Source organism: Helianthus annuus, chromosome 9 (genome assembly GCF_002127325.2).
Source record: "Helianthus annuus cultivar XRQ/B chromosome 9, HanXRQr2.0-SUNRISE, whole genome shotgun sequence".
Taxonomy (NCBI): Eukaryota; Viridiplantae; Streptophyta; class Magnoliopsida; order Asterales; family Asteraceae; genus Helianthus; species Helianthus annuus.
The window spans coordinates 22,067,423-22,139,511 of NC_035441.2; the positions used below are offsets into that span (position 1 = coordinate 22,067,423).

General features: G+C 38.7%; 1 protein-coding gene, 1 long non-coding RNA gene, 1 other non-coding gene and 1 pseudogene across 3 annotated transcripts; 3 read left to right on the forward strand and 1 right to left on the reverse strand.

Moving 5' to 3' along the window:
- Positions 1–27,230: 27,230 nt before the first annotated feature.
- LOC110874170 lies at positions 27,231–28,255 on the forward strand. The gene is made up of 5 exons (XR_004866608.1): positions 27,231–27,313; positions 27,380–27,464; positions 27,533–27,616; positions 27,922–28,048; positions 28,226–28,255. It is a non-coding gene; the product is annotated as an uncharacterized LOC110874170 (long non-coding RNA).
- Positions 28,256–43,141: 14,886 nt separating this feature from the next.
- LOC118482460 lies at positions 43,142–43,248 on the reverse strand. Its single transcript, XR_004868495.1, has one exon. It is a non-coding gene; the product is annotated as a small nucleolar RNA R71 (small nucleolar RNA).
- Positions 43,249–47,718: 4,470 nt separating this feature from the next.
- LOC110875393 lies at positions 47,719–50,840 on the forward strand (annotated as a pseudogene).
- An 11-nt stretch (positions 50,841–50,851) lies between these two features.
- On the forward strand, positions 50,852–51,256 carry LOC110875394. The gene has a single exon (XM_022123591.1). The coding sequence runs from the start codon at positions 50,852–50,854 to the stop codon at positions 51,254–51,256; it is 405 nt and encodes a 134-aa protein (XP_021979283.1).
- Positions 51,257–72,089: the final 20,833 nt, after the last annotated feature.

Below are 72,089 nucleotides of genomic sequence, written 5' to 3' on the forward strand. Positions count from 1 at the left end.
GCCTCGTTTCTTGGGCATTCAACACGCATTCCCTAGGTTATGCTTGTGAGTTCAGGTCGTTGGAGTCCGTCGAGGCTATGGTGAAATAAAAAAAATCCGGAACAAGTTGTCAAGGTTAGGGTTTCACCCCTAGCTTAGCAACTTCTTCCTTGTTTTAGTAAAATTTGAGGAGATTATTCAACAAAATATGGAATTCACTCCTGATTTGGTAGAATTCTCCTCGTTGGTTCTGAAAAATTAATGAAGAAATCATTGATGAATTGATAAAATCAGCGTTGACCAAGCAATTTAGTCGAGATTTTTTGGTTTTCACACCTAATCCTGACTAAATCGCTTGATTCTATTAGAAAATTCGAGTGCAGTGGTAGCGAGAAATAGCTGGGTATAGCACATAAGCTTGGTCTGTTGGTTCCTAACTATAGTCTAGGTCTCTAAGACAGCGACCTGGACTAGGTCGTGTCTCGCCTAATTCCCTATAGTTATGTCTCTGATACCAATCTGTCACACCCCAACCGATGGCGGAATCATCGGGGCATGGCACTGAGCGAAACAGATTGTCCAGAAGTTTCCATAACAATTATTATCACTATTCAATTTATATAATACGTCCTATACCGTACCTCAAATAGCAAACAAATTATTACAGATAACATCAAGTCGAATATTCTGTTCCGACAACTCAGATTTTAAATATAAAAATTGTTCAAATGCTTCTAGAGACTCGTTCTGCAAGATCTACAGACAACTATGCTCTAGACGCTTATTCTAAGCTCGCCTTCCTAGCAGATAAGCATCCTAATTGCCTGTCACATACGTTAAAATAAAGTCAATACATAAAATGTAAAGGTGGGAATACAAGTTTGATAATAGCATATAGAGTTCTAAATAGTTTACGCATAACCAGCACATACATAGAGGAAAACGAAGCATGTTAATTATCGACATGGATCTATTGATACCAATGACTGCGGGTTGACTGTCCGAGACAGTTTGCAATACATGATTACCACCATAATCCATGCAAGTAATTGTCCTTAACAACCCATGTGTGAACGGGTGCTGAGTCCAAACTATAGTACTATCATCGTTAAGGTAGGTAAACAGCATTCCATGTGTAAACATAACAACAAGCATTCATTTAGTCACGTAATACATGCAGAACGGTTAGAGTTTAAAGTAATTGAGTAGTGTGTTCGATTGTGATTTTTGATAAGTAACGTATCTCAAAAGTGCTAAAGCAAAAAGGGTTCGAGTATACTCACAGCGATTGATTAATGGATTGAAGTGAGCGCTTGAGAGTAGGGTTAGCCTGAATAGTTCGATAGCATAATGATGAGTAACGCGTAAAATGGAAACAAGTGCTGATGGGTCGAACAGCCTGGTCGATCGAACTGCAGGTTAGAGTTTAAAGTAATTGAGTAGTGTGTTCGATTGTGATTTTTGATAAGTAACGTATCTCAAAAGTGCTAAAGCAAAAAGGGTTCGTGTATACTCACAGCGATTGATTAATGGATTAAAGTGAGCGCTTGAGAGTAGGGTTAGCCTGAATAGTTCGATAGCATAATGATGAGTAACGCGTAAAATGGAAACAAGTGCTGATGGGTCGAACAGCCTGGTCGATCGAACTGCAGGTTCGATCGAAGGGGTGTTCGTTCGGTTAGGCAGTCCGTTCGGACAGCCTGTTCTATCGGCCGGTAGGCTCGATCGGTTGGACTGTTCGAGTGGATTGTTTCTTCCTTTGGGTAGGATGTGTTTGTGTATGATGGCTTGTCCTTTTAAGGTTTTCGTTGTAGTATTTGAGAACACTGAAGTGTCCTTACCTTTCAGGTCGATCGATCGAACGGTCTGTTCGATCGGCCGGCTTAACCGATCGGTTAGACACTTCGGTAGTAAGTCCTCAGCAGGATGTCACCTGATCGGACAACATGTTCGATCGGGTGGCACTCCAATACGTCGAACGAGTTGAAAATTCGATTAAGGGTTGAAGCATAGTATCTCATGATCCGAAGAGTAATTCAACCCAAACCGTAGTTCGATCGAACATCACTTCGTTCAATACTATACTTCATGAAATTGTCAAAGTGTGGGGCCATGTGCTAGCCGATCGGCTGGCCTGGTCGATCGGCTGACATGTCCGATCGGTTGGGCTGTTCGTTCGAACAGCCTGTTCGATCGGCCAGCATTCTGACCTGGTCAGCCTGTTCGTCTAACACTTGGCTGTTCTGATTGTCTGACGTTATATCGAGGTATTTTGACAACGAGCTGAACCATGGAACCTTCGTTCTTTCTTGTTTCTCCTGTTTGGACAGGAACCACCCAAGTCCGGCCGGTGAACGGTTTGGAACGGAGTTTATGGTTTACCCGAAATCGGTGAACCTCGTAGATAAAACCCGAATCTTGAACCACACAACTTATTAGGATGATTAGTGAGTTGGCTCAAGCTCCGTTTCTACCGGTTTGAAGGCATTGAGTGTAAAAGAGTTGAAAGAAAGTTGGAAAATCCTTCTTTCAATCTTTTACGCCGTGTAATGTTTAGATCTATAACAGATCTTTGTTTGTTTATGTGGAAATCGGCTAGATCCAAGTGATTTTTGGTGGATTGAGGCCAAAACATGAAGTTCTTGAAGAACACCATGATGACATCATCCTAGAATACTTAGATCTTGATGATTTCACGGTTAGAAATCAAGATTTGAAACATAGAAAGGTGTAGGAGTGTGCATAGATAAAAAACGTACAAGATTTAGGAAGAAATCTTACTGGGATTGAGAGAAATCTGAGAAATGGTGAAGAACACGAGCTGGTCGGTCAGAGGGTTTCCAAAAGTGGAAAGAATGACAATGACAGGCCTATTTATAGGCTTCCAAAAGGGAAAGAGCTGGCCGATCGGCCAGGCATCCCGATCGGACAGCCTGCTCGATCGGACAGTCCGTCCGATCGGCTGGGCTGTTCGATCGGCTAGGAGCCTGATCGATTCACAGCCTGCTTTGAGCGTTCGGTGCGACAATTTCCGATATTTCGATTTCGATTGAAGGCGATACGAGTACAATAGAGTTTCCTATTCAAATTAATTTTAATCCCAAACACTATATCTACATACAAGCATCTATATTTCACACTATTCTTTTGCTACCATTCATCATAATTCGATTTCGATTGAGTTTGATTGAGTTTCGAGTTTCGATTCGATTGATCACCACACATAACGTTAAGTAAACACGCAGAGGTAACACGTAAGGCACACACACACACGTAATATAACACCAAATTCGCATAATTCGAGTTTCGAGTTCGATTGTTGATTCGATTAGCTTGATTATTGATTGATTGACTTTATCGCATTGTTACTTCCTACTATTCACAGTCGTAAAGCGTTTTGCGTTGATTAGACATTCGATTACTTCGATTCCTTTGATTAACAACACTTACTCCACATAATACAAATAATAAAACGTAAAATAGACTAATCACAGTCAAAGAAGCCAAACTTGACTTGGACTTTGACTTTGACTTTGACATTCGAAAACACGGGGTGTTACACAACATATCTTCTAAAGTTTGAATCATGTGTTCACTTTGGCCGTCAGTTCGAGGATGAAAAGTCGTGCTTAGATTTAATTGGGATCCAAAGGCCTTTTGAAATGACTGCCAAATCCTTGATATAAAGCAACTGTCTCGGTCAGAGATTATCGACACAGGTACTCCATGTCTTGCTACAATTTCTTTGAGATAGATTTAAGCTAACTTCTCAGTATTATCTTTCGCGCGTATAGGCAAGAAGTGAGCTGACTTGGTAAATCGGTCGACGATTACCCAAATCATGTCATGACCACAAGAAGTCCTGGGTAGTTTAGTTATGAAATCCATAGAAGTATGTTCCCATTTCCAAGTAGGGATTTTGGGTTGTTGTAGCAATCCTGAAGGTTTTTGGTACTCGACCTTAACTTTAGCGCATTTTAGACACTTTCCAACATAAGTTGCAATATCACCTTTGATATTAGGCCACCAATAAAATTCCTTAAGATCGTGATACATCTTTTCTGCTCCTGGATGTATTGAATATTTGGATTTATAAGCCTCATCAAGAATTAGGTCTCGAAGACCACCAAAATGAAGAATCCAAATTCTATTCATGAAGTATAAGGCTCCGTTCTCTTTCGGCTCTAAATGTTTTTCCATACCTCTAAGCATTTCTGCTTTGAAGTTTTCTTCTTTTAATGCTTCTTACTGAGCATTACGAATTCGAGAGGTAAGGTCATTATGTATTGTGAGTCCTAAAGATTGTACACGCAGAGGTTTGACTCGTTCTTTTCGACTTAATGCATCCGTGACAACGTTTACTTTGCCCGGATGATATTTGATCTCACAATCGTAGTCACTCAACAATTCAACCCATCATCTTTGGCACATATTTAACTCTTTCTGGTTAAATATATGTTGAAGACTCTTATGATCCGTGAATATCGTGCATTTGGTACCATAAAGGTAATGACGCCAAATTTTTAATGCAAATTCCACAACACCTAACTCTAGGTCATGCGTGGTATAGTTCTTTTTGTGAACCTTTAATTGGCGTGATGCGTATGCAATAACTTTCCCTCTTTGCATTAACACGCATCCTAATCCACGCATCCTAATCTGGGAGTGATAGAATTGGTGCATTACAGAGTTTGTCTTTAAGCAGTTGGAAAGCTGCTTCTTACTTTTCTCCCCAATCAAATTTCTTATCTTTTTGAGTGAGAGAAGTGAGTGATTGAGTAATCATTGAAAAATTCTCAATGAATCTTCGATAATAGCCGGCCAATCCTAGAAATTGGCGTACTTCGGTCGGTGTCTTTGGTGCACTCCAATTCTTTATGGCCTCGATTTTCGATGGATCTACATGTATGCCTTTCTCGTTGACTACGTGTCCGAGAAATTGAACTTCGCGAAACCAAAATTCACATTTGGAGAATTTCGCATACAGTTTCTCCTTCTTCAACAACTCAAGAATAGTTCTAAGATGGTGCTCATGTTAATCCTTGCTTCGTGAATATATCAATATATCATCGTTAAATACTATCACAAACTTGTCAAGGTACGGCTTGCACACGCGGTTCATTAAGTCCATGAACACCGCTGGTGCATTTGTTAAGCCAAACGGTATAACAAGGAACTCGTAATGACCGTAGCGAATTCAGAATGCCGTTTTCGGAACACTTTCTTCTTGAATTCTGAGTTGATGGTATCCTGACCTCAAATCAATCCTCGAATAATAACTCGATCCTTGAAGTTGATCGAATAAGTCTTCAATCCTTGGTAATGGGTACCGATTCTTGATCGTGAGTTTATTCAACTCTCGATAGTCTATGCACATCCTAAAACTTCCATCCTTCTTCTTCACGAATAAAACTGGAGCTCCCAAGGGTGAGTAGCTTGGTCTGATGAAACCTTTGTCTAACAACTCTTGAAGTTGTGTGGATAATTCTTGCATTTTTGAAGGAGCTAATCGGTATGGAGACTTTGCCACAGGTGCGGCACCTGGAATTAAGTCTATTCGGAACTCGACTTGTCGTTGTAGTGGTACTCCCGACAAGTCTTCAGGAAAGACTTCGGGGAATTCCTTCACAACCGGGATTTCCTCAAGTTTTAGCTATACATCCTTTTTGCAGGCACTTTCGGGCTTTCATACAGGAAATAATTCGTAAAGGCATTTCGTTTTTCTCACCGTGAACAAGAAGTGTTTCGTTATTAGGGAGGGGAATTCGAATAATTTTGTCGTAACACATGACTTCGGCTTGGTTGGTGGATAACCAATCCATTCCAATAACAATATCAGAACTACCTAGTTGAACGGGTATTTGGTCAATTTTGAATTTTCGTCCTCCTAATTCTAAGGAACATCCTTTAACAATTTTATCAGATTCAATCATCTTTCCATTCGCTAATTCGATAGTGAACGGAATATCTAGTTTATTTGACTTTAGTCCAAGTATATCTTTAAATTCTAAAGATATAAAACTAAAATCTGCACCGGTATCAAACAAAATAGAAGCGAAATGATCGTTGACAGGGAACGTACCGGTGATCACAATTGGATCCTGTCGCGCCTCTTGAGCTCCAATTACAAAGGCTCTTCTGCGGCCTTTGTTCTCTTTGGGACAATCCTTCCTGAAGTGTCCCATATCACCACAATTAAAACAGCCTTGGGTTCTCCGTCGTTCGTTATCGTTACCACTGCCTCCTTCTTAACCACCTTGTTGTTACCCCAACATTTTTCTGTGTAAACTGTCAAAATTCTAGGTATCCGTACAACTATTAAACCATGATTAGTGCTTAATGACTGTGATGAACTACAATTAATGACTTGAGTTGCCTTCTGTATTGCTATGATACATACATGTGCATCACATATTGCTTAATGTCATATCATTATTGCATGAGAACTGTATTGACTCAAATGATGCACGAAACACAACTAGCACAGTTATCAGACAAATCAGAGAAATGCTAACGGGGTTCAGTAAATAGACAAACATTGTATTGAGACATATAATGAGCCAGAAACCAAGTATTACACTAGTATAGTGTGTAGGAAAGTAAGGATCACGAAACTGCCTTCCTAGTGATAGTTTAAGTGCCGGAAAGTGCCTAAAACTCACATAAACTGCAGAATTCTGGAGAATTCGGCAAAATTCAGCATTTAAACACACTAATATCATGCAGAAATATGGTTAAATGGTCCTGAATGCTTTCCTAAGTGTCGGGAATCAAAACTATCACAAAAGATAACATAAAGCTCACTAAACTGCATAGTTTAGCACCTTAACGAACCGGTAACCAACCGAACAACCGGACACTACCCGAAACACCAAATTTACACTAGAAGCATTGTTTTAACATTACCAAGCTAGTTATGATCCCCGAACACCCTAACACATTGTGTAACATCTAGTAACTAGTAAACCTAACTAATACTTGATTTCTAACTATATAAACTAACTAGTTGTTACACCCTAGCCAAGACCCCCCCCCCTAGTAATTGGCCAATATCAAGGCCCCACATGTGATTTTATTGGAATTTTATAATAGATCATGTTGTTCTTTATTAAACACGTTATATAATGGAAAATATGTTTTGGTGGATTATAAGTTAAACCTTAAGAACCTTAACCTTCATTTCACAACATTCACCAACACACCACTTCTCTTCTTCTTCCCCCCTCACCTCACGGCCGAGAACAACAACAACAACAATATCACCATCATTACTTCATCTTCATTCAATTCCAAGTAATCACAAAGGTGCTAGAAGGTGTAAAAGGAAGCTTGGAGCCTTTGGAAGCTAAAGGACCTTTCTCTTGTGCTTTTAGCCACTTCATTTCTTCTACTGATCATCCCTAGCCTTGAGCTAGTAGTAAGAACACTATACTCTTCATTTTACATCTTATTTTAGTGGTTAAAAGAAGATACAAGTTGATGATCACGATGAACACTAAGAATCTTGAACTTGAAACTTGAACATAAGCTTAAAATCATAAGAAATCATGATGTTTATGTGTTGTTATGCTTGTTGATTGTTGTTTACTCATGTTTTTGATGTTGATCATCATATGATCTTGCTAGATAATGATTAAAAACATAATCTAGCAAGATGAAAGGATGAAAATGTTAAAGATCCATAGATCATCCTCATGTAAATCATGAACTTAAAAGTATAGGTTGTTTTCTTGTAAAGTGATGATCAAAGTAAGAATAAAGTCTTGTAAATCTAAGATTTCAAGAATGATTTTTCAAGAAACCAAGTTAAAAATACAAAGTTTACTTAATCTTGGTTCTTAAAGAAATAAACCACATTTTGGTGGTTAATAAAGTGTAGGATCATGTATTTAACAAGAAAAATCCAAGAAGAAACATTTTTAGAAAATGTATTACAAGTTGTAAAGAACTAATTTCTTAAAAAATGATGTTTTTAAAGAAACAACCACACTTTAAAGGGTAACAAGAGTTACTAAATACACTAGTAAGTTACTACACTTTTTTTTTATAAATTTTCAAGTTCATGAGGTAATAGTTTATGCTTGATTTTGGCAAATTGGTAAGTGTAGATTGATTTGTTGTTGATTGTGTTGATTTACAAAAGAAAATGATATGCCTTGAAGGCATGGAAACCTCCATTTTTAGGGGAAACTATGACAAAATTTTTCTAAAAATTAAACACTTAGAGAAATATTTTTAAACAAATATTTGCAAGTATATTTTTAACCATGAATTTTCATATAAAGTTTGCCATAAATTTTGTTACAAAAATTATAAATATTGGAGGTTGGTTTTTATAAATAAAAGTGACTAAATATGTATTTAGGAAATATATATTTAGAAGTCACCATGTGTGTGATTATTTGTATATTACGTGTATTAGTTATGTTATTTTAGAACTTGAAATAATATAACTCATCAAAATACCAAAAATTACAATCCAAAATATTACCAAAATTCCAAGAAAATGAACGTATAAATTATACCCAAAATATTGGAGAAACCAAACAAAGGAATATAACTTACAAAATATTCCGGAAAGTTTATTAGGTATATTTTGGACACCAAGAGAACAAAAATATGATTTTTACAATTATTACAAGATTATATCATATTTTTGACAAGGAGAAAATATATTATTTTTGTCAAGTAAATATATATATATTTTTCTTGAAATTATTAGAAGATGTATTATTTTTGGGTGAAAAATAAGTTTATATATATATATATATACATATATATATATATATACATATGTATATATATATATATATATATATATATTCTATGTTAGACTTGGAAATATATTATTTTTGAGACTTGTATGAGATTTATAAATATTTTTGCCAAGGGAAAAATTATGAATAATTTTTCTAAGTAATATTTCTTAAAATATATATTTTGGAAATATATATTTAAGTATTTTTAATAAAGATATTATTTCGTAAAAGTTAATACAAAAATTAAGTATAAAGATACTAAATAAACACAATAAAAAATACGTATTCTCATACGTATAACTACACACCGGAATACGCCACCGATACTTGGCAAAAATATACAAGTATAAGAAGATGAATACGAATACAAATACACCCATCCTTGAGAAGGATATACATGTATAAATACATAAAAGTAACAAGTTAAAATATATTATTTTAACTATTATTCCAAAATTCAATAAATATAATTTAAGTTAAAATATTTTTTATTTTAACAAATAATTATATAACTCGGAGTAATATTGAAGACACAATGAAACGTAACTCAAAGACACTAATTAATACTAAGTCAAGGCACGACCCGCGCGTCTAATAGATCGTTGTACGTTATAGGTAGTCGTCTACTCCAGAGTTACAGTCGTAGTCGTATTGAAGAACACAAAACCGTGAGTTCATGTCCCCCTTTTTCTCTTAACTGTTTTGGTTTTATAACTTCGGGGGTGAAGTACATGTTACAAACTGTATACAAATGTTCATATGTGGTATGGTTAGCTAAGGAAAGGTACTGCTAGATCATGTGAGTGGTGGGTACAACGCTTAAGACCATTAATCCTCGTTGTAGGACCGAGGGGCATGAGTGATAGATCTATTTGGGTGTAGCGAGCCCACACCCATGTGGATCGGGGTTTGGCCCATGAGGTTACTATGTCTTCAAATTGAATCCCGGTGCAAAATCTGCTAGGTTTGAGCCTACATCACGTCACACATATTAATGGCCTTGCAAACCATTAATGATCTGTTTTCTATTTTCCTTGTTTGCTTTCATACCAGGGTTTTACAAATACATACTTACTTATGATGATTACCAGGGTTTTACAAATGATCTGTTTTCTATTTTCCTTGCAAACTTTTGTTGATGTTTTCAAACTACATATATTTCATGGAATTAAATGTGGATCTGGCGGGCGTTTGGAGGTTTCAAGTAATGATGGGAATAAAAGATGTCATCTGGAGTCTAAGGGTTTGGATAATGTGTCTTATCCTAGATAAGACACATCTTTCAAGGTCTGGTCTTATTTAAAGTCTCTTGCCGAGTCCTTATGGAACTCTAAACAATTTGCATGGTTTGTAATTCGGATTTGAAGTCTATGTTAAAACAATGTTGTTATGTTTTTAAACTTAATCAATGGATGAACATCTTTAGTTTTATCATATAGTTATTTGTTACGGTTGAATGCAATGATATTAAGCAAGTCACACATAATCACGCTTCCGCAAAAGTCACAGTGTGACAGTTTGGTATCAGAGCTTCGATTGTAGCGAACTAGGATTCCTTCTCAAGTCTAGACTACAATCATTAGGACTCTCATAAAAATGTTTTTACAACATGTTTACATTGCATACACGAAACGCCTAGATCCAGGGAACAAACATTTTTACAAACGGAAAGACAAGAAACACGATTGTAAGGTTACATTTGTGGTTTACTCTAGGAGACTAGGAAGAATAGAACGCATTTGTGAGGAATAATATGGATACATGATTTCATGATACATTGTCTTTAATTGCATGCTAAATGATAATGGTTTATATATGTGCATATGTTATGATTGTTCTGTTACAGACACTATGTCTTCATCCGAGAGCGGATTGTCCGATACCGATGACCCCATGGCTATTGTTTCCGATGATGAGATCGCACCGGAGCTAGAGATCTTTACATCTGATACTGAGAGCAACCCATATATGCTATCAGACGACGACGACGACTTTCAGCCGTTCGTGTTGCCTGATTTTGGAGTTGACTTACCGCTTGCTAATGGTATTCCCAACGAGGATCCTTTTGTTGTCCCCATTCCAGTCGATGATCATCTAATCATCGGGCATCCCGATGGTGAGCATATTGTGGCACCGATCCTCGCTCCCGTTCCTCTCATGGTCATCCCTCCCTAGGATTGGCCTTTTGACGATCTGTTTGATGATGATGTTGATATGTGTTTGTTAATGGTCCTCCTGATGATGCCCATGGTGATGGAGAGCTAGACAAGGACGTTGTTGCTATTCCGCTTCTTGAGATTCCTATTATCGAGTTATCCTCTGATACTAGTTTACACTCCATCTCAGATTCCTTTGAGTCTGTGACATCTTCAGCTTTGCAGGTAGTTGGATCACAGTGCTATGCCACTGATTCTGATGATGATACGGCCATGTCAGCTGCACCATCTCCTCCACACGATCCCGAGCTTGGTCTTGAGCTAGATTTTGTTCCTGTTGATCAGCCTGATGTTGCACCTGCTGATCCTTAGCCCTTACCTGACCATGACCCTATTCCTTTTGGCATACCTGACTTTGCACCCCTCATACCTGACCCAGTTCCTGCACCCGTTGACCCTCCTGTTGTTGAGCCACTTATTCATCCACCTGCACCCGCACCCGCTGATGTTGCTCCTTTTCATCCTGTGGAGTCTGATGTCCATCATGTTGATTTACCTATCGTTTCTTGCAGGACATACCCGCACCCCGTCCAGGGGAAGGTACTTCAGGCCAGCAACCTAGTCATGATCCTTATGTCTCAGCAGCTTTTTCCCAGGCTCCTTAGTCTGCACCTTTTGCTCCTTTCACTTCTTCATCACTCGATGAGCCATTTCGATGGTTCCCGTCGTACACCATGCCGGTTTCCGATCCCTACCATCCCTCGCACTTTGTTGGCTATACACGGGATGAGTTACTCTTATCACTTCAGATCCAGTTTGAGGTTATGAGTCGCAGGATTTTGGAGCTCGAGCTGACACCGCATCCTTTACCATGTCCTTGTCAGCCTGCTTTTGTTCCCCCTCGTTCATCACCGTCTCCATTTTCACATCCACCTGCTCCTCTTACTCCATTTCCAGAGTTTGATGCTCCATTTCGCTCCATTTTCACATCCACCTACTCCTCTTACTCCACCTCCTCCTCCGCCACCACCGTCAGCATAGTTGGTTTTTGGTTTTATGTAGGTTGCATTACTTTTGATGAGAGCCCCACTATTGAGCTGAGCTTGTGAAGCCTTTTGGAGATCACCTTTTGATTGTATGACTTTTGTAGATTGGTAGACTTGTTGGACAAGGGTAGTGTGACCCTGTGTTCCTTTTGATATGATACACTTTGTAAAACACGTAACAATACTTGTGGTCGATGATTACTGAAAGCTCAATCGTCATGTTCTCATTAAACACGTTGTTGATTTACATGTTTGTGCTATGATTGTGATGCTATATGCTTGCCTGCTATGATAACGCTATTATGTATACGTACTATTTAATTTATTAAACGAATAAGACCTGACCTATACAATCTTCTTCTTAGAAGATGCCTCTTCGAAGGAACACTCAGTTGCCCACAACCGAGGCAGAATTACAAGAATGAATTTCACAGGCAATCGCAAAACATGAGGCCTTACGCTCCGAACACAGCGGGGGCACCTCAGGGAATAACCCACCTAACGGTAATGTTTAAGTCACTTAAGACACATTACAATATGTTTGGACATTTCCAAGTGTGTTTTGCTAATGCTTCATGTGAATTATGTTGCTTGTACAGGCTGTACTTAGAAGCAGTTCCTTGACCGCAAGCCTCTGAACTTTGACGACACTGGAGGTGCCGTAGCTTTTATGAGATGGGCTGAGAAGACAGATTCTGTGCTGCGAATGAGTAAGTGCGCGCCAGAGCATCAAGTCACTTACATTTCTGGACTATTCCTCGATGGAGCTCTGTCATGGTGGAACCTTCAGGTTCAGACTCTAGGTGAGGCTGCAGCATATGCTATGACTTGGGATGAGTTGAAAGAGCTGATGCGTAAGAAGTGCTGTTCGAGGGCTGAAATTCAGAAGTTGGAAACCGAGTTTTGGAATCTGAAAATGGATGGTCCTAAGATAGTTGAGTATGTGCAGAGATTCCATGACTTGTCTCGTGTTGTCCTCTACATGGTAGAACCAGAGTTCAAGCGAGTTGAACGTTTCACTTGGGGATTGGCACCCCAAATTCTGAGCATGGTAACGATATCCAAGCCTCCAACAATCACTAAAGCCATCGACCTGAGCGTGGCACTGACAGAGGAAGCCATTAGATTAGGCAAGTTCTCGATTTCTAAGGGAAAGAAGAAAGAGACTCATATCGAGTCGTCTGGAGAGAACAAAAGGAAGTTCTCAAATTTCAAGAAGGGGACCCAAGGAAACAACAATAGTGCTAACAAAAGAAGAGACTCTAACCCACCAGCCGAGGTCAGGACTGGTGCTGCAAGTTCTGAAAGCAAAGGAAAAGGATACATGGGCACCCTGTCCAAGTGTGATGTACGGTTTTACCAGTCTGTTATGTCAAAATGTCGAACATGACGAATCTGAATACACTTTTGAAGATGGAGCATGAGGTTGGCACCACAAACAAACCACCTATGATGATGAAGGTGGAAAATTATCTGACATGGAAGGACAGGTTCCAATCCTTCATTGAATATCAGGACACACGCATGTGGATCTGTATTGTAGATGGGTACACGTTACCAACACATGATTTTGAGGGCAGACCACATGTCACAGCCTACATGAACATGCAAGAGGCTGATACGAAGATGTATGAGGCTGAAAAGAGAGCCTTAGCTGCTATCAAGATGTCTTTACCTGATGGCATGAAACATACCTTCAAGAAGTACACTACTTCTAAGGAAATGTGGGATGCACTAGAAAAGAGGTATCAAGGAAATGAAGATGTCAAAAAGAATAAAGTGGATCTACTAAAGAAGCAATTTGCTGTCTTCAAGTGTATGAGAAATGAGTCACTTGAAGATATCATCACGAGATACTACCATCTAATGTCAGAAATGGACAACTATGACATACATAACTATACTGACGTTGAGATCAATGACAAGCTGCTTGATGCTTTACCTGCAAAGTGGGATATCTATACTCTCATGATCAAAGGGGAAGAAGATTATAAAACTAAGGAACTTGAAGAGCTTGTGGGGAAGCTGAGAGCATACGAGCTCAACATGAAGAAGAAGGAGACAGGATACGATCAGGTTCAAGATCCAGGGATTTACAATGGACTGCCATCTTCTTCGTCTCACAATGCTTCTAGTGATTCTGCTACTGCATTTTTGTCATGTGAGAATGAGCAAGTTACTGTGAATGAAGATGGTGATGTGTGTTCGGAGCTGCTTCTGGAGGATCTACAGGTGCTAAGAGAAAATCAACTACAAATCAGAGCAGCAATACTAAGTCTATGCCTATGAGTGTGAAGGTTGCTGAAGAACATCTAGCATTGCTTGCCTCGTTCATTGTTCTTACGAGAATTATATGCAGGGGAAGATATCTGATCCAACTACTTTTGATGAAGATTATGATCAGGTTGACCCTGATGACTTGGAAGAGATGGATCTATAGTGGCAGATGGCCATGATTTCCAGGAGAGTGAAGAAGTTTATGAATAGAATAGGAAGGAAGTTCGTGGGGAAGACGGTTAGTTTCGATAAGACCAAGGTTTGGTGCTTCGCTGTCAACGTTATGGATACTTTGCTAGAGAGTGTCAAAGGCCAAAGACGGAGTCTTTAGGTCAAAGTTCAAACAACAGAAGTGTATCAAACAATTCTGGCTCAAAAGCTTTGATCTCTACAGCACGAGAAGGTTCATATGATTGGAGTGTTCATCTAGAAGATAATAAGAATGCCACTCAGGCATTCATGGCAGAGATAGTGCCAGTTGATGATGCTGAAGCTACTGTGGAAGATGCTGAAGGAAAAATAGATGCTGACGTGGAGAAAGAGAGGGAAGCTGAAGGAGATAAGGCTGATCGGACAACTGAGGCTGAAGAGGGACAGCTAAAGTCTAACTATGAAAAGGAAGCTGAATAAAAGGAAGCTAAATATAAAAGAATGGAACCTCAGCTTGCTTGCGGCTCTCATGGCAAACCTAGACAAACAAACTGGAGAAGTAAGTTCTAAATTTGTTTATTTAAAATGTTGTGAAATACAGGGTGAGGTTGACAGGTTGTCAACACAAAACTAAAGTCTGGTAAGCAAGATGTCTAACATAAAAGAATCAAACTTTTTTTGCTAAAAGAAACGAATCTTTATATTTGAAGAAGATAAAAGGTTATGAAAGTGAAATTGAAGCTTTAACCTCCAAAGTAAATGAAAAACTTCAAGTCATAGACTTAGCGCATGACATGATGAGTGAGAAAACAAAAGAGATTTATGAAAAATACAAAGAGTTGTCAGATGCACAACTCAAAATTTTTGAACTTGAAAAGAAATTAAGTCAATTCAGAGATTCGTCTTTTGTAATGAAACACATGATGGGTGGGTTAAATAAGAGTAATGACAAGACTAGTGTGGGATTCAAGGGCTTTAATGAAGTCCCACCTCCTCTTAGTCATGACTATTCATTCCTGCCTGATGAAGATGAGCTAATAGACTTTATGTCAACTGCACCAAGTAGTTTCGCATCAACTCAAAGTGATGGGTCTGAGAGTGATGATGCTAAGAAGAACAATAACAGGGAACCTTTGAAAAGAAAAAACCTCCTAAGAGTAAAAATCAAAAGTTTTGTTAAAAAGGTTAATTTTGTTCAGGGTAGTGACATGAAAAATGAGACAACTGTTATTGAAAATGAATCAAATGTAGAGTTTGCTAAAAATAAAAATTTCGAAATATTGGAATCCAAGTAGACTGAACCAAATCCTTCCAAGGAATCATCATCTGATGAGGGATCTACCTCAAAGACTTCAGCTAAGAAGTCTTCGAAAAAGAGATCGTGCTTCAGGTGTAATACAAGGGGACATGTAGCTAGTTCTTGTCCTAACAAAAAGACTGAAGCACAAGTAAGTGAGAAACAGAGAGGGAAGTCACCAGAGAAGAGTGGTGATAAAAAGGAGAGAGTCTAACTCTCCAAAGAAATCTGCTCCTAAGCAACCAGAGGGTGTTGCTTGTGTAAATAAGGCTGAAAAAGGAACTCCACAAGTTCGTCGTTTTCAAAGAAATCAACCAAGATTTCAGCCTGAATCTACATCAGGAAGATATGAGAGACTTAGAAGCAGTTCACCAAAAATGAACAATTATAATTGAAATAATTTCAGAAGTCAAGGTCAATATCAAAATCAATACCAAAATAATGGTGGTCGAACTTTTTATAATAATGGCTTTAGAAATTACAACAATCAAGCTTCTTGGAATCAAAACTCAAGGTATCAAAACCAAAATTTTCAAAGGTCAAATAGTCCAAATACATATAGGAACCCTCAGGACTATAGACCTAGTGGAAATCAAAATCAAATTCCATCAACAGGTCTGAGATCCAAGACTCCAGTTAGGAGTAATGGATATTGGATGGATGTTCCGGTAGTTGGTGAATTTGGACGACCCAAGACCATTAACGCTTGGGTCCCCCAATCTAACTTATTTCTTAGTTGGTGTGTGTAGGAGCTGCTAAGGAGGATTATCAACTTATGGTATGTTGATAGTGGCTGCTCAAGGCACATGACGGGGGATGTGAGATTGTTGATAGAGTTTGAAAATTATGATGATGGTCATGTGAATATTAATTGATTCAAAATGAAGTTCAAAGTGCTGAAAAGAAACTAAATGAACTTCATAGAGTCGACACACTAGATAACCTGGCAGATCTTTATACTAAAGCGTTTGATAGAGCTCGCTTTGAACATTTAGTCGAACTCAACGGGATGAGGAATCCTGAATAACTGGTTTTTCATAAGAATTTTGTAAATAGTTTACTGCTTTCTTTAAAAATCGAAAAATCAAAAACATAAAAAAATAGAAAATCAAAAATGAGTTATCACTGTGTGAAAAAGAAGAAATGATAGTACATCAACAAGTTAGACTGTCACACTCAAACTGAATTAAATTGCTTTAGTGTGATAGCAGCTTCATCATATGATGTACCAGTAGGCAAACAACATGAAATAATCAACTTAGCAATGTGATATAAACCTAAATGAACTGATTATGAGTGGGTAACACATCATTGGTGTATGGTTTAATGACCTTAAATCTTACGTTGATAGATTGCCAAAATCAGAGGTTTTGGGTCTTTATACTGTTATTTCATCCGGGGGGTATCAAGGTTGTCCTTCTGCTGCATCCAAATACATGCTGACCTAGGCACAACCAGAATATCTTAAAAGAGCTAAAAATGCCAAAACCCATAAATGAAGAAGCTCTCCTAGAGAGTAATTCAAAATGTGCAAAATGCATAAATCATACCAAAAAATGGTATTTGTCTTAGCCCTCGTTAGATATTTTGGTCTCTTTGATGTACGGAAGTACTGACCTGATCACCAATTATCTATCGTTGAAAAACAAAACGGATGAATTCAGTATACTCACCTACTATGATGAATCTTTGTGCATACCTTGATCGCGGGGGTATATCCCGAAGTGGGACACACTAATATATCAGTAATAATATTACCTTAACGTATCATATGGTAATGGTACTTGAAATGTTCATGCATTTTGTTTAAAGTGGACAAACATACTGGTAATCGTCTTGGACTGCTTTTCACAAAAAAATACATACTGAATTAACAAATAGTGTGAAAACAGTTTGATTTTGCTGATATGATATTCTAACCGGTGATTCTTTCATAAATAGAGTGTTTATTGCTTTTGTTATTTACTTGCTTTCAGAAAATATTAAAAATCCAAAAATAGAGTAATTTTTTGTTAAAATTCTTAACGTACGAAAAACTGTTATTCTTGGAGGAATTGTTACCGATAGGGGGAGACGGTGTCAGAAAGTGAGTTCGAAATTTTAAATCAGACAGGGTCTTGTGTGTTGAACGAAAAAGTTTTGTGTGTTGGTGATAAATTGAAATTGCTTAATCTGGGATTTAGTTTAACTATCTCTTGAATAATAATAATTTATTTAACTTTGTTGAAAAATTCTAATGGTTTCTCGAGATGTTTGTTTTATAGTATACAGATTGAAGCAGTATGTTGCTGAGAGGTAGTTGTGTTGAGAAGATGAGAGTTTGATTGGATGCATGGTAGAACCTCCTTTCTACATTGCAAACAAGATTGAAGAGTTTGAAGATTACTATGCAAATGCTAAACTGGAGTTTACTCAAGTGCTAACGTGTTGAAGATTTGGTGATTGGATGCATCAGCTTAGGGGGAGTTTGTTGCTGACAGAAGCTGTTAAAGCTGAAGCTATCCAAAGACCAAAGACAGTGCACGACTACATGAAGAATGTAAGATGACTGAAGAAAAAGTTATTTTATGAAGCGATTGTCAAGGGGGAGTTTGTTGGTGCATATTTGTGACAACAGCTTAGATTTGGTCTTTGGATATCTTGTAATTAGTTAAACAATAAACGGTTAGCGGGTTTAGCTTTGTATTACTGAAATAATAGAGTTTAGGCTAAACAAAACCCATATATGGGGGGCGAATTGGGCCTAGCCCATGTAGGAAACCCTAGCCTAAAGTTGCAACCTTGTGTTATATAAACAAGGCTTTGCATTAGGGTTTAGGTTAATCAGCCAAAACAGTTTGTGAGAGGAATTCGTGAGAGCAATAGAGGCTTAGACGAATTTGTGTGTGTTCGGGATCTTGATTGATTGTAATCAGTTTGATAGATAATCAATAAAGATCGGTTTAATTGGAATTCTGTTTTTCTACTCGATTCTGTGATATTCTGGTCTAGAGGATTCCGCACTCTTGATTAGATTGACAATTCTGTGACGATCCATACGAACCAGGGGACCTACAGATGGTGGCAGGTGGTTATCACAATGGCGATGGCGGTGGTGTTGATGTTTTCTAGAGAGAGAAAGATAGAGAGAGTATGTGTAAGTGTGTATTTAGTGTGTATATTCATATATTAATATATAAATTATTAAAAGAATTATTTATATATATATATATATATATATATATATAATTTTCATGCTTTAGGGGAGTGGGGGTGGTCCGTTATGGACTGCCCATCACTCGTGAAATTTCATCACTAGTGACCACCCCCACCCCCTTATATCGATTATCCATCCCCTTCCTTCCTCAAACTTCACCTTTTCAAAACTACTGATTGCATTCAATGGCTTCTACTCCGACTATCAGGTATGACGTGTTTCTAAGTTTCGGAGGTGAAGATACTCGTCATACCTATACGGACCATCTCTATCATGCATTAATCGGAGCAGGACTTCGCACTTTCAGAGACAATGATGAAATCGACAGAGGTCAACAACTCAAGCCGGAAATTGAGACCGCAATAATCGAATCCAGGGATTCTATAGTTGTATTGTCTCAAAACTATGTGAATTCCATATAGTGCCTTGATGAACTTTGCTGGATCCTGGACCAAAAGAGGAAGCATAATCATTTCGTTTTACCTGTTTTTATCACGTCGATCCATCAGATTTCAGGAAACAAAGTCGAAATTTAGCCATTGAAGGGTCAATATGGATAGCACTAATAAGAGTTGCTAATTTGACAGGCTTTTTAAATTGTTTGGCATGTTTGGGCATAGATGGGTCAAAATGGACCGAGGTTAATGTGAGGCGGTGGAAGAGAGCACTTACAGAGGTTGCTTATTTGACTGGGATGATACTTACAGGGTATATCTGCTTTCTCCCTGTATTTATGTTTATAATTCAAGCTTTTGAGAAATATTATACCCATGAATGCTAGTATATTAGTAATTAGGCTATAGATATACATATTATATGATGTATGGTTCATGATAGTTGAAATAAAACCGGTGTCTAAAGGGTTACCTTGAATCACCACCTCTTGGGACACGATGGTTCATGAATGTGGTATATAATTATAACCTTTTGTATCAGACAGTTAAGTGCTTTCGTATTTGTGAATCAGCTTGCATTATTTAGGACCTTAATAGCCCCTAACAAGAAGCTGAAATAATTGTAGTTACTTATTTTAGTGTTAAAAAATTAAATGCGGGAAGAAATAGTGCATTTGCTACAATGTATTTATTCTGTGTATATTTGAACAAGTAGATTCTTAAGAAGATGAAAGTCATTTTGACTGTGCAAGTTTCCCTTTTTCTTTTGTTTCAGGTCCGAGACAAACTTTATTGCAGAAGTGGTTAAGACAGTTCAAGGTAAACTTGATGTGAAAGAACTGAGTACTCTGGCCCATTTAACTGGAATGGAGGCTCGGGTTGGAGTGATCAATTCATGGTTAAGAGATGAGCAATACAATCACTACAAGAGAAGACCACTTTTAGTGGTGACACCTTTAGCGGCGACAGGCCAGCTGTCGCCGCTATTGGTCGATCCGCGTCAAACCCAAACCCCAGCCGTTGATCATTATTCTGATCTAACGGTTGGGGATTAAAGAGGCAATACCGGCGATGGATTAGGGTTAATAGAGGCGACACTCTTTCTCCGCTAAAGGTAGGTGTCCCACTTTAATCCCCAGCCACACAAATCTTATCCTGGTTAACCCTGGTTAACCTAATAGCGGCGACAAAGGAACCAGTAGCGGCGATAGGCCGTTGCCGGTAAAAGTGTTTCCGTAAAAAGACTATGCTTCGCCATTTCTTCCCTCCTCCTTCACTTTTCCCCCCAAACTCTTCATCTACCGCTGGAGAACCGAGTTTCTTCACCAAATCGGTTAGTTTAACTTATTTTTTTGTTAGATCTCTTCTATATTTTGTTATTTACATGTTATAGACTTTAATTTTTGCTCATTTTTGTGTATATTTATGTTTATGGAAGAAAATTCGGATCACCACCATCACCTCTCTGGTCACCACCATCACTTCTCCGGTCACCACCTCGTCTCCGCGGTCTACATCTACTTGAAAGCTTGAAATTACGGTTAGTTTTATATGAGTTTTTTCAAAGTTTAGAAATTGTATAATTTTTTGTTTAGTTATGTAAATGTATATGTAAGAATATATGTTTGTATGTAAATGTTTGTGAAAATGTATAATGTAGGTGTATTTGGTGAAAATGAGTATATGTAGGTGTATGTATTTGTGTATGTAGGTGTATGTATGTGTATGTGGGTGTATGTAAGGATGTATATTTGTATGTAAATGTTTGAGAAAATGTATAATGTAGGTGTATTTGGTGAAAATGAGTATATGTAGGTGTATGTATTTGTGTATGTATGTGTATGTAGGTGTATGTAAAGATGTATATTTGTATGTAAATGAATTATTGTTTGTTTAGGTATGTAAATGTATAGTGTAGGTATATGTTAGTATGTCAAATGTATAATGTAGGTGTATTTGGGGAAAATGTGTATATGAAAATCTATGTATTTGTGTATGTAAGTGTATGTAAGCATGTATGTGGGTATGTAAGTGTATGAATGAATGTATGTATGTAGGTGTATGTTAGTATGTTGGTGAAAAATGTGTATGTTAGTATGTATGTTTGTATAAAGTATAATGTAGGTGTATTTGGGGAAAATGTGTATATGAAAATCTATGTATTTGTGTATGTAGGTGTATGTAAGCATGTATGTGGGTATGTAAGTGTATGAATGAATGTATGTATGTAGGTGATGTTAGTATGTTGGTGAAAAATGTGTATGTTAGTATGTATGTTTGTATAAAGTATGCAAATGTGTGTGTAAGGATGCAAATGTGTAGGTTTGAAAAATATATATTAGTTAGGAAATACCCTCTTTATATTAAAATCATCATTTAAAACATAACGGACATAGAAAATACCCGCCAATATTGAAATCATCATTTAAAACAAAAGGAGCTATGAAAATACCCGCCCGAAATATAAACCATTATGAAGAACATTACGAGCTTAAAAATCGTGTCTGATATTGAATTCATCATTTCAAACATAACGAGCTAGGAAAATACCCAATCGAAATTGAAATCATGATTTAAAACATAACGTTCCGCCCAAAATTTAAAACAATCATTAAGAACATAACAAGCTTAAAAAACTGTGCCCGTGTTTGAATTAATCATTTTAAACATAACGAGCTTAGACACACCCGCCCGAAATTGATTTAGAAATTAATTTTGGGTTGTCCTCGTTTATCTTGGGACTGCTTTTTGAATACTTTATCTCATTTAGGATGTGAATGTGTATTACATGATTGTTTGTTTAAGAAGGATTCGGTTATCATTTTCTCTTTGCTCCTCGGGTATATATATCATTACATATATACTTGGGAGCTAAGAGGAAATGCTGCCGAATTTTTCTTAAACAAACAATCATGTAATACACATTCACATATGAGATAAAATGTTCAAAAAGTGGGTTTAGCAGCCTACCCTTGTCTTGTTAATCCTAAATTAGATTTTCTTTCAGTTGCATAATGCCTATCGATAAAAGTTGGATTGATTCCCCACGTCATTCACCTCACTACAAGCAAGGACTCAAGTCATTTATCGAGATGTGTGAAAAAGTGATAAAAAACCACGATGAAGTTAGATGTCCGTGTACCAAATGTAAAAATTCCGGCTTAAAAACTATGGCAGAAATGAAATACCATTTGGTAATTAATAGTTTTTGAAAGGAATACACGAAGTGGACCTATCACGGGGACGCGACCCCAATTGCAGAAGTAAACGATGTTGCACCACAAGACGGTATGGTAAACGTTATTGAAGACATTAGGGGGGAGCGTATGGAAGAAGATACATACCTTAACCAAGAGAACTCGAATGGAGATAGTAGCGGTGTTGTTGATGATTTTGAAGACCTGGTAAAGGAAGTTGAAACAGAATTATATCCTGGTTGTACCATGTAACATCCGTAAAAAAATGGATATCCAAAATCTGACCCGTTTTGAAATTCGAATCCTAACCTTTAACCACCGGAATTTTTTTTTCGTGAAATGAATAATCGTTTAAAGATTTTCGTCCTAATTTAACTCGGTTACAAAAATGGTTATTCATTTATTTATTCGTTTAATATATTTCCAAAGTATTATATATATATATATATATATATATATATATTTATAACTAGTTAATTAATAATTAAACAAATATTCTAAAATTTAAAATCGTTAATATAAGCTAGTTAGAGTTTCCGTTAATCTAAGTTAAAACTCCGTTAGAACAGTTAGTATACTTAAGGGGGGGGCTAATTGTAACCTATAAAAACTCAAAATTTAAAAGAAGGAAAATATTTGTAGACCGCGGGATTCGAACACGGCTCTTCAAGACAACAAACAGCGAGCCTAACCACTGCGCCATCATTTCATTCGGTGTTAATTATGGAAACTAATTAACTATATACACAGTTAACTGTTCCTTTTAAAACTTGATTGCCGCTACTTACTGTGCACGCGAAGAAACCAGCTGGGTTTCCTTTTTTTGCTTGATTACCTGATTACTCGGGATTGACATCCCATAATTCCGCGTTTCCCTTATTCGAATCAGTCATGATCGACTTTCCAAGATTACGAGACCATTTCCAAACTTACAAGACGCCTTCGGTTTACTATATAAACCGAGCCTCACAACCATTCTTGACACAATTCCGTTTCAGACATCCTAACCCCCTCACCTTTTCATTTGCACTCTCATTCTGTTTCGATAATACCTCGCCGAAGAAACCGGAGCAAATCTGGAGGAACCTGCAACCTCGGAGACGTCGCTGGAACTCAAACTCTGGCCGAAGTCGTTACTCGGGACTCACGACATCCTTTTGTATGGAGTCCGACGCTGTCGGAGAAGACGACAGGAGTGTCGCCGGAGTCCCAAGCTTTTCGCCTGTAATCGGAGGTTCGCCGGAGTAAATCTAGACGCCGATGGGTAACTAAGTTCGTCGGAGTTCACGTAGTTTCGTTCAACTGTTCGGTATAATTTTCTTATTCATTTATTCACTGTTGATGAAACCCTTCCTTGCTTTTCATTTCTTTTATGTATAAGAAAAAACACGTTCACAGTAAATGTTATCAGTTCTATTGTTTGTTTTACAAAGAAGACGAACCTATCCATGTTTAAAACAAATAAAAACCATTATATCCTCTTTCTTTTAAAACCCTTTTTAAATCCACTATTATTTAAACAAAATTTATTTAATTTTTTTTCCTTTAAAATCTTATTTTCTTTTTTCTAAAACTCTAAAAGTAAGTAATTCTTTCATAAAAAAAAACGTGAACTTACAATATATTTTAACCCTTTTATTTTTACATTATTTTATTTTATAATTTAAATATTAATAACGAGCTAGGTACATAAATAACTATTATAGAGATATTAGTAATCCTTCTCTTGTATGGTATTTTACACTTAGGTTAATCGCTTTGTTCGTTCTCTTGGTTTCCCAATCTTTACTCGTACATTCTTACAAGAAATCGCAACGCAACCAATGTGCGTATACTCGATCCCATTTTCGTTTTAAACACATTTGGGTGCAACATGTATTCCATATTCAAATTACACAACACTTGAGTCTTGTTTTAATCACACTCTATCCACATTTAAACATGAAACAATTTGATGTTTGTTAATCTCTAATGCTATGCAAGTTGAACGTGTTAATCTCAATGCCCTTGAGTCTTGGGGTATTGTGAAGTTGAACGATATTTGTACGATATTTGAACGATATTTGAACCATATTTGAACGATATTTGAACGATGTTGAACGATATTGAATGGCAAAGTAGTAACTTGTATCATTGTATTCATGTTGGATATGAGCACGTTAAACATTTTATTCTATTATGCTACATACCAAACTTCTATACTCGCCAACATTTTTTGTTGATGTTATTTAATACATGTTGCAGGTTGTTAGACGAAGTGATCAAGAAAACAAGCTAGGATGAACCTAGAAACCCATTTTAGCAATTAAACAATGTTTGAATTTATGTTTGTTTATTTGAGACAATGTACCTTACTTTAGAATTTAATAAAATGATTTAATTTATATTGTCACATTTAGTGTTATGTTGTTTTGAGCAATTTGTTCGTCTCATCTCGATGTTTCCGCCGTCGGTTGGGGTGTTACAGATTGGTATCACAGCCATAACTATAGGGAATTAGGTAGGATTGCCTTACTTTTGCCTAGTCTATAGTAGGAGTACTCTAATACCAGATTGGTATCAGAGCCATAACTATAGGGAATTAGGTAGAATTGCTATACTTTCCCTGGTCTATAGTAGGAATACTCTGACACCAGATTGGTATCAGAGCCATAACTATAGGGAAATAGGAATGCCTTGCCTAGTCTATAGTTTAAGAGCTTATTCACTATGTGTTGCTTAAAACAACTTCCTTTCTATCTTCTTTGCTTCCCTCTACTTTCTTGGACTCTTAATATACATGCCTTTCCTAAGGCTAACTCAATACATACACACTTGGAGGCTTTGAAGACACTCTTACAACACCAACGAAATGACTCTCCAAAATAGGGGTGATTCCCACATTTGGTGAAGACTTTCACTCAGCTATACTTTGATTTTTGCACGAAATCTACCCTCAAGTTAGGAGTGATATCCAAATCTTGAAGGGAGTTTTCCATTTTATATTCTAGTGGACCCTTATCTTATGATAAGTACCAACCACGTTAAGGTATGATGTTATCAAATTAGAGGTGAAACTCGCATCTTGTTAACTAGTCCCACTCCTCATTTTTTTCAATCTCGCCAAAGTTTCGATTTTCCCAATCGATTAAGGACGTGTAGTAACTGGAAGGACAAATATCGTTAATCGCTTTTTGATGAGAGTATTTGTCTATTAGGCCAAAGCACGCTTCCTTAATTCGAAAAGGAATTCGATTTACTTTGGAATAGTCTTATGTTACGCTCCGTGACAATCCATGTTCTACGTTAAATCTCTTTTATGCTATCTCAATTTTTATGTGTTTTACATTTGAACGATATATCATTTCAATCTAATACATGCATGCTAGTATGTTATACTGGATTCGTGTTACTGGGTTATTCTTATGTGATGAATTTGTCCTTTAACCCACACCTTAACATGTATAGCACTATGCGTAGTGCTATAAGAGTAGCGCCCGCCCGTATTCTAGTGGTCATGTTAAATTAACAACATTACACCCTCTTCGTTGTGACGCTGTTGGGTAGTCAACTTTGCGGTACACGATGGGTTGACATGTTTATTCACATGCCCGTGATACGTTAATCTTGTTAACTAAGTATGTCATGGGAATTGTTTTAAATTTTATGCTGATACTCATATTTCCCAAAAATGGAAGTTTATCATCAAGATAGGAGTGATTTCCTTACCTTGACGGTCAGCTTCGCTCAATTTTCAACTTCACCAATGAGCTAGGGGTGATTTCCTTACCTTAGAGGTAGTTGCCAACTCTTTTTCGTTCTAAATGAAACTTTATATTTGAACGTTACTTTCATTTTAATCTTGGAGACACGAATTGCACTATTTTCGCAATTTAAAACAAATAATAATAATATCTCGTGAACAAACTAAATTTACGATGTTTTCGTTACCTATGTTACACTACGTGAAATTCATGTTATACTATGTGAAACAAGGTGCTATATGATGCATTCATGAAAACAATTTTCTTAAACAAAACATTATGATCAAACTCTCATCTATTCTTTCTTTTGAATCTTTAGATGTCATCTTTTCAAAAGTTTTTCTTTTAGATTTCGAGGACGAAATCTCCTAAAGTAGGGGAGACTGTAACATCCGTAAAAAAATGGATATCCAAAATCTGACCCGTTTTGAAATTCGAATCCTAACCTTGAACCACCGGAAATTTTTTTTTCGCGAAATGAATAATCGTTTAAAGATTTTCGTCCTAATTTAACTCGGTTACAAAAATGGTTATTCATTTATTTATTCGTTTAATATATTTCCAAAATATTATATATATATATATATATATATATATACTACTTTATAAAGCATATCCAAAGGACTTCAAAAATCCATAAAAATTCCCTTAAAACACCCCTAAAGCATGCTGTACAACCCTCTAAAGCACAATATAATTTACAATTCCAATTATGCCCTCCAAAACTTTTACCCTTTACCCGGATCCATCATCAGACATCCATTTTCTTTTATGTCTTCACACAGATCGTGATCTGACGGATGATGTTGTTTTCACGCGGATCCACCTTTCCCCTTCATTCTCTCTCATCTCTCTCACAACTCACATCTCACCAGTGTCTCTCTCTGGCGATTCCAGATCCAGATCTGGATCTAGGGTTTCTCTGCTATCTCTCTCGCGATTCAAGCTATTCAGATCCGCCTTTCCATCTGCTCTCTCTCTCGCACGATCCAAGCGATTCAGATCCAAGAGATTCAGATCTAGGTGCTGTGTGTGCGACGGAGAAGAGGTGCAACTGACACTTTTAGATCTACGGCCCCCAAACCCTAATGCGTTCAAACATTCAGATTTGGTATAAGGTAACTTTGTTGTTGATTGTGGTTATTTCTTTTGAAATTTGATGATTTAACATGTGTTCACCACAGATCGACGGAGAAGAGGTGCAACTGACACTTTTAGATCTATGGCCCCCAAACCCTAATGCGTTCAAACATTCAGGTCTGGTATAAGGTAAGATTTATTGTTGATTGTGGTTATTTCCTTTGAAAATTTGATGATTTAACATGTGTTCACCACAGATCAACAGAGAAGAGGTGCAACTGAGCTTTTAGATCTGCGGCTCACAAACCCTAATACGGTCAAACTTTTAGATCTGGTATAAGGTAATTAATCGACTATTTAGTTGATTTTTGTGTCGACCCATGGTTTAAATTTTGAATTTAATTGTTTTTGATTGAAGAGTTTTGGTTCGATTCATAGTAAGAAAAGGGGATTTATGGTGGATCAGGTGTTGGAGGGTAACCAACCGGTTTTGATGTTCGATCTAGTCACTGTGGATTTCATATCTTGTAGAGTAATTCGATAGAATGATTTAAAATAGTTCAAATTTGTTCCCTGTCTAAGATCTAGGGTTTTATTATAGCTTTTGAAGTTAACAGATTTAATTCTTACGATTCTATTGGAACAGGTGATGATTTTGTTGCAAAACATAACTTAACAAAGATGAATCATGTGGTTTGTTCGAAGCCTAGGCAAGTCAACCTCTTTAGTTCCACCTTTAACGGGCATGCTATGAATTGAAGATGACAAATGTGGTATATGCTCTTTAATTCAGGGTTTTATTTCCGTAAAGAAGTTTGTTTTTTTACTCTGAAATGAATTATTATGTGTATCTTGCAGCTATCAGCCAACTGGACTTATATGAATATAATTCAGGCCCAGACTGAGCATGAATTTATTTTAAACCTTATCTTTATGTTTATATTTTTCAGGTTTGTTTAATTGATGTGGGTGGACGTTACGGTAAGCCTATATGCATGCTTACTAAGAAAGATGCTGCTACAATTGGTGTCATCCTGGGAATCAAATGTATTCACAATAAGTTTCCAGAAGACTTCATTAAGGGCCTGATTCTATCTGTTCGTTCTTTGCTTCCACTTGAGCCGCTTTTAGACGGGTGTGAAAAGAGGTTTGTTTAACCTTTTCCTTAATACGTTTCAAATCCTTATAATATAATTTGCTTGTCTTCAGCAATTAAATGTCATTGGCTTTCGATTTGAATGTGTGTATCATACCAATAATGATAACACCATAAAGGATTAAATTATGCCCTCTTATCTTCATAGGTAAATTTTGAGTTTATTCAGTTGTTATGCTTACTGTCGTGATTGAAGATTTTAATCTAAATAGGTGACAAATCATTTGATAAAATGTTTTTGTAAGGTTGATTGTTCATTGACCTGTATTGTTAACTTACTGGTTTGATATTGGCAGTGCGCATATCTGATGTTGTTATTATGCATTGACCCCAAGCCGATCCCAGTCAGTTTTGGTAGTAATACCTTGCTCCTTACGCTTTTTAAAACCAAGTATTTGACTATCAATTATAAAAAAACTAATAATATTTCATTTTAAATGCCAGGATTGTAGTTGATCAGCAACTTCTTCTGTTGTATTTTCTCTACCTGAGTCTGTCAGAAGCTAAATGGGAATGGGGATAGTTGAAACAAAAAGTAGGTAAGCAAACTAGATTATGTTTGTAAATTAAATAAGTATACTTATAAATTATAAGTTTATTTGAACAAAAACAACCATTAACATGCTCAAACTTCACATAAATGCAGGGTATATCCCAAACGGGTGAAAAATATGAAACTATGAGGCAGAGCGGCTGGGATCATAGTCACCTGGATCGAGGTACGCTCCAGTACACAGAACGAAAACAGGTATGTGGTTTGTTCATTTTTAATATTCGGTACTAGGGGGTCACCAAATGGTCCAAAAGTGTATTGTTAATGCATAAAGTGAGTTCCAACTGTTATAGTCCTGATTACCAATTATTCACCACGTTTCTATTGTTAAGTATTCATCTTGGGGTTCAGAACTTATCAATGGCTCGTGGTTGTTACAATCAATTCTGGTGGCTGTTATCGACAGAGACAGCCGCTGGTCGCCAAGCAATGGTGGCTACAGCGGTGCTACTGCGGTCTAGCTTGGTCAAAAGAGTCAATGTCTTGGTCACCCGAACTAATTAGTTAATTTATAATTATAGAAATATGATAGTCGGAGAAAAAATAAACCTTTGGACGAAAGTCGCAAAACTAGCCAAACCTCCAGGACAAAAATGGCCTTTTACTCTAATAAGTATCAATTTGGTTTGGGTTCGCCTATATGATTTTACAAACACCTACGTCCTGTTATCATGTGGTGTTTTTTTCTCTATGAACAGGGAGTTTGTGAGCAGGGTATGGTGCATTAAAATAGTTTCGCCACAAGAGGTGCAGCAACTGGGGAAACAAGGGGTCAAGGTTCTTGACCCGGTTCAGATACAGAAACCCTCAGACAGCAGCTATACTCCGAGCCAACAAGAGTCTAGGAACTTGAGCAATGGGGTCACAACAGTGGGTTCGCTCGAGCCACAAACCCACCACCGTCTCCGCGTCTCTGTCGTCTCCTACGCCACAAACCCCCTCCCTCCGCCGGCATCTTCATCAGCGACATGATCTTTATCAACGACGACATCTTTTCCGGTGAAGGCATCATCATCACTTCATGAGCGCCGTAGTTGATGGATTTGATGTGTGTCTGTGTAAATGTTTTAAATTTTGTTGTCAATTTGTTTGATTTTGGGGAGTTGTTTTGGAATTTGATAGATGGATTTGATGTGTGTCTGTGCTTTAAACGGAACAATATCTTTGTAGTTTGTAAGCGCACAGATGCAACTTTTAAACTGGGCTTCCTTATTGCTTACTGTTTATTGCCATAGCCAAAGAATATTTTTAAGGGAATTAAGAAATGAATGGGTATATCCCTTTATCCTGAAAGTAGATTAGAATAGGTCAATAGGAATGATTTTTCAATTTTTTTTTGGTTTTCTATATGTTGTATAATGTATAGTGATTTTTTTACTGTACTGTATTACCATATGCTAATAGCCTAAGAAGAAATAGGACACCCAACTTGTTCTTTTAGGTTATAGTTTTTTGGAAAATAGTGGGTTAATTTTTCTGATAGTATTCAATATACATTGAGGTCTGCCCGCTTTTGCTCTTTTAGTGTTGGAAGATCTATTTGATAGTTAAATAGAATTAGAAAACTTGATACTGTGAAAAGATTGGCATTGCTACTAACCTTAAACATGGTAGATTGGCATGGTTCACATCTCAACCTCCTATCTTTTTGTTACGTGAAGAATAATAGTTTAGGGGTATTTTACTAATTATTAGTAGTTTAGGGGTGTCATATGTAAGTTTCTATCTATTTATGTGGATGTTACGTATGGAATGAAATCAAGCAGAATTTGAGTCAAATATCTCTCTATCTCTTAGTTTCCTTTCTCCCCAAGGTTTTAACCCTATCAAGGGTATCAGAGCCAGCCGATACCTCATCGGAGCTCTTCTGCCGCCGCCATGATGAACACCCGTAACAATGAGATTGATAACACACTGAAGTTCCACGATAGGGTCATCAACGAGATCCAGACGGCGTTATCGGCTTTGATGAAACAGCAGGAGCAGGCTTCGAAACAGCAGGAGGAAATCCTCAAGGCTGTGCGGGTCAGATCTTAGTCGTCCGGCAGTTCTTTTGGATCCTTCTCCGGTCCAGACAACGATTCCAGGGGTTCTAAACCCTTTCGGATCGGAAAAATCGAGTTTCCCAAGTTCTCCGACGCGTTGTTTGAAGACCCACCGGAAGAGATGGCTTCGCTACAGCAAACTGGTACGTTACAGGAATTGAACACCGCTTTTGATTCGTTATTAAACAAGGTGACGTTGAGTGAAACCCAGGCCGTGAGTTTGTATATCAAAGCCCTCAAGCCGGACATCCGGGCCCGGTTAAAATGTTCAAGCCACATACTTTGCACGAAGCGTATGGGTTGGCGAAAACACAGGCTCTTAACAATGAAACCCTAGAAGAGAAGTTTACGGGGGGGGGGGGGGGGGGAATTGAATGGAGGTACCAAACCCACTGCTACAAAAATTACCCCACCCACAAATCTTTTTGGTGCCTGTTTAAAGGCAAAGGCAAGTTCCGTAAATGATTGGCGCCCGCCATGGCGCATCGCTAGGATTTCTCCGATTGCAATTGGAAGGACCGAATGGCGTCCACCCTGGAATGAGTTGACTCAAAAGAACTCATGGATGCTGCATTTTTTTTTCTCTATTTTGTGATTCTTGAGGTCAAGAATCTTTTAAGGGGGAAGTATTGTTACGTGAAGAATAATAGTTTAGGGGTATTTTACTAATTATTAGTAGTTTAGGGGTGTCTTATGTAAGTTTCTATCTATTTATGTGGATGTTACGTATAGAATGAAATCAAGCAGAATTTGAGTCAAATATCTCTCTATCTCTTAGTTTTCTTTCTCCCCAAGGTTTTAACCCTATCACTTTTTCTCAAAATTCTGAACCTTTTTTTATTTACAACAGTACTTACGGGCCGTATGATCACCAAAGTTATATTGTAAAAAAACACTGACCTGACCTGGAACCCGTTCCGAGCCGACCCATTTCGACCTGAACCAAAACAACCCTTTTTTATAATTGACCCGTTTTGACCCATGACCCGACCCAACCCGACCCGTTTGCCAAGTCTAATTTTATCCTTTTTACTCCACCTTACCCCAGTGAAATAGTTTAACCCGTTTTACGGGCTTCACCCATTTTTTTTCTTTATTTTAATACTGTTCATTTAATTTTAGTATTATTAGTTTAGTTTAAATAGTTGTAACCATCGGCGACAGCTAACTCTACTCCTTTAACGCGTTAACGCAAGGCTTTTATAACGCCTGGGGCCGAGTGGTATTTAATGGGCTTCATGAGTCCACGTCATATTTAATGCGCGGGGCGTTACTAGGGATGGGCAAATCGGGTTTTTTTTATGCCCGGAACCGGTTCCTAACCGTACCCGGTTCTTGACTGAGTTTGAATGGAACCGATTCTTGTAGGAACCGGTTCCAGTTCCTTCCCGATTTTAAACCAAAAATACAGAAACCGATTCTAACTGATTCCGGGTGGGGTGTAACCGGTTCATTTGGGTAACTTACAGAAAATGTTGCAACACCTGTTGGAGATTCCAACAGCTATAATGCCGTTAGGAATCGATTTATAGCCATTGAAATTGATTTGTGGTCAAAACCAAACCGCCCCGTACATAGCCCTATACTCACCAACCTAAGTGATATGTTTTCCGCCGCATCGCGCGGGTAAACGACTAGTATATATATATATATATATATATATATATATATATATATATATATATATAGGGTAGGGTTCCAGCGTGAACAACCTCCCAAGAGTGAACTGCGTGAACAGATCTGGACCCTTGATTTCCTTTTTAGTTGTTAAGGGTAGGATTGTAATTATATAAAAAATTAGATTTAAATCATTATTTTAATAATTGAATTAGGTTACATCTTTCCTAATTTAAATTCATTATCCACATTATGTTTTATTTATTAATAAGATAATTATCAAAACAAACAACAAATCATCAGATTTCAATTTTAATTTCAGATTTCATCACCAGAATTCAAATTTTGATTTTTAAGATCCACGTAACCGTCATATTTCAACGGTAGACACATGTATACTTGGATATAAATAGAACAGTACACATGTGTACTCAGCATCGTGCATATGTGTAATTAGCTACCTAATACATACATAGAAACAATACCTGTAAAACTATTTTATATTTAACAAATTACAACTTCCATAATGATTTCCAAACCAAACAAAAAAAACATATAATTACAAGTTCCAGTTTCGTAAAAAGAATAAACCCAACATAATCGAAAAAACAAAAAACATAATCTTTTACAACTATTCGCCACGTTGTATGTTGAATCATCCTTATCGACCTCATACGTGAATCATCCTTATCGACCTTCCATCTCCACTTTTCTCGTTAACATCTCCTATAATAGCACAAAAAAACTCAGCAACTAATACTTTGCATAATTCACAAGTGTACATCAACAACTTCACACATTCAATACACAAAAAAATATGAGATATCACAAAAGCAGACGCTATACACATGTGTACATTGGGTTAAAATTAGAGCAAAATCAGAATACACATGTGTACATCGCATTAAAAACAGAGCAAAATCAGAATACACATGTGTACATCGCGTTAAAGAAAGAGCAAAATTGAAAAATTGAAAAAAAAAACTCACAAAACAGGACTTTTAAATACACAATCTCGGGCAACCAGTACACATGTGTATTTTGAAAACCTACTACATGTGTATTGTCTTGTTGGCGTGAATAGAACACAGCAGTATGCCCAGACCTATTCTTTAAATAACACACTCAAACTAAAACGTACACACGTGTACTCTGAATCTGAATTGATTCAAGAACATACTTACAATCCAATAAAAACAGAATAACATCACAACATTCAAGCCCTGAACACCGATTAACTACTTCAACCTTAACACCGTTCAAAAATTTATATTGATTTTAGAATTTTCAAGATTGTGTAATGAACGAAAATTCAAAATCAAGAATATTATATAAAGAATATTATAGATTTGTTAAAATTCAAAATCAAGAATATTATATAAAGACCTATTCTTTATTTCAAAATAAAGAATATTATATAAAATTAAAAAATCAAGAATATTATATAAAGACCTATTCTTTATTTGAAGCCCTGTACACCGTTCAATCTTACAATTCAAAACTTCAATCTTTTGGATATGAAATAAAGAATATTATATTGATTTTGAATTTTCGTTCATTACCAACATTCAAGCCCTGAACAGTGAACATTACCAACATTGAAGCCCTGAACAGTGAACATTACCAACATTGAAGCCCTGAACACCGTTCAAAAATTTACGTCAGGACAGTAGGATGAAGAACGAGAATGGTGTGTTTCCTGTTTGTATCGTCGGCGGTAGATCTGTTCAGCTTCGCTGCCGCTGACGTCACCGAAAACGCGACGACGATATTCATTGTGGTAGGAGTCGCCGTAAATTACCTCGGAGTAGTGTTAACGGCGGCGATTGAGCCGGTATACCGGTAATCGACATCGTTTTCTTCGTCAGGATGGTACGATGAAGAACGAGAATGGTGTGTTTCATGTTTGTATGGTGACGGCAGATCTGTTATTATTGAGAATGATAGAAACAAAATAATTGATATGATTGGATTTTAAATAATGGAAACAATTTAGGTTTCCATTTTTCTTTTGATTATGTAATTACACATATACCCTTATGTATTTAATTAAATAGAAAAAATTAACCAAATAATTACCATCATGCCATTCACTTTAATCTCAATATCATACAAATCAAGGGCCCAGATCAGTTCACGTAGTTCACTCTTGGAATTTTGTTCACGTTTGAACCTAATCCTATATATATATATATATATATATATATATATATATATATATATATATATATATATATATATTTATAACTAGTTAATTAATAATTAAACAAATATTCTAAAATTTAAAATCGTTAATATAAGCTAGTTAGAGTTTCCGTTAATCTAAGTTAAACCTCCATTAGAACCGTTAGTATACTTAAGGGGGGGCTAATTGTAACCTATAAAAACTCAAAATTTAAAAGAAGGAAAATATTTGTAGACCGCGGGATTCGACCAAGTGTCTTCAAGACAACAAACAGCGAGCCTAACCACTGCACCATCACTTCATTGGGTGTTAATTATGGAAACTAATTAACTATATACACAGTTAACTGTTCCTTTTAAAACTTGATTGCCGCTACTTACTGTGCACGCGAAGAAACCAGCTGGGTTTCCTTTTTTGCTTGATTACCTGATTACTTGGGATTGACATCCCATAATTCCACGTTTCCCCTATTCGAATCAATCATGATCGATTTTCCAAGATTACGAGACCATTTCCAAACTTACAAGACGCCTTCGGTTTACTATATAAACCGAGCCTCACAACCATTCTCGACACAATTCCGTTTCAGACATCCTCACCCCCTCACCTTTTCATTTTCACTCTCATTCTGTTTCGATAATACCTCACCGAAGAAACCGGAGCAACGCCGGAGGAACCTGCAACCTCGGAGACGTCGCTGGAACTCAAACTCTGGCCGAAGTCGTTACTCGGAACTCACGACATCCTTTTGTTTGGTGTCCGACGCTGTCGGAGAAGACGACCGGAGTGTCGCCGGAGTCCCAAGCTTTTTGCCTGTTGTAATCGAAGGTTCTCCAGAGTAAATCGAGACGCCGATGGGTAACTAAGTTCGCCGGAGTTCACATAGTTTCGTTCAACTGTTCGGTATAATTTTCTTATTCATTTATTCACTGTTGATGAAACCCTTCCTTGCTTTTCATTTCTTTTATGTATAAGAAAAAACACGTTCACAGTAAATGTTATCAGTTCTATTGTTTGTTTTACAAAGAAGATGAACCTATCCATGTTTAAAACAAACAAAAACCATTATATCCTGTTTCTTAAAAAAAACCCTTTTAAAATCCACTATTATTTAAACAAAATTTATTTAATTTTTTTTCCTTTAAAATCTTATTTTCTTTTTTCTAAAACTCTAAAAGTAAGTAATTCTTTCATAAAAAAAAAACAAAAACGTGAACTAACAATATATTTTAACCCTTTTATTTTTACATTATTTTATTTTATAATTTAAATATTAATAACGAGCTCGGTACATAAATAACTAATATAGAGATATTAGTAATCCTTCTCTTGTATGGTATTTTACACTTAGGTTAATTGCTTTGTTCATTCTCTTGGTTTCCTAATCTTTACTCGTACATTCTTACAAGAAATCGCAACGCAACCAATGTGAGTATACTTGATCCCATTTTCGTTTTAAACACATTTGGGTGCAACATGTATTCCATATTCAAATTACACAACACTTGAGTCTTGTTTTAATCACACTCTATCCGCATTTAAACATGAAACAATTTGATGCTTGTTAATCTCTTATGCTATGCAAGTTGAACGTGTTAATCTCAATGCCCTTCAGTCTTGGGGTATTGTGAAGTTGAACGATATTTGTACGATATTTGAACGATATTTGAACGATATTTGAACGATATTTGAAAGATATTTGAAAGATATTTGAACGATATTTGAACGATGTTGAACGATGTTGAACGATATTGAACGATGTTGAACGATATTGAATGGCAAAGTAGTAACTTGTATCATTGTATTCATGTTGGATATGAGCACGTTAAACATTTTATTCTATTATGCTACATACCAAACTTGTATACTCGCCAACATTTTTGTTGATGTTATTTTAATACATGTTGCAGGTTGTTAGACGAAGTGATCAAGAAAACAAGCTAGGATGAACCTAGAAACCCATTTTAGCAATTAAACAATGTTTGAATTTATGTTTGTTTATTTCAGACAATGTACATTACTTTAGAATTTAATAAAATGATTTAATTTATATTGTCACATTTAGTGTTATGTTGTTTTGAGTAATTTGTTCGTCTCATCCCGATGTTTCCGCCATCGGTTGGGGTGTGACATACCAAGTTTTCTTCTATCGACTTTTTAGCAAGGCTTTTGAATATAAAGGATACGTACCATTTGCAAAATGAAGTAGTAGATCGACTCCTCTCGTTGTTGCGAGAGTCAATGCTAGAAGGCAACAAGATTCCCCCTTCGTATTATGTAGCTAAGAAGACATTTAAGAAGATTGGTTTGGCATATGAGATGATAGATGTGTGCACAAATGATTGTGCTCTCTTTTGGAAAGAAAACGAGTCCTTGCAAAATTGTCCCGTTTGTAATGAGAGTCGATGGGTCGATAAAGACACAAAAGGCATGAAGGTGGCTCGTAAGGTGTTACGATACTTTCCTTTGACACCTAGACTACGACGTTTGTATTGTTCAAGGCACATAGCGAAAGATATGATATGGCAGACAGGTGTACGTACTAAAGACGCAGCAACAAACACATACTTCACAATGAAGGCGGCGTTGTTATGGACCATAAATGACTTTCCAGCCCGTAGTAGTCTATTAGGTTGGAGCGGACAAGGCTACATGGCATGCCAAAGTTATAACCAAGACACTCCTTCAATACGTGTAACTGGTAAATGTGCTTATGTTGGTCATCGCCGGTTCTTATATGCCAACCATCCTTGGAGAACAAGTCTCGACTTTAACGGGAGACCCGAGACACGAGACCCTCCGAGACAGTTTAGCCCAGCTGACATAGAAGCTCAACTCGGTCGTTTAATTAATCGTCTACCAGGCAAGCATCCAGATTTTAGAGGTGGGAGGATAAACCGGTCAGATTTCGAGTTGAACTGGTCCAAAAGAGGCATATTTTTTGACCTTGAGTATTGGTCTTCTCGGCAGCTGAAACATAACTTAGATGTAATGCATATAGAGAAAAATGTGTGCGACAGCTTGCTCGGTACTCTTCTAATGAACGATAAGAGCAAAGACACGCCAAATGCGTGGTCCGACTTGGAAAAACTAAACATTCGGCCGACACAATGGCTGAAACAATCGGGTGGCAAGTTCTTAAGTCCCCACCCAAAGTACTCATTCAAGTCCGATGATCGAAAACTTTTTTGTCAGTTTATAAAAAATGTTAAATTACCAGATGGGTTTGGATCTAATATCAGTAAGAGGGTGACAGAAAACAATGCTAACATTACCGGGTTGAAATTTCATGACTGTCATATCCTCATGCAACGTTTGATACCGATTGGGGTTAGAGGGCTTTTGACTAAAGATACATCTACACCAATAGTAGACCTTTGTATGTTCTTTAAGCAACTTTGCTCTAGAACACTATCAGTGGATGATGGATGATATGAAGAAAGCAAAGGATGACATTGTTACCATCTTATGCAAGTTAGAGATGATCTATCCACCTGCGTTTTTTGACATTATGGTTCATTTACTTGTGCATTTACCTGATGAAGCGATTGCGGGAGGTCCAGTAGCTTTTATATGGATGTATCCATTTGAAAGGTACATGAAAAAACTAAAGAACTATGTCAAAAACCCGGCAAGGCTTGAAGGTTGTATAGCTGAAGGTTATGTGTTTGAAGAAGCTCTAACATTTTGTTCAATGTACCTTAAAGATGTTCAGACTAAGTTCAATCGCCCAGATAGAAACGATGATGTCGTTATTGAAAAAAGAAAGTTATGGGTGTTTGAGTCCAAATGTCGTCCTGTTGCCGCAACAAAGGACAAATATCTATCATTCATCGAAAAAAGCAAGATGGAATGGTTTGTCCTCGAAAACTGCGCAGAAATTAGGGAGTACATGAAGTGAGTGCTTCTATCTTTAACTTTTCATAATCTGTTAATTGGTATTTTTCATTCCTTTCTTATATTTGTCATCAATGTAGTGAATTCAAACATACACATCCCCAAGATCATCTTAAAACCAAATTTCCGGGATGGTTTCTCCATAAGGTATAATACATATATAACACTCATTACTCTACACTTGCTAGGTAATACACATATAACAAACATTATTACTCTATATTTGTTAGGTCCATTCGATGAAAACACAAAATTCTCCAGAATTCCACCCGTAGTTGTATGCTCTTTCAATTTGTGCGAAAATGACTGCTTACACTTACACTGCTTGCATAGTCAACGGTGTTAGGTTTAAGACACTTGAACGTGATGCAAAATGCGCAACACAAAACTCTGGGGTGGAAGTGGTTGATGAAGAGGGTGAAACCCGAGCTTTAAAGTGTCTAGTTTGTGTGTTTCGTTCGATTTTAAGTAATTATATGCATTGAATAAGTTAACTACGAGAAATTGTGGCTATGCAGGTTAAATTGCTTAATTTGGGGAAGTTAACCGGGTTAGAGATGGAGTGGAGGATTGTTTCCTTTGAGTAAACATTAAAAGATATGAAATCATGATATTATCATCATCACATAATATCAATCATACCATTAATTTTGTTGAAGAGGCAGCCATGTGATGTTACAGATTTCGAGACTTTGGTATGACATCAATCTTCCCTCATTATCAAACATCACCATCATTATACATGCACATGAGGCATCAATTGAGGGAGAAATCATGGAGCCAATATTCACGTGGCAGGATGGAGATAACGTATTAGTGTCATCCATTATTTAATTGATAAAAAAATCAGTCATTCAAAGTTTGCTAGATCATTATACATGCACAGGGATGTTTGGCGGCTACTTCTTTTGGGATCCACGTAAAAAGGCAGTCAACACGCATGCATCAGTGGAGTTTTTTTGGCGGCAGGTAACATTGGGAGCTAAGTCACATCATACATAAATTTTGGAGATGCACAAAAAGAAACAAATTTCACAGCAAGTGTGACTTGAGGTTTACGGTTCGAACATGCAGCTTACGGAAATCACATGCAGAACATATCGATTTTTTTAGGGAGCCATATTACGCAATTGTTCGGCTCCTAAATGGGCCACCTTCATTATTTTTGGGCTTGATCTCTATTTGAACAATTGGCAGCAAACAGAGGGGGGATAGCCCACTATCATGATTTGGCAGCTTTGACAATAATTTTTGGGCTCCTGGACTCACCAAAGTCGGCAGCCATAGACTAGAATATTTGGGCCTTTAATACATCATCAATATCATGGACGGCTGCATCATCGACTTTTGGAAGCAGGAGATAGGAGACTTTTGGCTCTCAACATCATGAACATCATTATCATACCACATCTTTAGTAAGATCAATCATGAATTCATTCTCATCTCAAGCTTTTGAAGGTTGTTCGAACGTCATGAGCGGCTAGGTTTCCTGTGACCGTCTCCGGGACTAGGGTTTATGTTTGAACATTGGGTTTGATTTTTGTTACAACTTTTTGGATTAGGATTCGATTAAACTTTCGGTTAGTCGTTCCTATTGTTTTTGTTTTGATTAAACATTATTTGATTATCGTATTCATTCGTGTTCATCAATTATTTGGTTTGTTCATCAACAACCGGGATTAAATTCTATGATGTCATTGTTTTAAACCTTTAATCATTGAACCTGTTAATGTTTATGAAATCTAAAATTGGTAATTAACTGGATTACTATTCATTTGCATCAATCTTTTGGTTTCGATCGTGGATCATTGCAATCAAATATATTGTCCGTTAATTATGTGTGTAAAATGCAACATATAAATCACATCAATTTAGGCATAAAACTAACCCTTTTTAAGTACTAATGTTGGAAAAAGAGTGTTTTTGTCTTTCTTTTGTATTTTCAGGATGAAATGAGCTCAAAATCACAAAAGAAGCAAAAAGACAACTAATTCTAGCATAAATACAAGAAAAGGAATAAAAGTAGACTGCCCGGACCCTCAACGGCACCCCCCAAGGCAAAGAAGAGAAAACAGAAGACTGAACACGCCCCGTGTCTAGCGGACACGGGGCCGTGCCCAAGAAGCAGCAGAAAAGACAAACTAGTAGAAGCTTCCATTGCCCACCACGGGGCCGTGTCCAGCGGGAACGGGGGCGTGGTGAAAGTACAGCAGGCGCATTAATTGTAGTTGCGAATTACAATTAATGAAGAGAGAGAGTGTCAGACGGGCACGGGGGCGTGTCCAGCGGACACGGGGCCGTGCCCAGCCTTCTGTTCAGCCTATAAATAGGGGTGCTTGGTTTCATTCCATCTCATCCCTTGGCACACCACCTCTCTCACACTCCATCCACCACCCACCACCACAATAACACCATCATCCACCACCATCATCCATTGTCCATCGTAGAGTGTGTGAGTCGTCTCGGGATCCAAGATTGATCGTAAGAGTTCTTGACAATCAAGGCCATGTTTGCCTAAGTCTCTTACATCACTTGGTGAAGACAAGTGTTTAGTATAATACTTTTTATTTTTAATCTTTTGCACTTTTTATTTGGTTTTGTATTAATGACTTTAATAACTAGTTACTTATGTTGAAGGTGATCTTTCGTTATCGTTTGTCCGTGGTGTCTTGGCGTTATTTTACTGTCTATATAAAATAAAAGATTTTCACCATTCATATCTCCACGGTCTATATGGAGGTATGTTGGCTACCTGGTCGGGGGTTAAGGGAACGGTCTGGTAAGGGTCTTGCCCTTGTTCAGCGTTTAGAGGTCCTGCTTGGGACCTGGGTCAAATTTAGTAGGATCTCCTTCAATGCCCATAGGTATTGGATGGCGGGGATCCAAACTCTTTGACCCCCTCATAAGTTAACTACTATTAATACTATAACCCGGCTATTTAGGACTGTATCCCTGCTGACTCAGACTACTTAGCCGAGGGTAACGTCACCGCCGAAAGCGGGGCCTACCACAATTTGCATTAATAACTTAATTCATTATCTTTCAATAATCCGACCCTTTAGGATTGTATCCTTGCTGACTCAAACTACTGGGTTGAGGGTAACGTCGCCTTCAAAAGAGGGGCCTACTACAATAACTAAGATAATCTCTTAAACAAGTGCAAAAGTGCGAAAATAATCAAAGGTTATACTAACACACGTGTCGGATCCAAGTGATTCATCTTGTCTATCTGTTTTTATTTTATTTTATTTTTCAACATTTAGTTAGTTTTTATTTTTCTTAGTTTAAAACATTTTTCTCACTTTTTGATTTGATTAGACGTTGAGGATAAACCGGTATTAAAAGCTCTTGTGTCCTTGGACGACCTCGGTATCTTACCAACACTATACTACGTCCACGATGGGCGCACTTGCCCATATGTGTGTTTAGTGTTAGTGAATATCGTGTTTTATAAATTTAAAACTTGGCTAAAAGTGTAAAAAGGGCTTAAATATACATCTAAAATATAACACACTTCACGCACATCAAGTTTTTGGCGCCGCTGCCGGGGACACAAGGACTTTAAGAAAGTTAGGAATCAACGGCCTAGTCATATTTTTATTTTTCTCTTTAATTTTTAGGATTTTTCGTAGATTTTCAGCTTCTGCAGAGCTCAGCACGGGGCCGTGCCTGGTCGGACACGGGCCGTGCCCAACATCGTTACTGGCAGTTTTTGTTTTCCAAGTTACAGAAGGCTGACCACGGGGCCGTGCCGGTGCAACACGGGGCCGTGTCCAACTTCCAGTAACTGGGATCTGGAAAACAATCACTGAAATTCCGACCACGGGCCGTGTTCGCTCAACACGGGGCCGTGGTGAACCTTCTGACCAACATTCTTTTCTGTTTTTATTGCAGGACTTGGAACCCGACGCCAACCTCACGTAGTGTATTAGCTCCAGTTCCAATTAAGACATAAAAGAACCACTAGAAGAACCCGAACGCTTTCTCAGAAAAAAGGTTAAAAGCCAAAAACCAAGAGAAGGTTTCGGGTGATCCACCTCCAATGGCGGACCAACGTACCCTTATGGATTATCTACGACCCACCGTAGGTAATCTAGGCGCCGCTATCAATGCTCCGAATGTCGAAGCCAATAACTTCGAACACATTTGATACAAATGCTCCAAAACTCCGCAACCTTCCACGGGCTTGCGGACGAGGATCCCCATCTACATATAACTAATTTCTTGGAAATATGTGATACCTTTCGGATCAATGGAGCATCAAACGACGCCATCCGCCTCCGTATGTTTCCCTTCTCACTAAAAGACCGAGCGAAACCTTGGCTCAACGCCCTCCCAGCTGGATCGGTAAACACCTGGGATGAACTAGCCCAAAAATTTCTATATAAGTATTTCCCTCCTGCTAAAACTGCTAAGTTAATGGCTGAAATTAATACATATTCACAAGAGGACGGGGAATCCTTATATGAAACTTGGGAAAGGTTCAAGGAGCTATTACGCAAGTGTCCCCATCACGTCCTCGCAATATGGCAACAAGTATCCACTTTCTATAATGGATTGTTGCCACACACTAGGCAGACACTTGATTCTAGCTCCGGGGGACTTTTAGGTAATCGACGCCCACACGAAATATATAATCAGATTGAGGAAATTGCTCAAACCAATTTTCAATGGCATACCCCCCGGGGAAATAAGTCTATCGCCCCGGGCGCCCATAAGGTCGACGAAAGCACTTCTTTACAAGCCCAAATCGAGGCCCTTTCTTCAAAAATAAAAAAAAAATAGAAATGACAAAAACAGTCTCGGTTATGGCTTGTGAAGGATGTGGTGGGCCACATGAAAATTGGAGTTGCATGAAAGAAACGGACGATCAACAAGAAATGGTAAACTACATTGATAATAGACCTAGGCCGTCGGGTCCCCCAACGGGAACTTACAACCAAGGATGGCGAAACCACCCAAACCTCGGTTGGAGGGAACCCGACAATAGTAGTAACCAACAAACCCAACGAACAAACTTTCAGCAACCAAGAAATGAGTCACAAAATTTCACTCAGCAACAAGGTGGACGAGAAAGGCTCGAAGATACTATATCTCGCCTCGTCTCTGACACTGATAAGAAAAACTCGGAAAGATTTCTACAATTAGAATCTAATTTTAGAAATCAACAAGCTAGCATTCAAAACATAGAAAAACAATTAAATCAAATAGCTCAAAATTTTTCCGAGAGACCGCAAGGCGCATTACCTAGCAATACCGAAACAAACCCAAAGGCGCAAGTTCACCTCATCACACTACGAAACCGCACCGTAGGGCCTGCAGAAGTGCCACCGCCAACGGAAGAAACAGTGCCGACACCTCTGCAGGAGAAGAACTCTCCTCCATCACCAGAGCCTACCAAGGCTCCTCGAGTTCCGTACCCCGGTAGGTTAATTCGTCAAAAGACAAATGAGCAATTCGCAAAATTCGAAAGTCTGTTAAAACAATTGCATGTCAATATTCCTTTTATCGAAGTCCTAACCCAAATGCCCAAATACTCTAAATTCATGAGGGACTTCCTTACGCATAAGAAGAAAATTGAAAATTTGCAATTAGTCAATTTAGGCGAAGAATGCTCTGCCCTTGTGCTAAATAAACTTCCCCAAAGGAAAATCGATCCCGGAAGCTTCACGATTCCGTGCTCAATAGGGGAATCGCCCGTTCGCAATGCCTTAGCCGACCTAGGGGCTAGCATTAACCTCATGCCCTCATCAATGTTCAAAAGACTCGGCTTGGGAACGACGAGCCCTACAAAAATGAGCATACAACTCGCTGATCGATCCGTCAAATTCCCACAAGGTGTCATCGAGAATGTCTTGGTAAAGGTAAGCAGATTCGTTTATCCAGCTGACTTTGTCATACTCGATATGGAGGAAGACACCGAGGTCCCCCTTATACTAGGGAGACCCTTCCTTGCCACAGCCCAAGCAGTGGTAGATATGAATGACGGGACACTCACCTTGAGGTATGGGGATGATGAAGTGAAATTCGGAGTTGGGAAGAGAATAGAGGACGACGACCCGGTCAATTACATGAAGGTTATTGATTCGAGCTTGGATGCTGCTCTCCGACGGTGTAACATGGGACGCCAGGCATCCCACTCAGAAAATATATAACCTCGAATCGGGTCTAGCCAAGGACCCTTATAAACATGGCGCACCACGGAGGCATTCCGCGGAACTATCCTTAGTTTAGTTTTATCTTTTAGTTTTATTTTGCAGAATAAAACACACTCATGGTGGTAATGGATGAAAAGGGGAACGAGGAAAATGGACCCATGCACGAAGAACAGAGCGACCCGACACAAATCTCCATCACAGAAGGCTCAACACGGGCCGTGCCCAACCAACACGACCCCGTGCTGAGCCACCTGCAGAAAAACACCCAGTTCAGGTAACTGGACACGGGCCGTGTTCAGCAGTGAAAGCTAAAGCTTAGTCGTCAACAGTTGCTCAAGACCTTGAACAAGCAGCTAACGAGATGGCTGACCAAGAGCCACAAAACCAAGCTCCACAAAACGAACCAATCCCGCCCATTCCAAATCCACCAATCCCTCAAAACCAAAACCAGCCCAATAACCAAAACCAGAATCAACCACCACCACAACCATTTCCACAATTCAACCCAGGCCCACAAAACCAACCGGGAAATCTGAATCTCCGACATGGGGAAATTATTCGTCTCAACCAACCACAGCATCAACACGGGTATGATGAGGGTTTCCAACACAGAGAAGGCAGTGTGTATACTTGGGAATCTGGTTGGGAAGAAGATGATTATCAGAATCAGTATGATGGGAGGTACGCGGATTACAGATACGATGAGGGGTACAATGTGAATCAAGGACACCCAGTACAACAACAAGTCAACCAAAGAAATCACATCCAGCGGCCGATTCCACAAAACCAAGTTCATAATGGAGTTCCGCAGTTTAATGCGGGAAATCAAAGAGCTAATAATCGGTTTAGGGGTGATCAGATACAGTTTGTGGATGGTGTCCCACAAGTCGTTCAAGGGGCACTAATTCAAGGCGTTGAAGGTCACTGTCGACCAGTTGTAGTGCCTAACTCGTCGGCTATAGTCACACCAGTTGGAAACAATAACAGACCTTTTGAGGTGAGGCCTCAATACTTAGGCCATTTGCCAGAGTTTTATGGAAAGAGGTCCGAAGAACCATACTTGCACATTGCAAGTTTTGATTCAATTTGCCAAACAATTGGGGTTTCGGGGTTTACAAAGGATGAAGTAAAGTTAATGTTGTTTCAATTTACCTTGAAAGACAAAGCACACCACTGGTTCGCCAAATTACCTCCAGGTAGTATATACACTTGGCAAGAGATGCAGTTTGTGTTTTTGGAGGAATACTACACCATGAATAGAACCAGTGAAGCTCGAGATGCAATCAGAGCATTCCAGCAACATTCAGGGGAACCGTTCCATGAAGCGTTCACAAGGTTTAAGGAGTTGCTTAGGAAATGCCCACATCATGAAATTAAGACATGGGAATTAATTAAGGTGTTTTATGATGGGCTACTTCCTGATGATGTAAGAGATCTTATAGCCATCAGCAATGGTACGTTTCTCACAAATACAGAAGCTGCGGATTGGGCGTATTTGGAGAGACAAAGTGCCACTTCAAAGAGACAGACACAATCAAGCAGGAGGGCAAGATCAAGTTCAGCAAAGTCAGTCGATTATGAAGCTGAGGAACGGGTCGAGAAGTTGAGGCACCAAAATTTATTGCTTGAGCGGCAGGTAGCTCAAATGAATCTCGGAAAGGGAGGTGAAGTTAAAACCGCCAATACATTTGCGGTATGTACTGAGTGTGGAGAGTTTGGGCATCAAGTCGGAGAGTGTGTTGTGTTGGGTGGTCAGACTGATGAAGTGAATCAATTGTACGATGAACGAAAGCAATATGATATGAAATCAAATACATATCATCTAGGTTTGTGAAACCACCCCAATTTTAGTTATGGTAATTCTGCTAATCAGTTGAACCCCAATTTTCAGGTACCTAACCAAGGAGGTCAAGAGTGTCAGAATCGGCAAGGAAATTACCAACAAGGAGGTTACGAGAATCGGGGCCAATATAATCAAGGGCCTAAAGCCAACAACCAACAGCAAAATCAAAGCAATTATCAAGGGAGTTGGAAGAATCAAAGTAACCAGCAAAGTTATTCTTCAGGTGGGGCAGGCGATTCGAGTGATTCAAAGCTGGATGCAATCATGTCGTTCATGAAAGATATTCAGAAGGAAAATGAGGTGAGAGATAAGACTTCTACAGCAATGCAAAAGCAATTGGGGCAATTAGCAGAGGATATAGCCCAGTTGAGAAGAGACCCCGGAAAATTGCCAAGTACCACCACGGTCAACCCGCAACATCAAAGCAGTAGTTCAGCTACCAAGAATGCACGTGTAAACCAGGTAAGTGTACTTCGTTCTAGTAAAGTGTATGATAATAAGGTTGGCGCTCCACCACAATTTGTTGATGATGTGGTGGAGGATTGGGATGAAAATGAGGAAGAGGAACATGAGCCTGAACCTGTCAGCCCTACGAAAGCGAATAAAACGACTTCTCAAGAAACTAATGATAGGGTATTAGAAAACGCATCAACCAAGGCTACGGAAAAGGGTGCGGGAATTAAAACCAACCCGTTTCCTCAAGCTTTGGTAGAACCGGGAACTAAAACTACTAAAAGAGGCCCACAACAGGAAGAGATGTGGGAAGTTTTTAAGCAAGTAAAAATCAATATCCCGTTGTTAGATGCGATAAAACAGGTTCCGGCTTACGCGAGGTATTTGAAGGACATGTGCACCCAAAGCGGCAAAACAAATTTCCAAAGAAAATCGATTTAACCGAAAATGTTAGTGTCGTTTTGTCGGGTGCCATTCCTCCTAAACTCTGAGATCCAGGTGCTCCGTTAATACCCATTCAAGTGGGTGACTTTAAAATGAGCCGGGCACTGCTGGATTTGGGAGCAAGTGTGAGTATTCTCCCGGGGAGTCTTTATGATCAATACGATTTCGGACCGTTACAGAGAGCCGACACCACAGTAGTGTTGGCCGACTTGACTTTGAAATTACCCCGGGGAATCGTGTGTGATGTCATTGTCAAAGTAGAGGACTTTTACTACCCAGTTGACTTCTTGGTTTTAGACTATGTCTCAATTGATAAAACTAAACAACCTAATGTCATACTTGGTAGACCATTTTTAGCAACTGCTAACGCTTTAATTGATTGCAGAAATGGAACAGTTGACATGACCTTTGGTAATAGGAAAGTTCAATTAAATGTGTTTTCCCGTGCATCTTATTCTCTGGTTAGTGATGAATGCTTTATGGCAGACATCATTGACGAGTGTCATCCTCATGAAAATGGGGTAAACACAACAGAGACGTGTGTTATTTGTGACAGGGAACAGGCTGAATTATCGGAATGCTTGAATGAAGCTGAAAAGGAATTGGAGGTGATGGCAATTAAAGACGGGAGACCCACTTGGACTCATCAAGTGGAAAGTCTGCCCGAGCACATCGATACGCATTTAAAGCCATCATTGGAATCACCTCCACAAGTAGAGCTGCAGGAGCTGCCGAAACACCTCAAGTACGCTTTTGTGGGAGACAATGACACCCTTCCGGTGATCATTGCAGCAAATTTGACAAAAGCTCAAGAAAAGGTTTTGATGAGGGTGTTAGTGGAGTATAGGGCGGCAATTGGATGGACGATTGCAGACTTAAAAGGGATTAGTCCATCTATAGTGATGCACCGGATCATCACCGAAGAAGGTGCAAAGCCGGCGAGGGATGCACAGAGACGTCTGAACCCGAATATGCGGGAAGTGGTGAAGAAAGAGGTACTAAAGTGGCTGGATGCATGTATAATATATCCTATTTCTGATAGCACGTGGGTCAGCCCAACTCAAACGGTACCAAAGAAGGCAGGGATACAAGTTGTCAAAGGTGAAGATGGCGAACAGATTGCCACTCGGCCTGTAACCGGGTGGCGGATTTGCATTGACTACCGGAAGTTGAATGCTGCAACTTCAAAGGACCATTTCCCCTTGCCTTTCATAGACCAAATCGTAGAGAAACTCGCAGGTCAGAAATTTTATTGTTTCTTAGACGGTTATTCAGGATATAACCAGGTTGCGATACATCCAGAGGATCAACAGAAAACCACGTTTACGTGTCCTTATGGCACCTTCGCATTTAGGAAAATGCCATTTAGATTATGTAACGCCCCGGCCACCTTCCAAAGGTGCATGATGAGTATCTTCTCAGATATGGTCGGGGATTCTCTCGAGATCTTTATGGATGATTTCTCCATTTTCGGTACGTCTTTCGATTTGTGTTTAGATCAATTAACAAAGGTGCTAAAAAGATGTGTCGAGTCTAACTTAGTTTTAAGCTGGGAAAAGAGCCATTTTATGGTTCAAGAGGGGATCGTGTTGGGACACGTGATTTCAAGTAGGTGAATTGAGGTAGATCACGCGAAAATTCAGGTTATTTCTACTTTACCGCCTCCTACTAATGTTAAGGGCGTCCGTTCCTTTCTAGGACACGCCGGGTTTTATAGACGGTTCATCAAAGGATTTTCTGTTATCACAAAACCGCTATGCAACTTTTTGTTAAAAGATGTGCCATTTGTTTTTGATGAAAAGTGCATAAAAGCTTTTAACAATTTAAAACAAAATTGATTGAAGCCCCCATTTTAAAATCACCGGATTGGTCGCTCCCTTTTGAAATCATGTGTGACGCGAGCGACTATGCGGTGGGGGCAGTGTTGGGACAACGGGTTGATTAGAAACCCGTGGCTATTTATTATGCAAGCAAAACTCTTTCCGATGCTCAATTGAATTACACCACTACTAAGAAAGAGTTGCTTGCAGTTGTTTATGCGTTGGATAAGTTTAGGTCTTATTTGTGGGGTAGCAAAGTTGTTATCTATTCTGATCATAGTGCTGTCAGGTACCTCATGGAGAAGAAGGACGCTAAACCAAGATTAATCCGATGGATTTTGTTATTACAGGAATTTGACCTTGAAATTAGCGATAAGAAGGGTAGTGAAAACGTCGTAGCAGATCATCTATCACGGGTGGTGCATGAGATAGATGCACCGGATGTTGAAATCAATGAAACATTTCTTGATGAACATATATTATCTGTTTCAACTAAACCGTGGTTTGCTAATTTTGCTAACTTTGCCGTTACAGGTGATCTTCCGGAGTTTTGGCCCAAAAAGAAGAAGCAACAGTTCATAGCTCAAGCTAAAACGTACATTTGGGACGAACCTGACCTTTTTAAGGTTGGAGCTGATCAGATAATCCGACGTTGCATTCCAGATGAGGAGATAAAGTGTGTGTTGGAGTTGTTGCACGCATCAGCGTGTGGTGGACATTTCAGCGGACAGAAAATCGGGCATAAAGTGCTCGCGTGTGGGCTATATTGGCCTACAATTTTCTAGGATGCAGCTGAATTTGCAAAGAATTGTGTTAGATGTCAACAATTAGGGAGTATCTCAAAACGGAATGAGATGCCCATGCAGCCGATCCTCGTGGTTGATATCTTTGACGTTTGGGGAATCGACTTCATGGGCCCATTCCCTAATTAGTTGGGAAATTATTATATCTTGGTGGCCGTGGATTATGTTTCAAAATGGATAGAAGCGATTGCCACCAAGACGAATGACCATAAAGTTGTTTGCAAATTTGTCCAAACAAACATATTTTCGCGATGTGGAATCCCTCGTGTGATCATAAGTGATGGGGGGTCACATTTTAAAAACTTTCATTTTGGAAAATTGCTTAAACGTTTTGTTATTGACCACCGAATCGCTACACCGTATCACCCACAAACGAGTGGGCAGGTTGAGGTGTCCAACAGGCAAATAAAAGAGATTTTACAAAAAACCGTGCGACCCGACCGCAAGGATTGGTCCACTAAGTTGGATGATGCTTTGTGGGCGTATCGTAAGGCATATAAAACGCCTATTGGAACCACACCGTATCGGTTGGTCTATGGAAAAGATGTCATTTACCTGTTGAGCTTGCTCATCGTGCGTTATGGGCGGTAAAAGAAGTTAACATGGATTATGAAAGTGCAGGTAAAGCAAGGAAATTGTCGTTGGGAGAGCTTGAAGAATTAAGGGATGAAGCGTATGAGAGTGCATTGGCATATAAGGACAAGACGAAGAAAGTGCACGATGCAAAGTTAAGGCTACAGAAGTTTGAGGTAGGACAGAAGGTATGGTTATTCAATTCTAGACTGAAACTGTTTCCAGGTAAGCTGAAAAGCAAATGGATGGGTCCGTATTTGATCACGCGGATCGGAAACTATGGAGACATAGAAATTGAAGACTTTGATGACCATTTGAGGCAAGTTGTGAGTGGGCATAGGCTGAAACCGTATTTGGAAGCTAATGATATCAACGGACCGGATAAACAGTCGGAGTGCTTCAAGTTGAGCACTTTGATCTATGATGCGGAGTAACCATGTCAGGTATGAAGTCTGGCTGAAGACTCTTAAACTTAGCGCTCTCGGGAGGCAGCCCGAGGTTGTAGACTATTGTGCATTTGTTTGTTTTGTTTGGTTTGTTTTGCATATGATATTTCGCAGATTCTAACGTCGTACTGTTCGTCACGGATACAATCACCCAAGTGTGGGGAAGTTGGAACCGTCCAATTCGTTTTCAGACTCAATTATGTGTCGCGGACGACACGTTCTTTCTATGGAGCGGTGAGCAAACCGAATGGTGAAAGTTTATTCGGTAAGAGAATCAAAGAAAATCATTTACAAACCTTTTAAAATCATTGATTTAGTTGTTAAAAAAAACCCTCAAAAGTTAAATAAATACACCCTGCGCCAGCTTGCGCTGCCCAGCCGCCACCTTACGTTGATTTAAGAATTCTCCTGTATTGCGCTGATGTTTGGCGCAAGGCTGCGCTGACAGAACACGTGACCACAGCCAATTCTCACTCTCATCTGCTACATGACCCCACATCTGCAATTAGTTTCACCCACCACCAAACCACACGTGACCCACCCCGTTAACCCATGTGATGCTTTAAAACCCAAAACAACCCGACCCGTCCATAATAATCCGACCCGTTAAACATTTCAGCGAATTAGGTCAGATTTATCCCCAAAATTTATCACCATCATCTTCTTCTTCTTAGATTTCAAGTCCTCCATATCCATACCTCACCCTACTTCTCTTGATTCTCCACCAAATCGGCCCATTCAAGAGTCTATCTTGAGTGTTTTTCTGAGGGGAACACAATGCTAGCATCCATTTGGTCCGATTCGTTTCTGTTTGCAGAAATCGTTGCATAGTGTTGAGAACCCTAATTTTCAAGTTTGGGGTTTTGCGTTTGGGGAGTGAAATTTATTGAAGATAAAGCTCAAATTAGCATATCTAAGCATAAAAGGTATGTTTTCACTCATTATTTTGTTAGTGTGATGAAGGTAAGTGGTTATCTAGGATGAAATATGAATGAGGCTTGAATCTTTATATGAGGAACAGAGATTGTGAAGCATATCATTGTAGTTTGTCTTTGAAATTATGATAAAAATTGAATTTTGACACTAGTATATGAGAATGGGGAAGGTTACGACATTACTGGGTTTTGTGTAAGGAGCATGAAACTTGATAAAAAGTAAAGATAATTCTGTTGCAACAGATATTGGGGCGTTTGTTGTTTTAAATTCCAAAAGGGCAATAGTTATAACATGAAACAAGTGTGGGGAAGGGTTATTGCACACTTGTTTATGTTTCGTACAGTGGATCTGATTTGCATTGTTTGTGTGTTGGGTTGTGTCTGCAGAATGGGTCGAAAACGACTGGGAAAGAGAAAGTTATGGATCCGCCATCTAAACCGGCTGCGGCAAAGGAGCGGAAACCAACCATCGATCAGGTCCACGTGCTTATTCCGTACTCTAGTTGAACAATTATATTTTTCTTGTTTTGGTGTGTTTTTGGTGGTGTTAAATTATTTATGTTTAGGGAATGTGTTTTTGCTAATTGTGTTAGGAACGGTCGCTCATGATGTTTGTTAGTTGGTATTCCCGGGTTCTGCTTTTGTTAAACACGAGACATTGGGGACAATGTCACTCAAGTGTGGGGATATGGAAACCCGGGAAGTGAAGGTTTGGGACAAGAGTTTGAAGAGGTTGAAAATGATTGAAAACGATGAAAACTGAAAAAATTGAAAATTTTAAAGAATTCATCGCCTTAAGTGAACTAAATGGATACAAAAACCTAAAGTTTCAACCAGTAATGGGTTCCTTGCTGGTAGTAAGCTAATGTAGTCCCTTGTCATGGTCGTTCCTTTAAGTTTCATGAGAGTAGGTCCGACAAGTGTTTTTAGGATAAAAGAATTGATAAGAGATGTCTATTTAGGTGTAACATGCTTTAGATTGCATATGCTACATGTCGGCAGCCTTTTACCCTTCTTTGGCGAAAATTTTGAGCCTGTAGAATGATAGAATTATTTACATTATGACTTCATTTGTTGAGAGTAGGCAGCATGTTATTCTGTGTTAGAACTTGTATGATTTGATACATGCTGAGATTGTGGTTTGACATGTGCATGTAAATGATAAAGGCATTAGGATATCCCTTACGCCCGTTATGTTTGTTTTGTGTTTACCTAGTTATCACCCTTAGTAGCCCTGTTGAGCCTATTCACCTTTCGTTTGTCCACCTAATGTGAATTGTTTGATACCGACCGTGAACGACAGATTATGAATATGTGAAAAAAAAAGAAAACAAAGAAAAGAAAAAAAAATAGAAAAAGAAAAGACAAAAAAAAGGTGTTGTGATATCGTTCATGTCTTGGGTAGAAACCAACCCGAAGTGTTAGTCGTTTTGTGTTGCAAATAAAGTTGTCGCGGTTTGGTCGTTTGATTGTTCGCCACGAAAAAGAAAAAAATATAAGCCAAAAAAATTTCCCACCTTAGCCTAAGCCCAAAACCGAAAGTCCTTTTGATATGTGCCGTGTTATATGATACAGTGGAGGTGTGATTGTCATACAAGCCTATGATTACGGAATTGCATGTTTGGTTTTGAGTGTTATACATACTAGCACATTACATGCTAGTTCATATTTTTAAACCGAGAGGAGAGTTGATTGTGAGGGGCGTGTAGCATGTGTATGATTCTAAGCATGTTAGTTTTGAATAGACAAGTCTTAGGTTTTATAAATTGCACAAATTGCTTGTCGGACTGTCAACCTCGATTGTGTCAGTCTATGGGACGGGTATGACTTGGGACTTAAACTGTTGCATCGGTTAAGGGGTTTAGAGGTGTTGACACTATGGTGAGTAGTTCCGTATCAGTTTGCTTGAGGACAATCAAAGGTAAGTGTGGGGATGTGATGAAGAGGGTGAAACCCGAGCTTTAAAGTGTCTAGTTTGTGTGTTTCGTTCGATTTTAAGTAATTATATGCATTGAATAAGTTAACTACGAGAAATTGTGGCTATGCAGGTTAAATTGCTTAATTTGGGGAAGTTAACCGGGTTAGAGATGGAGTGGAGGATTGTTTCCTTTGAGAAAACATTAAAAGATATGAAATCATGATATTATCATCATCACATAATATCAATCACACCATTAATTTTGTTGAAGAGGCAGCCATGTGATGTTACAGATTTCGAGACTTTGGCATGACATCAATCTTCCCTCATTATCAAACATTACCACCATTATACATGCACATGAGGCATCAATTGAGGGAGAAATCATGGAGCCGATATTCACGTGGCAGGATGGAGATAACATATTAGTGTCATCCATTATTTAATTGATAAAAAAATCAGTCATTCAAAGATTGCTAGATCATTATACATGCACAGGGATGTTTGGCGGCTACTTCTTTTGGGATCCACGTAAAAAGGCAGTCAACAGGCATGCATCAGTGGAGTTTTTTTTTGGCGGCAGGTAACATTGGGAGCTAAGTCACATCATACATAAATTTTGGAGATGCACAAAAAGAAAAAAATTTCACAGCATGTGTGACTTGAGGTTTACGGTTCGAACATGCAGCTTACAGAAATCACATGCAGAACATATCGATTTTTTTAGGGAGCCATATTACGCAATTGTTCGGCTCCTAAATGGGCCACCTTCATTATTTTTGGGCTTGATCTCTATTTGAACAATTGGCAGCAAACAGAGGGGGGATAGCCCACTATCATGATTTGGCAGCTTTGACAATAATTTTTGGGCTCCTGGACTCACGAAAGTCGGCAGCCATAGACTAGAATATTTGGGCCTTTAATACATCATCAATATCATGGACGGCTGCATCATCGACTTTTGGAAGCAGGAGATAGGAGACTTTTGGCTCTCAACATCGTGAACATCATTATCATACCACATCTTTAGTAAGATCAATCATGAATTCATTCTCATCTCAAGCTTTTGAAGGTTGTTCGAACGTCATGAGCGGCTAGGTTTCCTGTGACCGTCTCCGGGACTAGGGTTTATGTTTGAACATTTGGTTTGCTTTTTGTTACAACTTTTTGGATTAGGATTCGATTAAACTGTTGGTTAGTCGTTCCTATTGTTTTTGTTTTGATTAAACATTATGATAGGGTTAAAACCTTGGGGAAGAAGAAAGCTAAGAGATAGAAGGAAATTTGACTCAAATTCTGGCTGATTTTCATTCCATACGTAAACCAATTAAATAAACAAGACACTTACACAAGACACCCCCAAACAAAACCAAATAACATCCTAATCCCTTGACTTAACAATAGTAATAAAACTAAAATAAATAAGATACGTAACAATACTCCCCCTTAACCTACTTTTTGCCCTCAAAAAGTAAGCTCTTCAATTCAATCCTGAACCATTGTCGTCTTGTTCAGTTTCCTCATCGCCTCCCACATTAATCACAAAAAGTTGTTTCTTTTTGCACTTGTGTCTTGGAACGAACTTTTCAGTACACCAAAAGCATTCTCCTTTTGACTTTTTTAACTCTAGTTCCTCACCTGACAAGTGCTTCGCGTTAATAGTTGCTGGTTTATAAGTTGGTGGCCCAGGGACTCCTGTTGGATCTGGAAGCAACGGAAGTTTTGAAGCGTTAACCGGAGGTGTTATTTTGACATCTTCGGGTTGCAGCCCATCCTCCACATCTTCACCTGAAAACCGAGGAAATTCAACCTTCCCGACCCGCATAGGCCGAGTACCCGTCCGCGAATCATCGCTAAACAGCCCTTTATCAGGGCCGCCTCCGCCGCCGCTGAAGCCGCCTCCGCCGCCACTAAAACTGCCACCGCTTGAATGCTCCTTGAGTGCTCGTAAGATCTCTTCTTGTTGTTTCATCGTCTGTTCTTGTTGTTTCAACATGGCGGCTAGGGTTTCTTGGAGATTTGAGATTGCCTTGCCATGTTCCTTGAGAGTGCTGTCAATTTCTTGATTGCGAGTGTTAGTCATGGTAATCGAAAGTAATTCCAACCGGAGATCGGAACGGCTCTAATACCCTTGATAGGGTTAAACCCTAAAAGAGAAGAACTAGGAGAATATTTGGAGAAGATAGGAGAATTTCAAACTTCAAATCTGATTTCCTTCCTTCATATTACGTACATAAATAAGTAAATAACCCAAACAATTACATTAGACCCCCTAAACTTCTAATAATTAGTAAAATACCCCTAAACTATTATTCTTCACGTAACACATTATTTGATTATCGTATTCATTCGTGTTCATCAATTATTTGGTTTGTTCATCAACAATCGGGATTAAATTCTAGGATGTCATTGTTTTAAACCTTTAGTCATTGAACCTGTTAATGTTTATGAAATCTAAAATTGGTAATTAACTGGATTACTATTCATTTGCATCAATCTTTCGGTTTCGATCGTGGATCATTGCAATCAAACATATTGTCCGTTAATTATTTATCAAAACAAGTTTTACAAATCATGTCTATGTGATTTTCAACTGGTTGTAACTAAGTAACCTGATTTTCTGCATAACCTGAAAACCCGGAGATTGGTCCCTTTTATCATTATTGTTTACAACTACAATTTCACATTTGCTTTCACAATCATTCTCAAACTGCAGAAGGCAATTAGTTAGAATTAGATGATAATTGAAACAACGAGCTTTCATTCTTTCCACTGATTCCCCGTGGATTCGACACCCTACTTGCCCTTACTAGTTAAAGGTGAATAGGACATTTTTCACTATATTTTTTACCGACCTTACGACATCGATCAGTGGTTGGAGAGAACGGTGTGAAATTTTATGGCCAATTAGAAGAAATTATTGAGTTGCGTTATACAAATAATTATTCCACTGTCCTATTTCGGTGCAAGTGGTTTGATACTCGAAGGGGTGTAAACCATGACAATAATATCACCAGTATAAGCACTTCTTCATCCAAGAAACGTCTCGAAACCAAAAAAATAAACATAGGTGGGTAGTCGAAAATGTTAATCATCGAAGAATTTGGGATCGGCCAGTAAGTGATGATGACCGCGTCAATAAGGTTCAAAATGTTGACAAAGGCTTAGAAGATAATGACGTTGTCGACAACAACTCTTCATCTGACTGTCCACTTGTCATTGACTTGACCCAATACTTTCAAATTGGATCTTCTCATGTTACTGCGGGTGAGCCTTCAATTGAAGTTGATCCCCCAACGGCTACCATCGATGAAGTGTTTGAGGTCGAGTCTGATTGTGATGAGGTCGAGGCTGATTGTGATGAGGATGATCCCGATTATGTGGAGTCTGACTAAAAGAAAAGTTATTGTAATTTATATTGATTTGTAATTGATAAACACTTGTTTGAAATATTTATTTGAATTTGAGTTACACTTGTTGTACTTTCCCTTAATTTCTATTAGATACACATGCTGTAACATTTATAACTTTATAGGGATTATGTTTTCGGTATTGCTGATATTCGCTTATTTGATGGCGGATGTGGCCCCCTGGGGACATGGGGGTGACGGTGCCGGTGATCCACCGCTTCCTCCCGGTGGGATTCGTGGCACACACGAGAAAGACGGTAAGTCTTTTACTAAATTATTTTGTAGTCCTTATATTTTATATATTATAAATGTTGTTACTAATTATTTTTGTTTTAATTGCAGCGGTTCCCCTAAAGAAGGTTAGGGGGAAAGCTAAAACGAGAAACTACGACGTCTAGTAAGATCTGTGATAAAATTATCACTTACTCCCGCAAAGAGACGAACAGGTACAAGTCCGTGAACAGGTCAGTACTTTCGTACAGCAAAGAGACGAACTTGACTCCCGCAAAGAATCTGTGATAAAATTATCACTTATTTGTTTGGACATGTGATTGTTGATCACTTATTGAGGTCGTATGCAGTATGTACACGCATGTATAGTATCATGGAAGATCTAGACTTGCGTCCCCGTTTTTTTTCGGTAAAAGATACAACCATGATACCCAGATGATAAAACAGCATAAAGACCGAATATCTCAGAACCTCGGCAATCTCTCAAATGAAATTTCGGTACTAAGACCATATGCCAATGTGCGGTTCCCACCTGGTATTCAGTCGATTTAAGTTTATATCACCCTGCACACTTTAAAATGATTGTGAGCCTACCGATACATCTTATATAGAGCTGCTTATCGTTTTTCATTTTAAGTTCATTTTAAAGAGGTTTAGACAGACCACTGATGTACTATCATTTTCTCTTTTTCTCGCCAGGAAACTCATTTTTGCTTTTCTATTGTTTTTGCGCTTTTGAAACTTTTCGATGTTTTTGAATTTTTCAAATTTTGGATTTACTACCCCTAAAATCAACAAACTATGAAAAATTTTAAAAACACAAAGGTATTTACAAAAACGATTTTCCGATGTCGGTTAACTCATGTTTTACCTCAATGTCGTTTACAAAAATTAATTTTAATCGGAAATGATTTATTGAATTTTGGAAAAATCAGTTGGCACGTCGGTAAGCGGTGCAGACCATGACAACATTGATGAGTTTCATAGTGAAACAATCACGTGTGAGGTGATATTCGAGATCAACGTGTCTGGCCAAAGAGTGCTGTACGAGATGATAATTCAAAAAGCAGCTTAAATATCGAGAAGTATAGGAGAGATTAGAAATTTAAAACCGTATCCTGCTACTGCTTCGTGCATTGCAGGGAATCTTATCGCTCTCCCAAACTGGATATCCACCCGGTGTGGATTTCAAGGTCGAATTTGCAACTGCTTCAATTAACCGACAAATCTCTTCACAGCAACAAGATCATAAACCTTAGGGTCCGGCTGGTCTTCCACATTGCACCAGCGAAGGTCTTTGACTTTCTCTTTGAAAAGTAGTGTGCGGTTGTTCAATCCACGCCAAGGCATCCGCACACCCGGTTGGTTTGTTCAACAAACACATTTTCTTCAATCACACCGCGAAGAAATGTACACTGCATGTTCATCTTGTTGATTTTGAACTTCAGACGTGCTGCAGGTGCGTACATTATCACAGATTTGAATCTATCCTGGGGACCCGATCAAAGCCTTGAACAATCAAACTTTGGTATGATTTCCATTTTGTCGAAGGATTTCAATTTCTTTCGAGAGATAATTCTGTCTTCTTTTCTTTTTCTTCTCTCCATCAAAGGCAACAATATCTTTTGTCGCCGGTCTTGTGCATGAACATTCCACTATCAATAATCCTATCACTATCGATAGTTCCTCCTGGAACATCCTGCACACTCACTCAGAGATTAGTTGGAGAGGGGGACCCAAGCCTTCATAGAGTTAGGTTGCCCTTGAGAATCAAGAAATGTAATTTCAATTTCCTGATGATTTTCAAACACAGCACCTCCCCCTGAACTTTCACCCGATTTAGGTTTCCAAGTTTGTTTTTGTTTACCCGATTGAGTTTTGTAAACAGATTTTGAAACTTCTGGTTTTGAAGATTGTGATGAACTTGGCTCCCTATTAACAAATTTGACTTCAGATTTTAAAGCCTTTTCAACTGCTTTGACGTTTTGACGTCGTTGTTTTGTTTCTTGTTCTTTAACAGTTCTTTTATCATGTTTTGGTGAAACAGGACGACGTTGTGGATGACCCTTTTCAGGTGGTGCTCTTTCAACAAATTTCTCTTTGGGAGTATTTGTACAATTTTTAATGATATGTCCAAACTCCCCACACTTAAAACACGTTCTCCTTTCAACAAACTTTGGAGAATCTGATCGACTAACAGATGTCGAACCAGTAGAACCTGAGGTACTTGCTCTTTTATCACACCCATTTGTATGTTGAGTGTAATTGTTTTGACTGTTACATTTTAAAATCCTGACTTGTTGGATAAAATTGGTGTTTGATTTGTTTTCAAAAGTCTCAATTTTATCCGTACCCTTCAATGCTACAAATCTGACATTACTATTTATCTTCTGATAACGAGCTCCTTTTGTTTCATATTTTGGTTTAGAAACGTTAGGCTTTTGAGCTCGTAGAACTGGTTGTTTGGCCTTAGGAGCAAAAGGTTGTTGCTTTGTAGGTGATTTTTGACTTCCAAATTGTTTTCTGACTTCGGATTTTGGAATGGATCACATTGAGTTACAACAACTCCAGGGATCGTCTTTCCCAAAAATTTTCTTGTATTATCTTAAAAAATTTTGTCAATTAAAGATGGATTGACGTTTTTAATTGGAAAGTCCTTGTCTGAATAAATTTTGGTATCACCAACCAAATTATACAACACATTGTTACTCTTAACGGTAGACACATATTCTTTTACTTCCTTGACAGGATTAATCACTTGTTTGGCAAGTTGCTGCACAACAGGAATAGGAGGATCACAAAGAATATGATTCTCAATTGGAATTTCTATTCCCTTCTTCTCATCAAGTGATTCATCCTGGTCATTCATATCTGATTCTGATTCATCATCAGACGACTCATAGTCCTCAATGATTGGAGGACTTTGTTTCGTAGATGTTGAAGTTTCTGTTTGCTCAGATGATGTACTTGAAGAACTGTCCGATTTGAACCCTAGGCCAGTAGTAACTTCCTCATAATCAAGAGGCACACTGGGTTCAAAACGAGGCATATCCTCTTCATCGAGCATTCTGGTATAGTTGTGTCTCAAAGGGGGCGGACACGACTTATACCTAACGCCTTTCACATTCCCTTTTAGCTTTTGAACATCTATGATTTGATCAAGCACATATCGAGAGTTAGAATAACTATCCAATTTGAGCTTGATCGCATCATGCTTGCATTTGGCAACAGCTAGCTCTTTCTTTGTTTCCTCAATGATATTAATGTAGTTATTAATACCAATTTGTGTGTTGAAAACAGTTTTTGTTAATTCGGAAACACTTTTCTTTAAAGTTTCAATTACAGATTTAAAATCCTTTTCATTTCGAGCTAAAGCCATGTTTGCCTCTTTGCACTTTGATAGCTCAATCACTAAACTTTGATTATGACTGTGAACCTTTTCAGATTCCTCTTTCAATTCTACAGACATTTTACAAATACTAGGAGTAGGAGGATCAGAATTTACCTAACTTATCGAGGCCGAGACATTCGCCATAAAGGCAGTCTGATAAGAAAAAGATCCATCTTCAGAATTATAATCTCCCGCATTCGAGTCTTCTTCATCTGAACTCCCGCTATAACCCGAGCTATCATCACTTTCAGAAAATTCTTCCTTGTGAACATGCTTGATGTGATTGATGATCTTTGCATAACAAGCTGTTCCTCCTCCTTGATCATTCTATCCGAATTGTACAGACCAATTACACCCTTCATCAACTTGAACAACTAATGCTCTGTTGGTGTTTGAGGGTCCAGACTGGTTCTGGTTCTGATTCTGATTGTTGTTCACCGCTACTATCCTTCTTTCTCGATTGTCTTAATTTACATTAGAAGTACTCGTCTGATTTCTGAACGGATTCTGATTGCCTTGTTTGCTTGGTCGGGTGCACTCACGTTTGAAGTGACCCTTTTCGCCGCAATTAAAACATGTAACCGCATCTTTATCAAACCCGTACTTCGTATCATTTTTGCCTTCCAAGCTTGTTCTTCCATTTCGAGTCATGAAATCCTTTGCCCTTCTAACAGCACTTGCAAACGCCCACTTGATATCCATTAACTCCATTTCATCACGGTCTATCTGCTGATAATCTTCATTGGTCATATTGATGTTTCCAATTTGACCTGCTACCAATCCACAGTAGGAACTGAACATTGTGTTGAGAAGTTCCAAATGTTCCTTTGCAACTTCTACACTGACTTTTGAAAGATTGGAAGTATCAACTCTGATGGTGTTGGTGTTTTGGGGTAAAGGATTGTTGGTATAATGTACTTGTTATTGTTCTGGTTGGGCTTGAGGTTTGGGAATAGATTGTGAAAGATAAGCACTTTGATTCCACTGTTGTTGAGTAGTGGTGACTTGAGGTTGAGGAGCTTGTATTAGACACAAACGCCGTTTGAAGCTTCAGTTGCTGAATGGAACTAGAACTACCTGAAGGACCAAAGCCAGGCAAATACATTTCTGTGTTTTGAGGAGGTGCAATCCTTTTAGCTTTCCGAATTTCCTCCTCGTTATTGTGCTCCAACTTCTGTATGAATTCATAGAGAGTGCCATTGGCTGTATCCATAGCGCCTGTATGCTTTAGAAGTTCAATGAATGGACTCCACTTAGGAGGTAGAGCATCAGCAAACCGTGCAATCATATCCTTATGAGTTGCAGCAACATTATAAGAACACATTTCACTAATCAAATGATAAAAGCGAGAAGTCATATCATTTAGAGTTTCATTCTCCAAGAACTGAAATGATTCAAACTCTTTCTTCAATAGATCATGGCGTGTCTTTCTAGTAGCTGCATTTCCTTCTCCTCTCGCTACCAATGCATCCCATAAACCTTTCGTGCTCTTACAATAAGAGAATTGATGAAAGATGTCTTTGTGAAGTGCTTGAGTGAGAATAGCATACGCCTTCTTCTCCAGATCATATGCCTTTTTGTCGGCTTCTTGCATATTATTGAAAGTTGTCGCATTTGATCCTGCTTCTTCAAGAGCTTGATTATATTCAGAGGTGAAACACGTCCATAATTCTGTGTTTTGCCCTTGAACGTAATTATGGAAACAACCCTTCCAAGATGGATAGTCGTTCATATGATTTAACTTTGGTGGGCGATTGTTGCAACCCGTCTCACTCTCACTAAGCAATAGATTTTGAATGCTTTGATTTTGATTCGACACCAATGCCCATTGACTTGCACTTATTGACCGTTGTTGTTGAGGTATGGAATTCATTAAATATGTGGCCATCGAAGTCTGATTCTGATTCTGATTTTGACCTGGTCGTGGGTCCGTACTCCAATCCCATGGACTCGTACAACTCATGATTGGTGTATGAAATTGAAAACCTGGTCACACACTTAATAACAAACTGTTAAAACACTTTTGCAAGTCTTCTGTTAAAAATGACAAGTATCTCGACGAAACTCTTTTTGATAATGAACGACGAAACTCAGGCTGAACTATGGTCGACGAAACTATTCTGAATTATAATCGACGAAACTGATTGATTGCTGAATCGACGAAACTCAATTGATTAATAATGCGACGAAACTCAATTCCTTTAATAATGCGACGAAACTCAATTCTGTTTGTTATGCGACGAAACTGAAGGAATAAGGTCCGACGAAAATGAATAGATATATGATCGACGAAACTGTGTGATATCAGACGACGAAACAGATTTGAAATCTTGGCGACGAAACCTTCTGGTTGATGTGTGTTGATCGACGAAACAGAAAGATATGTGTGCGACGAAACAAATGATATGTGATAATGGCGAAACTCTATGTTGCTTGTGACGAAACAGGATGTAATTGGAACTTAACGCGACGAAACTGAATGAAGCCCAATTCAGTTTGAAGCCCAATTCAATTTGAAGAAACCTTGACTGTTTGTGATCGACGAAACAACTGGATGATTAATGTCGACGAAACTGAATGGATAAGGTTTCAAGAGTTGGTGAGATATTTCCAAATAGACCTTATCTCCTTCTGACAAACACACTACTTTTCAAAACTTCACAGCATGTATATCTTACCAAACGGTATGGAGACACAATATTTTAATCAAACTTTTTATCTTTAAAAATTTTTAAATTCACCAACAACTAACACAGTCACTTTGTCAAAGATCAAAAAGGTGGATAGTTTGAAGAATAGTTATGAACTTTATGAAGATTTAATGAACCTGATAAATTTTCGAACACGATTTTGCTTAAAACTTTTACTAAAAACCCGGTTTTTCAACGTGAACAATCAAGACAACAAGGTTTTTGATAAAACTTTTAGCACATGACAATATCTAACAGATTTTAAGATGAGTTTTCTAGAAATATGTGAACTTTCAAGAACAGAGTTTTTAGAAAAACATAAACAATCAGTTTCAAACTTGATAAAAACCAAACTAGGTTTGGTTTTAAACAAGGATTAGAGCCAAAGCACCGATACCACTTGTAGGTCCCGAAATCTGAGGATCCGATACGAAAACCAAATCCTTGTTTATCACAAACACGGTCACGGGTGCGGAATCCCCGTAATGATGCCAAACCAAACACAAATAGTAACAACACGGAATACCAATGAAACACAATCTATTGATTAAACGGGATGAGAACCAAGAACAACTGATACACACACAGTTTTACAGTATAACTCTCAGGGTATACTCTCATCTGGTCTCAAAGTGAAACCAGAAAGCTGTTTATATAGTACCCTGGGCCAAACATCGACGAAACCAAGAGTGGGCTCGATGAAACAACATGGGCCAGACATTGGTCCTGAAGAAACCCAACAGACGACGAAACAGGGAGTTTGGTCATGCTTTTGTCCTGTAGTGTGATGAAACACTTGTGTTTCATCGTGATTTGTCCTGTAGCATGATGAAACACTTTGAGTTTCATCATGAATAGATGTGTTTCGTCATGAGGTGTTTTGGCCCAAGGAAATCAAGGCTCAAAGAAGGTTTTGGCACACATGAAGATTTGGCCCAGTGAACTATATAAACACACACCTAGACAACTAATAATCTAAATTCAACATGCATTGTTCGTTTAACGTTACAAAACAAATTAGATAAAGTTGTCGGACCCAAGTGGGATAGGAGGATATCCGACTTGGTCTTCATTCTGTTTAAAGGCTTGAATCGAACGTGCCGCGTCCACACCAAAATGTATCAACACTTACTCATATTAGTAAGTCCATAGGAGACCTTGAGAGTCTTGTTACATTGTATTTGAAAGGATGCATTAAAATGTGGAAGTGTGTACATCAACTAGAAACGATGACAATCCCAGAAGAGAGATGGTTTTCCTTACCCAAGTCATTAATGTGGTTGCTTCTCACAAACTACGACCTGGAGTTTAATAGTGATATATGTGTGCTGTTCCATGCCCATTCATCCCTTGGAATGAGTTTAGCATATAATCCATTTGAGTACCTGCCAAATAACATTGACCTTAAAATGCTTCGCTCACTCAACTTGTATTTGATGTGTACCACTTGGTTTGATAGATAACCCGTTAAAGTGGGTCAAGCTTCACAGAAAATAGAGAGAAACAAGATGAAATCTAGAGAGAATTTGAGACTTAATATTTTTCATTCATGCCCCTAAACATCAAATGGCTTACACTATAAAAACTCAAAAGATAAATAACTACCCACTAACCAACTATCTTGACCCACTATCTATAATTGAAAACATGCTTAATTAATAATTAATAAATAAACTATATACTAAAATAAAACTTGACAGCTACTGGAACATGGAATGAGTTAGTGGGCACATAACATTCCCTTCCGCTCAAAACAATCCTTGTCCTCAAGGATAGAATCAATATGCCATGGTGGCCGCCACTCGGTCCGTCTCAAAGCATTTGTAGAAGTCGTCGCGAAATGCCACGGTGGACGCCACTCGTATTCTTCCTCAATGGTAGAAGGTTTCGGTTTGGAATAAGTTATAGGTGGTGTCGTATGGGTTTGAAGTGTCATTTGTAACCTTTTGTGCTTTGCATCAACATTTGCCACTTTGAATTTGGATGAATACTTGGATGAAATATGTGACATCGACTTCCAAAAGGTCAACTCCAATTCGATCAGATAGTATTTCATCTTACCAACAGTGTCTAAAATTCTCCTCCTAGTGGACTTAAACTTGAATCCATCATCTATGTGACTTAGATGATGATCGATCTTTGTGACGGAACGGGTATTAGGAGTATCAGCGGTGACTTTGGTAGGAACCGAAACTAGAATACCAGATGCAGAATACGGTGTTTGTTTTGGGGTGGGGTTAGGTGTAGATGAGACAGTTAACGGGGCGATTGAAGGGACTTGTTTCGATGGTGGTAATGTGGAGGAGGTAGCGGATGACGGGGCGGGTGGTGTAGTGGCGGAAACGGGTGGTGGAGGTGTAGGAGATTGGGCTTCCCATGCGGTTTGGAATGATCGAAACTCGTTGAAGACGGCTTGCAACTGAGATTCGAGCCTCACAAGAGATTCATTCATCCATTGGTAGAACTCGACTTCGGATAAAGTGTGAGCAACCATGGTCCGGGGGGATCACGACAGCTCTGATACCAAATGATGTGTACCACTTGGTTTGATAGATAACCCGTTAAAGCGAGTCAAGCTCCACAGAAAATAGAGAGAAACAAGATGAAATCTAGAGAGAATTTGAGACTTAATATTTTTCATTCATGCCCCTAAACATCAAATAGCTTACACTATAAATACTCAAAAGATAAATAACTACCCACTAACCAACTATCTTGACCCACTACCTATAATTGAAAACACGCTTAATTATTAATTAATAAATAAATTATATACTAAAATAAAACTTGATAACTACTGGAACATGGAATGAGTTAGTGGGCACATAACAGTATTCTTGTCAAAACCTGAAGTCTCTCCCAAGTATCCCAAGTACGCTAAAGGAGTTGTATATAGATTGGTGCACATCACTGGAGAGACTAACATTCCAATCAGGTCGTTTTAGTCTACGGGAGTTGGCTTATGAATGTTGTTTCAAACTATCTGAAGTCCAAGGTCTTTTTAAATTACTGCACGTACTGAAAATGGAAGCAGCAGATCTGTGTGACATGCAATGGATCAAAGTATATGAAGATCATAAGGTGGATCTGGTCGGTGACGAGATTACTAAAGGCAGAGAATCTGGGATACTATACTTAGGTTTTGTCTGTTGGATTATTCGGGTTTGTTTACGGGTCACGGGTTCAGCTCGGGTAACACGTTGTGGGTCATGGTCATGGGTTATTCGAATGGGTCATCCTGGTTATTTGTTTCAGCATGTGTTAATAGGGAATAAAGGAATAGAAAAGGTCTTGAGTTGACCGAATTATGTGTTGCTGACCAAGTAAATTGGAGAAGAGATCATGGGCATGCAGCTTTTACGTGGAACTTGTTTTCTATTTTCAACACATGTTTTTTAATAGTTTTGTTTATTATAAATAGATAGACTTATTTTGTTTCTTTTGTATCCCTTCATTCGTAAATATAGATTGAAATTCTGCAAGCTTTCTCTATCTTCCTATTCACATATACATAATTACATACATACGTAAGTGTTGAGTGTGTTTTTGGCGACCTGAAACCAACATTTGGTATCAGAGCCTAGGGCTCGAGAAGATCGGAGGAAGCCTCCGCCGCCGGCGGGTGTGTCGGTCGGTGGAGGGCAGGCGTAAAAGAATGGTTCGGGACTGTTATACAGCAGAAGACGGAGACTGGGAGGTGGTTCATGTCAGTCGTTGTCATGATTATAGGCGTTGAAAAGGTTGTTCGGATGTTAGTTGCGGGTTTGCGCAGCTATTATACAACGGTGACAACAAGAGAATATTTTGCATGTGCCTTGATAACTTGATTCATGATAAGAGGAGACCGGCGTGGTGCGTGAAAAGCGGGCAGAAGGGATCTGTCAAAGCGGGTGGCTTTGGAATCGTCTTGTTTGGCAAGGTGAGAAAACAGAAGAAGCGGGTAGCTTGTTTTCTTTGTCGGTGGAGAGGCCTCTTGGAACGGGTTTGATCGGGAAAAGGTACGGGTGTCAAGATAAAGAAGAGACTGGAAAACTACACGGTCGTAAACATAATGGCGTTGGAGTTCAAATCGTGTGATTCGGATGTGACCGAGTAGAGGTCGTTGATCCGTGATGAGTCAAGATGTTAGTGAACGTTTCCAGCGTGCTGCCATGTGAGATGTTGCAAGTGTAGTATGTTTGATTCGGGTTAAACCGAGAAGACTTTGGAGGTGAACTAGGTGAAGTTCAGGTGTCCGTGAAAAGTCTGGATGATTCGAGTTGGTGATGGTGATTCGGCTGCAGTGAAGAAAGGCGTAAACAAACACCGATTAAGGGGGTGAATGTTGGATTATTCGGGTTTGTTTACGGGTCACGCGGTTATCGGGTCACGGGTTCAGCTCGGGTAACACGTTGCGGGTCATGGTCATGTGTTATCCGAATGGGTCATCCTGGTTATTTGTTTCAGCATGTGTTAATAGGGAATAAAGGAATAGAAAACGTCTTGAGTTGACCGAATTATGTGTTGCTGACCAAGTAAATCGGAGAAGAGATCATGGGCATGCAACTTTTACGTGGAGCTTGTTTTCTATTTCCAACACATGTTTTTTAATAGTTTTGTTTATTATAAATAGATAGACTTATTTTGTTTCTTTTGGAACCCTTCATTCGTAAATATAGATTGAAATTTTGCAAGCCTTCTCTATCTTCCTATTCACATATACATAATTACATACATACGTAAGTGTTGAGTGTGTGTGTTTGGGGACCTGAAACCAAATTGTCTCTTAATTTTTCTTAAATGAGCACACAAAAAAAACATAATTATATCTAGCCTGCAAGTTATTTATTATATGACTAACTTAATCTTATGTGGCGTAGATGTTGTATGAATATGGTATAATGAGCACCTATCTGCAAGGCATAAAGGATAAAATAATGGCAACATACAAGTATACGTCATTATCCGATTTCTTATGCTTTCTTGTGCCTTCTCATCCCCAGAAAAACAGGATCCTAGGATTAAGTGTTAGTTGTTTATACAGATCTTTAGGTGAGTATAAAGTCCCGTTTTTGTTTTCCAAAATCAGCAATAGAACCAAGGGCCTTACTTGGGTATACAACCCTATGGTGTATTGCAAACCCAAAGTTGATGAAGATGCTGTGTGGTTAAGCTACTGGCCAATTGGGAACATATTAGATGATGGTGATGAAGTCAATGTGGTAATATATGTGGAGAAAGGAACAATGATGGTATGTGAGTGTGGTGCCAACCTTGTGTATATGGATGATGGTGAAGTACAGGAAGAAGAAAACTGTGAGAATAGCACTAGGAGAGGGGAAGAAGTGATTGGAGGAGACCTGTCTGAATTCGAGGTGACCACAGGAAGCTACTATCTTTGCCGCCGTGATTTATTTGGTTTAGAGACCTCTTCTTGGTTAAAATGGTTGTTTGGTGATAACGTTGTGCATTATACAGGTATGTTCCTCACTTAGCTTTGTTTATGGGTGTTTTCAATAATGATAAAGTCAATAACTTAAAATATCACAAATTCTCACAGATTCACCAGGATGGAGAAAAGCTCTTCAGTCTGCGCAATCTCGGGAGCTGAGATATTATGTAAACACCTTTCTGAAAGTATGTAAATACCTTAACCTTCTCTATAGCTTGAATGCTAATTATTCTTCTGTGACACTAACAAAATCTATATGTTAAATGCCTTTACCTACACTATTCAAAAAATCAAACATAATTTTATCAGGCTAAGCATTTGAGAATTTGATGTCACATAATTTTGCAAAAATATCACTGCTCCATCCTATTTCTCTTTATACATTTCAGGTAATTGAGCTGAGAGTTGGCTTTAATAGTGAAAATGCAATGGATAAGATAGAGAAGGCAATAGATAGTCTTGTGGGAGTTGAATCTGTTTCTGCTCATACAGATATGGGGAAACTGTTGGTTACAGGCCCCTCAAACTTCAGTCACAAAACTCACTAATATTAATGTGTAGAAAAGTTGCAGAAGTTTAAAATGAAGAAGGCTGTTTCGATTATTATCAAAGAGTACATCTATTGATTAAACGAAGGGCTTTAAATAGCCATACATACATGCGAATAAAAAAAAAGAATAAACTAATTCTATCCTAAAGAACTGGTATAAATTGTGACCACTCCTCTACCCAACTTGCACCATCAACGTAAACTTGCATGTAATTCGGTCAACCACAATACCAGGTCAATCTCTACCCTTTTCATTCAATAAACGTGGAGCTACACATGGTATAATCCCTTTTAACATGCAGCCTATTGTTGACTGTTTCATGACCCGTAATTAAACCGTGACCTACGACTCGCGTTACCCGTAAACAAATAACCATTTGAACCGTGACCCGATAACGTGCCAATCGCTGACTCATAAACGAACTCATTAACCCAACATTCACCCCTTTAATCGGTTTTGTTTATGCCTTCACCGCAGTACCGAATCACCTCGGTTTCAAACCATCACGACTTTTTACCGAACACCCCGACCACCACCGGTCACGCCCAAAGTCAACTCGGATCAACCCGAATCAAACCGACCACGCTTGTAACATGTCACATGACATAACGTTGGAATCCCGTTCATTCACATTTTGACTTATCACGGATCAACGACCTACCCCGGCCACATCCAAAGCCGCCCGATTGAACTCCAACGCCATAGTGTCACCACCGTGTTTTTCCTTTTTTTTCAACAACCTTTTCCGATCACCCTTGTTGAAGAGGCTCTCCACCGACAAAGAAAACAAGCCACCCGCTTCTTCCGTTTTCTCACCTTGCCAAACGAGACGAATCCAAAGCCACCGGCTTTGACGGATCCATTATGCCCGCTTTTCACGCACTACGCCGGTCTCCTCTTATCACGAACAATCCGATCAAGGCTTCCGCAAAACATTCCGCTGTTGTCACCATTGTATCACCTCGGTTTCAAACCATCACGACTTTTTGCCGGACACCCCGAACACCACCGGTCACGCCCAAAGTCAACTCGGATCAACCCGAATCAAACCGACCACGCTTGTAACATGTCACATGACATAACGTTGGAATCCCGTTCATTCATATTTTGACTTATCACGATCAACGACCTACCCCGGCCACATCCAAAGCCGCCCGATTGAACTCCAACGCCATAATGTCACCACCGTGTTCTTCCTTTTTTTTTTCAACAACCTTTTCCGATCACGCTTGTTAAAGAGGCTCTCCACCGACAAAGAAACCAAGCCACCCGCTTCTTCCGTTTTCTCACCTTGCCAAACGAGACGAATCCAAAGCCACCTGCTTTGACGGATCCATTATGCCCGCTTTTCACGCACTACGCCGGTCTCCTCTTATCACGAACAATCCGATCAAGGCTTCCGCAAAACATTCCGCTGTTGTCACCGTTGTATAACAGCTGTGCAAACCCGCAACTAACATCCGAACAGCCTTGAACCTTCTTTTGATCACTATTAACAGCCCCGGAAAACAATTGTTTATCATCGGTCACCCCCGTCGTCTTAACCGGTACGTCTACCACAACAACCGCCTACCAAAACACCTTAACGCTTCCGTCTAACGCTGCAACACAGTCCCGAACAGCCTCCTGCTGTCTCGAAACACCCGCTGCCAAGGGCTACACCTTTTATCGAAACCGACTCTCAAACCGGCCTTCTCCGTCTTCACGAGCCCTAGGCTCTGATACCAAATGTTGGTTACAGGCCCCTCAAACTTCACTCACAAAACTCAATAATATTAATGTGTAGAAAAGTTGCAGAAGTTTAAAATGAAGAAGGCTGTTTCGATTATTATCAAAGAGTACATCTATTGATAAAACGAAGGGCTTTAAATAGCCATACATACATGAGAATAAAAAAAGAATAAACTAATTCTATCCTAAAGAACTGGTATAAATTGTGACCACTCCTCTACCCAACTTGCACCATCAACTTAAACTTGCATGTAATTCGGTCAACCACAATACCAGGTCAATCTCTACCCTTTTCATTCAATAAGCGTGCAGCTACACATGGTATAATCCCTTTTAATATGCAGCCTATTGTTGACTGTTTCATGACCCGTAATTAAACGGTGACCTACGACTCGCGTTACCCGTAAACAAATAACCATATAACGTGCCAATCACTGACTCATAAACGAACTGATTAACCCAACAGAAACTAATTGTCACCGGATATGTTGATCCTATAGCTGTGGTGACCTGTGTGAGGGTATTTGACAACA

Excerpts from the sequence above, each read along its gene's own strand:
- LOC110875394 (XM_022123591.1), top strand. The coding sequence starts at position 50,852 with ATGGATTATGAAAGTGCAGGTAAAGCAAGGAAATTGTCGTTGGGAGAG.